This window comes from Salvia miltiorrhiza, chromosome 3 (genome assembly GCF_028751815.1).
Source record: "Salvia miltiorrhiza cultivar Shanhuang (shh) chromosome 3, IMPLAD_Smil_shh, whole genome shotgun sequence".
Lineage (NCBI taxonomy): Eukaryota > Viridiplantae > Streptophyta > Magnoliopsida > Lamiales > Lamiaceae > Salvia > Salvia miltiorrhiza.
Window position 1 is genome coordinate 26,221,030 of NC_080389.1, and position 72,089 is coordinate 26,293,118.

The following is a 72,089-nucleotide window of genomic DNA, read 5'->3' on the forward strand; positions in this document are numbered from 1 at the left end:
CTGATAGTGCCCGTTGATTTTGTCGTACTGGAGATTGGGGATGTGCACGAGAATGGTAGAGATCATACTTTGCTATTAGGAAGGCCCTTTATGGCGACCACTAACACGTTGATTGATGTAAAAAATGGAACTATTAAAATGTCAGTGTTGGGGGAGTCGGTGTCTTTCTCGGTGCATGAAAATCGGGCTATGCCTTCGGACAACCTTATGAATGAATGCTCATATATAGATGCTATTAATGGCTTGGTTGAGAAGGTATTTTTACAGGAGCAGGAATGCGAGGAAGTTTGCGCTGGATCAGCAGACATGGAAGAACTAGCGCGGGAAGCTGAAGAGTTCGGCGCTGCTCTGACGCGAGAGCTTCGCTGCTCTGACTTCAGCCCTGGCAGCGCTGACCTGCCCAGCAATCCTGCACTGCCCAAACCTGCATTGCCCAGCTTAGGGGAGGAACAGGTGGGGGCAAAGAAACCAGCACTCGAATTGAAGGAACTCCCAACCAATCTCAAGTATGTCTTTTTAGAAGACGCAAATGAGAAGCCAGTCATCATCTCGTCTACTCTGACTCTAGAGCAAGAAAAGGCGCTGCTCGAGGTGTTGAAGAGAAACAAAGCAGCGCTGGGATGGAGCATAGGTGACATACGTGGCATTAGTCCAGCCACATGCATGCACAGGATCAACCTAGAAGAAGGAGCTACACCCAAGCGAGATGCCCAGCGACGCTTGAACCCTATGCTGATGGAGGTTGTGCGCGAGGAAATCCTTAAGCTTCTTGCCGAAGGGATTATCTATTCAGTTGCCGATAGTGAGTGGGTGAGCCCGGTGCATGTCGTGCCAAAGAAAGGAGGAATGACAGTTGTGCACAATGACAAGATGGAGTTGGTACCGACGCACCCTACCACGGGATGGCGGATGTGCATCGACTACAGGAAACTCAATGCCGTCACCAAAAAGGATCACTTTCCTCTTCCTTTTGTTGATCAAATGTTAGACCGTTTAGCAGGACATGATTTTTATTGTTTTCTAGATGGTTTGTCAGGATACTACCAAATCGCAATCGCACCGGAAGATCAAGTCAAGACTACATTCACCACGCCTTTTGGGACATTTGCATGGAAGAGGATGCCGTTCGGATTGTGCAATGCGCCCGGGACGTTTCAACGATGCATGATGTCCATATTCTCTGATATGATTGGTAAATGCGTGGAGGTTTTTATGGATGATTTTTCGATTTTTGGGCAGTCTTTTCATGATTGTTTAACTAAGATTGATGTTGTGTTGAAAAGGTGTATTGAAAGTGGCCTAACTTTGAGTTGGGAAAAGAGTCATTTCATGGTTACTCGTGGGATTGTCTTGGGTCATGTGGTGTCTAAGCATGGACTAGAGGTCGACAGAGCTAAGGTGGAGGTAATCCAAAAGTTGCCACCCCCTATTGATGTCAAAGGGATTAGGAGTTTCTTAGGTCACACCGGTTTTTATCGACGTTTCATTAAAGATTTCTCTAAAATTAGCCAACCTCTATGCAAACTGCTAGCTCAGGATGTTCCTTTTAATTTCGATGACTCTTGCATGCATGCCTTTGAAACATTGAAACTTAAGTTGAGCTCTGCCCCGGTTGTAATTGCGCCTGATTGGTCATTGCCCTTTGAGATTATGTGTGATGCGTCTAACTCTGCTGTAGGAGCGGTGCTAGGTCAGCGTGTGGATAAGATGTTACGTGTGATTTACTATGCTAGTTTAACTCTGAATAGTGCACAAGTAAATTACACCACTACTGAAAAAGAGATGCTTGCTGTGATCTTTGCCTTAGATAAATTTTGAGCATACATCATTGGGTCTAAGGTCATTGTCCATAGTGACCATGCTGCACTTCGATACTTGATGACTAAACCTCAGGCTAAAGCTCGTCTCATCCGTTGGGTCTTACTGTTGCAAGAGTTTGATGTAGAGATCAGGGATAGGAAAGGGAGCGAGAATCACGTAGCTGACCACCTTTCCCGATTGGATAAAAATCTGATAGAATCGAGTCTCAATTGCATCCCTGAATCTTTTCCTTTTGAGCATACATATGCATTAACCCTTGATAAGAGCAGCACTGCCGAGATCCACTCTGCCCATGCCAGAGCAGAGGAGTCGAATACCAGAGCAGAGGAGTCGGTACCAGAGCAGAGGAGCCGACATCTCCAGCGCAGAATCGAAGCCAGCTATACTCTGACCAGCTCTGCCGAAGTCAGCGCTGTTCAGAGCAACCCTGCGAGTTCCGAGCCCTGGTATGCAGATATTGTCAATTACTTAGTTTGTGGTATTCTACGGCCTGAGCTGACATCGCAGGAAAGAAAGAGATTTTTAGCTCAATGCAGACACTATTATTGGGAGATTCCTCACCTTTTCAAGCTTGGAAAGGATGATGTCATTCGACGGTGTGTGCCGACAGAGGAGCAACAACAAGTGTTAAAAATGTGCCATGAGGATCATTGTGGTGGACACTTTGGGGGGCAGAAAACAGCACATAAAATTCTTCAATCTGGTTTATTTTGGCCTTCCATTTTCAAAGATGCACACACCTTCACTCTTGCTTGCGATCGGTGTCAGAGAGTAGGAAATATTGGCCGCATGAATGAGATGCCCCTCCAAAGCATTTTAATTGTCGAAATTTTCGACGTGTGGGGCATTGATTTCATGGGGCCATTTCCTACTTCGCATGGGTTTCAATATATTCTACTTGCTGTAGATTACGTGTCCAAATGGGTTGAGGCTATCCCCACGCGGACATGTGATGCTAATGTGGTACTTAAGTTTGTGCAAGAGAACATTCTTTCTAGATTCGGATTTCCTAGAGCTATCATTAGCGATGGAGGCAAGCACTTCTGCAATAAGTTGTTTGCAAAGCTCATGAAGAAGAATGGGATCACGCACAAGGTTGCAACACCATATCATCCACAAACCTCTGGACAAGCCGAGACGAGCAATCGGCAAATCAAGGGGATTTTGGAGAAAACGGTGCAGCCCTCGCGCAAGGACTGGTCCGCAAAGTTGAATGACGCTCTCTGGGCATACCGAACTGCCTTCAAGGGCGTGCTTGGAATGAGTCCATACCGTTTAGTATACGGCAAGGCTTGTCATCTGCCGGTGGAGATAGAGCACAAAGCTTATTGGGCGATCAAAGCTGCCAACTATGACTTGGACTCTGCCGTGAAGCAGCGCACACTGCAAATGGAGGAGTTAGATGAGCTACGCAATGAGGCATATGAGAATGCGAGGATCTTCAAGGACAAAGTGAAGCGACTCCATGACCGCCGTATCTGCCATAAGAAGCTTTGCCCCGGGATGAAGGTGCTCTTATTCAATTCTCGACTGAAGTTGTTCCCGGGTAAGCTGAAATCTCGATGGAGTGGTCCGTTTTTACTTAAGGAAGTGTTTGAGCATGGTGCCGTTGAGCTATTCAATGAAAACACGAAGGAGAGTTTCAGAGTGAATGGCCATCGAGTGAAACCATACTACGAGCACCAGAGTCAGATTATGGAAGTGGAGTCTCATGAAGGAATATTAAACTGAATTAATGCTCCGATTGCCCGATGATCGTTTCTTGGAATATTATTAATTTATCATACAACGATTAATCCTAACATGCTCCTATGAATTTAACAACTGCACGTCGAAGTTAGAGAATACCTGAAGAATTCCTAAGAATTCGTCAATCTGTTGCTGAACAGGTCAGCCAACTTCACGCCTTCGTTTGAAGCCTCAAACGTCCTAAAATCGTATTTCGCCTAGAACTACGACTTCTTCGTCTTCGAGAGAGCTTTCCGTGGCCGCCTGATTCGTCTGAATCGGAGTTCTGTGGAGGAAGTTATGGCCGTTTTACGGAGACTGCCAGAACTTGGTTTCCTGCGAAAATCTGACTCCAGCTCTGATCTTCTCGACTGTATCCCGCTCAGCTTTCACCGTTGGATGGACAACGATCTATGAAAGTCCCAAGAGAGAATGCTCCACACATTTTTCCTGCGCCCCACAGCTCTCTCAAAACCCTAATATTTTATCAGTCTTTTTTCCTGAGAGCTGACAGCTGTATTTAATAGAATTAAATACGTAGGAGGCGCCAGAAATAATGTAAGAGGCGTGTTCTCTCTATACTAGGGCTAGGAGTCTTTGGGCCAGTCCAGGGACCAGATACAAGGAATAAAGATGGGCCTCAAATAAATTAATTTATCTATGGTCAGCCCAGACCATAATTAATTTATAAATATCAGTTCATTCCACTAGAGAACCGATATTGACTTACCCCTTTATTGCCGGTGATGAGTCGGGGCTTGTATTTAGACTTATTAAATCTCCGTATTTAAAATATCCGACATCCATTAATTAATTAGAGCTCTGACAGCTTAAATTAATTAATCTCTTTATAAATCCTTAAGCAGTACCACTCAAACTTTATTATTACGCCTGAACTTAATCAACCTGCAGGGTTTAGCGTAATAAACCTTATTGGGCTCCTTAAGGGGATGTCATTATCCTATACCGGATACGGGTACTAATACAGATAATCAAATATCATATATTAACCGCTATCACCCAAGATACAGAGTACTCGAGTTAGTATATAACTTTCACCCATAGTAAGTCAAAGTGATATACGAATTAATATATATATCTGAATACTTATTAGTATTAAGATTTATAAGTCACCGAGATCTTGATTCTTCACTTAAGTCAGATAGAAGAATACATCTCAAACTGTGGTCCTATCAATACGTAATGACGTACCAGCATAGACAAGTAGCCAAGACAAACTACTTCCATCTATACTGCAGCCTAAACCAATAACTTGTCCTAGAGTTATTTCGGCTGTGATCATATTATATCTCTTAAGGTTATTCCAATTATATGGTCTTCTGTGATCTACAACACACCATATAATCTACTTATATAGAGATAAAGAACATACATATGCAATCATGAACACAATCAGATAGGAGATTAGATAGTGAACTTAGGAAACATTGTATACAAGCATAAAATGTTCTTGCTTTCAGTATACAAATCCAACAATCTCCCACTTATACTAAAGCAAACTTTTAGTATACAATGCGTCTATTTACCAATCACCTAACACTTCTCCCACTTATACTTAAAGTTTCCTAAGTGGGTGGCATCAATCTGGCATCAATCGCATTCCCATCTTTCAATGACCATTTGCGATAAGCCTTTTGTGAAAAGATCAGTAGGTTTATCCAATATGTGAGAATTTATTCTTTGAGCACATAACCTCGATTTACGAATAATCGTATAACTTGGTACTTACTCTCCATGTGTTTAACCCCTTGTGGTTCTTGGATTCCTTAGAGTTCGCAACTGCACTTGAGGTATCACGAAGGTGATGCTCCCACGCAAACTAGGAATTACCCTTAGATCCTGGAGGTAGTGGTCAAACCAAAAGGTTTTACCTCCCAAGAAAAAACACATAGCTCGAGGTAATTATTCTTTGTTTCGGTCAGCCTGGAAATCCGAAATCATATAATCCAAAAAGGAACTAAACTGTCTAACTGGTAAACTATCCTTATTCTCTAGTCAGGGACTTGAGAATATAATTTACCACAATTCAGTGTCCTTAACTAGGACTATATTGATATCTTACAATCATGCTAACTGCATAGCAAATATAAGATCTCGTACATAGCAATCCATACATGAAGCTATCTACTGCGGAAACGTAGAATACTGCCTTCATTTCCTCAACCTTAATAGGCATCTTAAGACATAGTCTTTAGATAAAGGAACGCCATATCTAAAAGTTAGCAATCCTTTCTTGGCGGTATTCATACTACAACGAGTATTCTCAGTATCAATGTAAGACACTCGAGATAAGCCCAACATCCTTTTCTAGTGATCCCTTATTACTTTGATCACAAAGATGTATACTGTACCTCCTTAGTCTTTCATATGAGACTGTTCGGATAACCATTACTTTATGTCTTAACAATAGCTCCATATTGTCGCCAATTAGGAGGATATTGTTTACATAAAATGCAAGATAAACCACATCACTGATGACACGAGAGCGATTGACACGAGATGTTTCTCTCCCTCCCTCACGTAACCTCGATGGTTTAAGTGAGCTGCTATGGGTAAAATGATCCGAATGTTCTGAGCATGGTACTGGCAAAAATATCATCATAACCTATACCTTCACATTGGGCATAACCTTTCGCCACCAGTCTAGCTTTAAAAGCTACGACCTTGCTCATTCGGACTTATCATTCTCTTGTATACTCACTTGCAACCTATGGCTTTACGGCATTCTGGTAGCAAGATTTTCTTAGTATACAACCATATTCTTAATGGATTGCTCCATTGAGGCGTGCCAGAAATCTACATTCTCGTCTTCCACTAATTCCAAGTAGATATATGGATCGATTCTCTTATATTCACTACCAGGGACTGAATCCAAAGATTCTCCCAAGAACATAAATCGATCGGGTTGTCCCACAAACCTCCCACTACAATGGATCTGTGGTGGAACACGTGTGTCAACAGTGTGTGCAGTGTCTTGTGGTACAAAACTCTTGCACACTTGGCTTGGGTGATGGAATCGCCTGTCTAATGTCTTCAATTTCTTGAAGTACACTATCTGACTTGGATTAGTGATTACTCCCATAGTCCACTTCTAAGAATCGTGTGTCATTGCTAATAACCACCTTCTGATTCTTTAGGACTAATTGCAAAGATACATAACTATCATCGAACATATTTTTCCAAGAGTGACCTATTTCTTCTCTCCACCGCACCATTTTATATAGGGATTACATGGTGTAGTAAACTGGGTTGGAATCCCAAACACTGACAATGAATCAGAAAAGATCATTCCTAACACATTATTGGCCCTTTAACCCCTTTGTCATGAATGACCTGGTCTCCATCTTTTCCTCTATACAGGATTCGCAGGTTCGAAATAGTACAACCTGGATTGAATCCAATGTACTTATTTAGACACGAGCCTTTGGATCCTATTAAGATAGATGTGACCTATTTCTAGGGTATTAATATATGTGTAAGATCCTCATGAGAGATTAGCCTTAACTTTTCTCTTTCTTTTGTTCGATGATGTAAATGCAATATAAAGGTATTTTGTAGACAAGTTATAGTATGAAGAGAGATGTTCAAAATACCAGAATAGACAACTTTGTCATTTCTTATGATAGAAACACCACTATCAAAAATGACATAAGATCCATCTATTCAAAATTTTGGAACATGATAAGGAACTCTCAAAAACTAAACTATGTCTTTAGAACTTAAAGACAAGGCTTCAATTGCAACAACTGCGACTCTAGTCACGTTGCCTATGAAGACAATCATCTCATCACTTCTCAGCTTCCTTGTCAGCTTAAAAGGCCATGCAATGTGTAACAATCATTATCAGTTTCTCTCGTTATCCACTACTCACAACTGAGTAGAAAATGAGCTGATATGTCTCAGTTACTATAGCAAGTGAAGTACCTTAACCCTTTGCCTTGAGTATTGAAAGAAAAAATCTTCAATACTCAATCTTATCACACCACTACTCCCACTATTTCCCTTGTCTTTCTTGCCCCTTGGACCCTTCTTCTTCCCGTCATTCGACGAAGAAGATGGCTCTCATTTGGCAATAACAAGTGTTTGCACATCTCTTTCCCACAACTTCCTTAGCCGTAACTAGAGCATTCAACAACTCAAAAAGAGTATTATCTTTCTTGCTCATAACAGCGTTGAGGCGGAAGTTCTTAATTAAAAGACTTGGGAAGAGAGTTCAGGATAATATCGACTTTTGTCTCACCGTCGATACTTCCACAGAGCAAGTCAAATCCGTCGAAAATTTGCATGACATGCTCGTGCACTGAGCTGTGCTCACTCATAAAAATAACGAGATTACTCTCATCAAATTTAAATGAGCAGCTCAATCCAACTCTCCGAACACTTTCTTGAGATTCAGCATGATGCTAATAGCATCGTCCATGCCCTGATGTTGAAGCTACAAGGTTTGTGTCATTATACTTATAATATAGCATATAGCCACATTATTCGTTTCATGCCACCTTTTATGTAATTCCTTTTTCTCATCAGTGGACTCATTGTTCGGACCATAAGAACGTGGAGTAGTAAGCAACACAAAAATTGTGTTAGTTTGTGATAAAGATAAAAATCCAAAACTGCGTTTCCATTTTATATATGTGGACCGGTAAAAAGAACTTAGTGCAAGAATAAATAAAAACAGTAAGAGACATAGACATATCTGAAAGTAACGAACATAAAGCACATAATTCGTAACAATAATATTGTAACCTTTTGATAAAAACAATATTAATGAAACCTCCAACTGCCCAAGAAATCTCACGAGTAAGCCACGTTAGGGTGGTCGTTTACACATGAATTCCTCAACCAGACTATTTACCTAGTCGTTTAATTTCCATCCATGTCAACTTGACCTTTTGACAAAGGAAATTAATTGTTGGACTTTAACTAGACCATATCATATTCAAGAAGGGACTCCGTTGGGGAGTTGTACATTGTACTTGAAATGATATCTAAGCAGCGACCACAATTTAACCTTGAGTATTAAATTCTTGGAATTGGCATACTCACTAAGACCATACCGCTTCCAATTTAACCTCTTGGTTATCTTATTTAAAATCCATCCTCTAAAGTACTTATGAAAATCATACGAGTAAGCCACGTTAGGGTGGTCGTTTACCGCATAACTCCCACTACTTAAATGGATTTAAATATTTTTAATAGAAATCTCAACTTAACAAACTTGTGAAATCAAATATGAAGTAAGCCACGTTAGGGTGGTCGTTTACTCATATTCTCAAACACTTTGTCTTGAGACCGCATGTGGAGGTCTACATAATTTTAAGAATAAAAATTATTTAGTAATAACCACAATCTAACTTTGAAATTAAATTCTCGAATTTGACATACTCACTAGGACCATGCCGCATTCAATTTAATTTCTTAGTTATCTTATTTAAAATCCATCCTCTAAAGTACTTATGAAAATCATTCGAGTAAGCCACGTTAGGGTGGTCGTTTACCGCATAACTCCCACTACTTAAATGGATTTAAATATTTTTTTAATAGAAATCTCAACTTGACAAACTTGTGAAATCAAACATGAAGTAAGCCACGAATGTGTGGACGTTTACTCACATTCTTAATCACTTTGTCTTGAGATCGTTTGTGGAAATTTAAATAATTTTTAATCATCTATAAAATTATTAATACAGCTTAGTCTTTTTTCTTTCAAAAGGTTTGATCATGCTCAACATATAATCCTAAACATGCTCTTCTAGAACGCAACATGTAAAACATGCTCGCAGAATTCTAAAGCATGCTTAAGAAAACGATAAACCTAGCATGCTTGTCTAAGCGCAGTTAATAAACACATATTAACAAGCAGAGACAAAAACAACATGCAAAGAGCATAAAGGATTAACACCACGACATGCAAAGAACAGAATTAAAAGAATAAAGTTCTTCGTGACCCATTCGTGGAATCCCATTTTTCTAGTCTATTACAAAGAACAGAAAAGAAATAAAAATAAAAACAAAACTGGCCCGAACACATGGGCCCGTCTAGCTAGGGTTTGGGCCCCCTAGGGTTTGAAACGCAGCCACCTAGGGTTTGGAACCCTAGGCGCCGCCGCCTCTCTGCACAGCCGCCCCGGCGCGCGCGGCAGACCGGCGTATGCCGCACCAGCAGCCCGGCGAGCGAGCAGCCCAGCGGCAGCAGCCTCTGCGCGGCACCGGGCGAACAGCAACAGTCGGCAGCAGCCTCCGCGCGCCTCCAGCGCGCCTCCAGCGCGCGCACAGCGGCAGCAGCATCAGGCCCTCGGCGATCTCGGCGGCAGCTGCTCCAGCGGACGTCAACAGCAGCGGCAGCAGCGGCAGCGCGCCACCCGCCGGGCGCGCAGCGCGCAGAGCGCCCAGACGCAGCCCCGGGCGCACACCGCCCCTGCCCGCTGCTTCCAGCCGTTCGCCCAGCCCTAGCCGAGCCCGCCTCGGTCTGCCTCGCCTCGCCACGCCTCGCACGCAACAGCAGCAGCAGCAACCGCCCTCGGCATCTGCGGCACCCGGCGCTGCTCGGCAGCCCGACCAGGCGCGCGCGGCACAGCGCGCAAGCGCTCGTGCGCGCGCCGCCCTCGGCGCCGGCAGCCCGTGTCGCGCCGTGCAGTCCCGCCCTCCTTACACCTTCCTCATCGTTGATTCGTCGTCATCCTCGTTTCGTTCCTCGGTTTTACAGATTTACAACGGAAAAACAAATACAATTGAAATCCTAATCTAACCACGGATTTTCTCGTGGTGAAAAACGATTACAACGTCAAAACGACGTATTCCACGAAACAACAAGCCACGAAGAACAACAGCAGTAAAAACAACGCACATTATTAATCGTACATAAATTAATAATAGAGCCAAGAAATTAATCCTGGGCTCTGATACCAATTGAAGGAATATTAAACTGAATTAATGCTCCGATTGCCCGATGATCGTTTCTTGGAATATTATTAATTTATCATACAACGATTAATCCTAACATGCTCCTATGAATTTAACAACTGCACGTCGGAGTTAGAGAATACCTGAAGAATTCCTAAGAATTCGTCAATCTGTTGCTGAACAGGTCAGCCAACTTCACGCCTTCGTTTGAAGCCTCAAACGTCCTCAAATCGTATTTCACCTAGAAATACGACTTCTTCGTCTTCGAGAGAGCTTTCCGTGGCCGCCTGATTCGTCTGAATCGGAGTTCTGTGGAGGAAGTTATGGCCGTTTTACGGAGACTGCCAGAACTTGGTTTCCTGCGAAAATCTGACTCCAGCTCTGATCTTCTCGACTGTATCCCGCTCAGCTTTCACCGTTGGATGGACAACGATCTATGAAAGTCCCAAGAGAGAATGCTCCACACATTTTTCCTGCGCCCCACAGCTCTCTCAAAACCCTAATATTTTATCAGTCTTTTTTCCTGAGAGCTGACAGCTGTATTTAATAGAATTAAATACGTAGGAGGCGCCAGAAATAATGTAAGAGGCGTGTTCTCTCTATACTAGGGCTAGGAGTCTTTGGGCCAGTCCAGGGACCAGATACAAGGAATAAAGATGGGCCTCAAATAAATTAATTTATCTATGGTCAGCCCAGACCATAATTAATTTATAAATATCAGTTCATTCCACTAGAGAACCGATATTGACTTACCCCTTTATTGCCGGTGATGAGTCGGGGCTTGTATTTAGACTTATTAAATCTCCGTATTTAAAATATCCGACATCCATTAATTAATTAGAGCTCTGACAGCTTAAATTAATTAATCTCTTTATAAATCCTTAAGCAGTACCACTCAAACTTTATTATTACGTCTGAACTTAATCAACCTGCAGGGTTTAGCGTAATAAACCTTATTGGGCTCCTTAAGGGGATGTCATTATCCTATACCGGATACGGGTACTAATACAGATAATCAAATATCATATATTAACCGCTATCACCCAAGATACAGAGTACTCGAGTTAGTATATAACTTTCACCCATAGTAAGTCAAAGTGATATACGAATTAATATATATATCTGAATACTTATTAGTATTAAGATTTATAAGTCACCGAGATCTTGATTCTTCACTTAAGTCAGATAGAAGAATACATCTCAAACTGTGGTCCTATCAATACGTAATGACGTACCAGCATAGACAAGTAGCCAAGACAAACTACTTCCATCTATACTGCAGCCTAAACCAATAACTTGTCCTAGAGTTATTTCGGCTGTGATCATATTATATCTCTTAAGGTTATTCCAATTATATGGTCTTCTGTGATCTACAACACACCATATAATCTACTTATATAGAGATAAAGAACATACATATGCAATCATGAACACAATCAGATAGGAGATTAGATAGTGAACTTAGGAAACATTGTATACAAGCATAAAACGTTCTTGCTTTCAGTATACAAATCCAACATCTCAAGCTCTGCACAACCCTTGCTGAAGTTCAGATCTGAAGTCGGGCTGGAGACTCTAACTCTAGCGCTTGGTGGGAGGCAATCCACCGTTGGTTTGTTTTTAGTTTTTGTTTTTCTTTGTTTTTAGTTGGGTGTTTCGTGTCTTTCCTAAGTTTTGGTTGCTTTGCGGATACTATGATGCTTGGTGAGCATGTCTTATTTTCAGCGCTGAAATTCTCATACAGCCACCAGCGCTGCTGCCACCACCGCTGCACCTTTCCGCACTGCACTTCACCACCACTGCCCTTCTCCCCGCTGCAACACTCCGCTCTGCCACAGCCAGCGAATCCCCATCTCACCACCTCGCACGATGCTTCAGTGTCTCAATGCCGATAATCAGGGACGTATCCTCAACTCTTCTTATTTCTTTTTGTGCCCTGAGGACATGGCATGCTTTAAGTGTGGGGGGGTGTTTTGTTGTGCTTATATTTTCAATTGGGCGAGATTAGTCTTTCTATGCTTAGTTTTTTGTCTCGAATCTTGCTAATTTTTATGAATTTGTGGAAGAGTAGATGGTTTTCGATGCGAATTTCGGGTTTGTGAATGAATGGTGGTTATTCTTGTTTTACTCTTGATATATGTTTCTTGTTTGTGCAATGAATTATGAGTTTTGTTGCAACATGATTGTAAGTTAGTAAAACGTGATTTGTCCGGTAGATGCTAGAAGGAGTGTTGTCATTGTGATTGCCTACGATCGTATCTTATCTGTGAAATGTGAAAAATGTTGGACGAATTGCCAACTTCAAAATTGCCAGCTCTGAAACATCTGGCCTGTTCTGAAATGTGATAGCTCTGAGTCTCTGTTCCTCTAGTCTAACTATGAGCATGGGAAACCACGTGAAAAGACTTTGGATCACATCCAAATGGTTTTATTTCATGAATTATGGCCCAACTGTCGAAAATCTTAAGCACAAAGTGTGGAAAAATGGTGATATTGATTATAAAGGCGATCACATTAGGGAATTCACTTCTAGCGGAGAATTGGGTCTGATCGAATTACTTGCATTACTCTTTTGTTGCTTCTCAAACTTTGAGTTACTTGCATGATCGAGAGATGTGTGTTGATTGTAAAATTTTGAATTGACTTTGTGAATGTTTAGATGGAAATTAGCATTGTTGAAATCAATCTCTTCCTATGATTCATACGGATTTTGCTTGAGGATAAGCAAAAGGCTAAGTGTGGGGGGGTTGATTTATGCTTAATTGTTCTAATTTTAGGGGTTTGAATGTGCTCATTGTAAGATAAATCTTCTGGAAATTGGTCCGTTTTATGGTGTATTTGATGCTTTTCAGGAGATTTAGGTTTTAAAGGTGGAAGAGTATAATTTTGGGGATTTTTGGCTAAAAATGGCGTTTTTACACCAGACCAGACCAGAGCAGAGAAATCGTCTCAGACAGAGCAGAGAACTCACTAAGTCAGAGAAAAGCGCCAGAGGAGAGAAAAGCGCCAGAGGAGTCGACCGTCAGAGGAATCGAGGCGAGCGTGGACATGCCAGAGAAATAACCCGCCAGAGCGGAGGAAGCGCCAGAGGAATCAAGGCGCCAGAGGAATCAAGGCGCCAGAGGAATCAAGGCGCCAGAGGAGTCAATATGCCAGAGGGTAGAGATACGTCAGAGGAATCAATACCAGAGCGGAACCCATTCCGCTGACAAGATCAGAGAAGTCATCCGTTCCTCTGGCGATAACCATTCCTCTGGCGAGAGCCGCGATTTCCGCCCGAGTGGAGATTACTTGCTGAGCGCGTCATAGCTGGAGTTACCTTATCATCTACGATTCTATTCCTTTTAGAGTCCGGCTTTGCATGGTAATTTCCATGGTGATCCAGAAGGAGTTGAAGTCTATAAATAGGGCCATAGTTTTCATTGTATAATCAATCTTTTGCCCTAGTTTTAGACGCCACCTTGCGATTTGTTGGCATCAAAAGCTTAGGAATTTCATTGCTTTCTTAGTTCAAGGTTTTTAGTATTCTAAGTTAGATTTTAATTTCGTTTTTAGTTTAGTTCTTGGATTGTGATCGAGTGACACGATTATACGTTCAAGACAATTACGGTATTTCGTATTTAAATTCAATTTACTTTCGTTTAATCATGTTTACATTTTTCGTTTATGCTTTCTTTTCAATTATGCAATTTAAATTATGCACTTTAGTTTCACGCCTAGATTAGAAGTCTCTAAATTTACAAGTCTTTAATTTCTTAAGTTAGGTTTAATTCGAGTTGTTTAAATTATTGCCTAGGTTAAGTTTAAGTTCAATTTACGTTTAAGTTTAAGTTACGTTTTTAAATCAAAACCTTTACTGCTTTCTTTTATTGTTTTTTCTTACGATACTATTAAAAGCCCTTAAAGACTTTCCTTGAGAGATGACACTGGGTTAACTTACCATCGCTAGGATGTCCTTGTTCTATTGCAAGTCAACTTAGAGGTGTTTAGGTTGAGTCAGATATCCTAGAGGAACGAAAGGTGGTTATTTTTATTGTCCTAAGGATCAGAAAGTCGTTATTAGAACTAACGCAAGATTCTTGGAAGAGGACTATGTAAATACCCACAAAAGTAGGAGCGAAATCATCCTCGATGAGGTCAAAGACATTGGCACGACAAGTCAACCAACTCAGCCAATTGTGCAAGATGTAGTACCCCAAGTCTCATCAGAAAACGCACAAGCTGTCGCTACTGAATCTGCAATAGTGCCACGTTGTAGTGAGAGGGCATCAAAGGGCAAACCGCCCAATCGATATGCGTTTGTCAATGAATCTACGAATTCAGTTGATGATGGGCTTGTCGAAGAAGATCCCTGGACTTACTCAGAAGCACTAGCAGATCCAGATGCTCTTGAATGGGAAGTATGTATGGTTTCTGAATATGAATCCATAACTGCCATGGATGTATACGAGAAATGTTTGCTACCGGTTGGTCGTGAGGCCATTGGTTGCAAATGGGTATACAAACGCAAAAGAGGACCAGACGAGAAGGTTACGGCGTTCAAAGTGAGACTAGTGGCGAAGGGTTATACTCAACGACCTGGTATCGATTATGAGGAAACTTTTTTGCCAGTAGCCATGCTTAAGTCTATTCGAGCTCTCTTGGCCATGGCTGCCCATATGAACCTAGAGGTGTGGCAAATGGATGTCAAGACCGCATTCTTGAATGGGTATCTTGAGGAAGATAGAGACATCTATATGCTACAACCAGAGGGGTTCATCAAGGAAGGTGAGGAGCATCTAGTGTGGAAGCTCAAGAAGTCCATTTATGGACTTAAGCAAGCTTCACGATCCTGGAACAAACGTTTCGATGACGTGGTCAAAACTTATGGTTTTGAGCAGTGTGTCAACGATAGTTGCGTTTATAGGGTCTGTATCGATGGGAGTCTGGTATTCCTTATACTCTATGTGGATGACATGCTTCTCATTAGCGATAATGTGAATGTATTGTCTGGCATTAAGGAATGGTTATCCCAACAGTTTCAAATGAAGGATCTGGGATAGGCAGCATATATTCTCAGGATAAAGATCGGTCGTGACCGATCTAAGAGAATGTTGAGTTTGTCTCAAACATCCTACATTGACACTTTTTTGGCGCGGTTCAGCATGCAGAATGCCAAGAAAGGTTTTCAACCTTTTAGACATGGTGTTCCACTATCTAAGGCAATGTGTCCAACAACGCCTGAGGAGATAGCGAGCATGAAGATAATTCCCTATGCCTCGGCTGTGGAAAGTCTCATGTATGCAATGCAGTGTACCAGGCCTGATATTTGTTTTGCCGTTGGCATTGCAGCAAGATATCAGGCGAATCCAGGTCAAGCTCATTGGACTGCTGTAATGCACATACTCAAGTACCTTAAACGGACTAAGGAGTATGCGCTAGTTTACCAGTCTGATGAACTGACACTGGTAGGGTATGTGGACGCCGATTATCAAGGTGATAAGGACAAGAGGCGGTCTACTACTGGCTATGTGTTTAAGTTTGGGGGTGGAGCCATTGTGTGGAGAAGTGTAAAGCAGAAATGCAATTCACTATCTACCATGGAAGCCGAGTATGTAGCTGCTTGTGAAGCTGCTAAAGAGGCTGTATGGCTCAGGAACTTCCTAACTGAGATTGATGTGATTCCTAGATTGCCGAAGTGCATCACAATTTATTGTGATAACGAGGCTGCTATTGCGAATAGCAAGGATTCAAGATGTCATCAATCCATGAAACACATTGATGGCAAGTATCATTACATTCGGTCTGTGGTCAAGCATGGTTATGTAGCTTTGATGCATATTGCGGGAGTTGATAATCTGGCTGATCCCTTCACGAAAAGTCTTCCTGGTGCGGTGTTCAACAAGCATGTTGAAGGCCTTGGAGTTCGTGGACTCGCTATACTAAATTAAACTTTAGTATAAGTGGGAGATTTTGTAATAGCTAGAGGATATTATCAGTTTTCAGTCACATTGTATACTAAAAGTTTGCTTTAGTATAAGTGGGAGAATTGAAGGGTTGTATACTGAAAGCAAGACTTTATGCTTGTATACATTGATTCCTTTGTTCACTGTGATTCTTCTATCTGAAATATTGTTATTGCATAATCCTATTATAGTCCAATTTATCTCATACTATTGATTATATGGTGTGTTGTAGATCACAGAAGATCATATAATTGGAAAAAGTTGAGAGATAAATTGAGTTCACAATCGAGGCAACTATGGACGAGTTGCTGGTTTAGATTGTAGAATAAATGGACAAATAGTTTGTCTTGGCTATTTATTTATGCTAGTACCTTCGTGTATTGAACAGGATCACAGTGAGATGAATTCTTATATTCTGACTAATTAAGAATCAAGATCTCGGCGACTTAAATAGTCTTAACCTTAGTTGGATTAATCGGTGTGAATAATAGATTGACTATTGCTTTGATTTATCATGGGTGAGAGTTCTCTTGAAGCTCAATATACTCGATACTTTGGGTGATAGCAATTATTATTTGACATGCTATTATATTGCAATAAGGACCCGTGTCCTGCTAATAACAGGATGATAATATCCTCTCGAGGAACTTAATAAGTTTATCGTATTAAACCCTGCAGGTGGAATTAGTTCCGATACGATAATAAGTTTAAGTGGTAGCACTCGAGATGTCGTTTATAATTAAACGACTAATTAATTAATTAATTGATCGTCAGAAGAATTAATTAATTAATGGATATTGGATATCTTAAACACGTGGATTAATTAAATCTAATACTAGCCCCGACTCACATAGAGAATAAAGAGGTAATTCAGTATTAATTTTCTAATTATATGATCTTCTGTGATCTATAACACACCATATAATCTATAGTATGAGATAAATTGGACTATAATAGGATTATGCAATAACAATATTTCAGATAGAAGAATCACAGTGAACTAAGGAATCAATGTATACAAGCATAAAGTCTTGCTTTCAGTATACAACCCTTCAGATCAATCAAACACGCAAATATGATTTTATAGAATAGAATCAATTTCATTTTAGATTACTTTCCTCCAAAATAATCCATCAAATTTAAAATATACCATTTTAATAAATCCGACTCTTCATTTGATATGAAGAACGATGAACTTAATTGGGCCGAAATTCTTTGCAATTCTTCCTTTATAGCAAATTATATTGTATATTAACTGAGTACTTGTATAGTTGTATGGTAGAGTGGTTTTCAGTGGGCGTAAAGCTTATGCTGGCCGACAAGCATCGTCAAAGTGCAGTACAACTTTCCATCCAAAAAGTATCAACACAACTTGAAAAGTATTTTATACGGTATATTATATTGCATAAAAAAGCAATTTCTTTTAATTCCTTAGGGTTCACTTTTATCTTTGGTGGAAGGTTAGGCATATTTTCTACAGCCTAATGATGGCATCAGACAGCAACACATTTTCTTAGCTATGAAAAGTTAATTATTTGCCAGACAAAATTATGTCGTGCCAAATAAATTATTGTTTAATATTTCTTGCTTCCTAAAGAGTGGAAGGGGATCCTTTTCTGTACAAAGTAACGTCTGGAAACTTATTGAATTTTTCATGTTTCCGGTCGCACGAACTTGCATAAAATTAATTCAGTTGTTTATAGTTTCCCGGGAAATAGCTAAGCTTAATTTACGTCATATTTTGACTATAATGAGTTACGTGCATCATATTAGAATAGGGATATATATTTGAAAATTGAAAGTAGGATGATGCGAAGAAAAAGATATTCGACCTTTGATCTATTTGTCACAAGCAATACATAAAACAAAACTTTGAACTATTTATAGAGAGACGCAGTCACGCAGAGGTAGATGAACCAGTTTTTCCTATTTTCTTTATTTGGGTAAGTTAGGCAATTGAACAAGTCCTATATTTTAATGTTAATTGAAGAACTTTTAACACCATTAATTACTTTGCCTAGCTATTTCAGTGCCATACCTTCGATATGATATTTATGATCAATTGTCCTTTTGTAATGAGGGGTGTAGTCGAACCTAACGGAACCGAAGAATTGTGTGTTTATATTTGATTTATTCAGTATTTAGTCGAATTTCAAACTTTATTTATTTTTTGAGGTTTACGAACTTAATTGAACTTATACAAATTTTTGAAATTTATATTTATACTCAAAATATTAATTAATTTTTTTTTAAATATAAATTATTACATTCAAAATAATAACTATTTTCTTACAAGAAATAGTGTTACTTAAAAATTGGATAAATATCATTTTAAACCTCAAACTATTTTCGCAATATCAATTATATCCTGAATTATCGAAAATAATTTTTAAAACCTTGAACTATCAATTTTGTATCAATTGTATTACTCGTCCATTTTTTTTTTTTTGCTCCAAAAATTTGACGTTGCTCACTAGATGCCACGATGTATTTAGAATTATTCTTTTTCACGTTATATAAAACAATGTGATTATGTACCTTACTAATTAAAAATTCAAAGGGTGAAAAATGGATAAATGGTACAATTGAGACAAAATTGATAGTTCAAGATCTAAAAAATCTTTTTCGATAGTTCAGGTTATAATTGATAATGCAAAAATAGTTTGGCATTTAAAGTGATATTTACCCTTAATTGACATCATCCCGATATCAATTACCCTAAAACACCTCTAGATTGACTTGCAATAGAACAAGTACATCCTAGAATGATAAGTTGACCCAAGTCGTCTCTCAAGGAAGATTTTACAGGGCTTCTAATTATATCACAACGAAGGCAGTAAAGGTTGTTGTTGAAAACTGTAAAAATAAACTAACACTTGTAAATTAAACTTAACGTGAAATTAAACTCGAAATTAACTAGGCGAAACACAAATATTTAAGCATAAATAAATTACTAACCCTAGGCAGAATCAAAAGGTAAAGTAAAGGCTACTCGAATTTAAATACTTAAGCGCTAAGAATTTAAACAACTGTAATTAAAAGCTTCTAATCTAAATTGACATAAATGAAATTGCATAATTGAAAGCAAAACATAATTCAAGTAAAAGTAAAGAATTAACGTAAATAATAAATACTGAAATCGTCGCGAGGAGCGAATCACTGTCACTTGATTACAACTCGAAACGGAAAAGTAAAGTACTACGGAATTGAAAACTAACTTAGAACACAAACTCAAAAATCAAGAGAACTATGAAAACGAGAAAGCGGTAAAGTGTTTTGATGCCTAAGGTGGAAGATATTCTTGGTCCGAAGGCTGAAGAATAATTCTCATGTTGAACGTTCAGCCCTTTATATAGACTACCTTTCATCAACCCTAAAAACCATCAAGAACGGCCCAGCCAAACTGGGCTTAAAAGATAGAGTCGTGATAGCAAACGAAAGTTTAGGATTGGAAAGAGTGCTCGGCAAGTAACAGCAGCGCTGGCGAGTGTTTGCCAGCTCTGGAGCAGTACTAGCAGCCTTGCGCGTGATTGCCAGCGCTGGAAACTGTCAGCTCTGGACACGAAGTCAGTTCTGGAATATTTAGCTCTGTATAATTGTAGTATGCTCTGAATATGTACTCTGCTCTAGAGATGTAGTCTGCTCTGGATATGTACGCTGCTCTTGAGATATAGTCTGCTCTGGAGATGCTTGGTCAGCCCTGGAACTCAGCTCTGGCACCTTGGTCAACTCTGGCTACCTTGGTCAGCTTTGGTGATGTTGAGCTCTGACTCTAAAAATCTACTCTGCTATGGATTTCAGCTCTGACTATGGAACGACAGCGGTGACGGCCTTGTGCTTACGGGTGCACAGCAAACCTGAACGTGTGCTTACGGGTGCACAACAAACTGAAACAACTGAAGAGCCTATCTTTAGTTCCAACACACTGGGTTGGATTTCTCACTCCTAGCGCACGCTGGGCGCTAAGATCTCACGGAGACAGGACACTGGCCTGAACTCCTTTTCGACACAAACTCTCTATTCGGTCCGTTGAAAAAAGGTTTGAAAACTTGCCAACTAAACCACAAAGAACAAGTTCTCTGCAGTCAGTTTTACTTAGGCTTTGGATATACAATATTTGCCTAAGTTCTAAGAGAATATATGTAATCAGAAGTGACCGATTTTGGCTTTGTGTGATTCTCTTCTTCGATTCAAACTTTGGGAAGGCTTGGTTTTGCTGAGTAACGAATTCGGCAGCGTTTTAGCTTGTGTAGTTGAATCGGTGAAGATTGAAGTCATCCTCGAGCGCAATTTATAGAAGACGTCTTGAATAGATCCTTTGGCGGAGATGGTCTTCAAGATTTCTTCCGTTAGAGAGTAATTTGAACTTGGGCTGAGGCTTCAATCTTCGAGGTTCCTTGTTTGGTGAGAACGGATACTTTGAGGAGTAGGAGATGGGACATCTCTGAAAAGGTAATCACCAAAGGAATGGCCTCTGCAGAGAAAGGACGATTCAGAGATCTCTGCATTTAATGCGGCTGTACTTCTGGAGTGTGTGGCTTCCTTTAAACTTTAGAGGCTCAGTCTGAGGAAGAATGTTTAACTGATACTTCACTACAAGAAAACGGTGCTATTGCGACATGAAAAATGTGTCGCTAACCACAATTTTAATGTCGTAAAATTTAATTTGCGACATTTTCTGCGTCACACTAAATTGTGCCGCAAAAGGGGTATGTAGTAATTTTACGACACTTTTTGCTCATTTGTGTCGCAATGTATATGACAATTCGTGCAACATTAAATTAATTATCGTATTATTTAATGACACTTCGTGCAACAATAAATTTAATGTCGAATAACATTTACGACACATTATGCGTCATTATATGAATTGGCGTGCGCAATTTGCGACATTTTCTACAACAAAAGTATCTTTTTTGGGACACGAAAAATGTGTCACTAACAATTGATTTAATGTCGTAAAAGTTTCCATGCGACACTTTCAACGTCAATTTAAATTGTGTCACAAAAAGTAAATGTCGCAATTTTTTTGACTTTTTTTTCATTTGTCACGAAATACATACGACATTTAATGTATCACAAATATATTTGTCATATAAATTCGCGACACAATGTGCATCATTAGTGGTAGTGTCGCATGTCATTATGCGACGTTTTAGCCGACATTTGTTGAAATATGATGTCATATTTTGCAACTCTTGTTTATGACATTACAACTTATATGTCGTAACTTTTTATGACATAAAAAATGTCGTATTTAAGTATCGCACAATATTTGCAACATATATAACATTTGCCATGAAAAATAATATTAAGTCGCAAAATCTACGACAATTTTTGCATCATTTATCATTATTGTATTTATTTATACAGCACATTTAAAATAATTATTAAATACCATATATTTTGTCAAAGTTATATTAGATATTGAAACATTAAATAACAAATAATAATATACCATAAGAAAATCACAATATGTATTATAAGAATTCGTAAATTTGATTAAATAAAAAAAATTATAAATGCTAAAGGTAAAATATGGAAATAAAAAATTCTTCCTACGAACATTGTTCAAAAATTTAAATCAAATTTCCAAGATGTCTAAATTTATCTTGCAATGAAATAATGAAAATTTAGTTGTGGCAACGTGACGACGACGATCATTGGCAATTTCTCTTCCTCTTGCTGCTCCTTCTTTGAGTTATCACTTGTTCCTATATAATTATAATAAGATCCATCATATTTTACATTTATTATAAAAATAATAAATGGCAAAGTATTAATCAAAGCTAATACCTGAGGACGTGCACCATCCAAATGACTATCTATGTTGTTCTCCTCTGGGTTATTCACGTCTTTTCCCATCTAATAAAATTGATCAAAAAATTAATAGCACAGATTTATAGTTTGAAATATAAATAAAAAACTTATCATTACCTCAAGGGTTTCATTGGCTACACTGAAAATCTCCAAGTTCCCATTATTTACAGCTTGAATACGTCGAGAATTCAAAGATCCAGATACCTTGCATATTATTAATTAATCTACATAAGTTTAAAAGTAAAATAATAATGTAATACATATGTATGAAGTGAACTTACATTCATATTTTGATCCTCTAATGTGAGAAGACGAGCTTGAAGCAATTCCATTTTAGAGCAATATTCTTCTTTGAATTTTGAAATATGCTCTTCACATCCCTTTCGAATGCTCTCAATTTCGGCATTAGTTTTTTCTTGGACAGCTCGATCAAATTCTTCTCGAGAGGTGTAAACCAAATTCTTACTCGAAACAATATTACTACTACGTAAACATCCTGGTGCTTCCTCTCCAATAACTTCTTGAAAAATTGCATCATTAGCTTCAATATCATCCACTAATTCTTCGGGCAACTTCTGCTTCAATTCTTTCAAGCGAGCCTAATTGCGATACATGAAATAAAAGAAAAGGATCAACTACTCATTCTGATGTTTAATTATATTTTGGTCGTATGGTACATATAGCTTAATTAAAATTTTCTTTTGTCTCCATCTTCCATTAAGATTTATTATTATAGCTAAATATAATTGTAATAATAGGCATGCTCAGTTGACATCGCATCTTCTACGAATAGTTTCTCAAGTAGTAAGGACAAAAATCCTAAATCGGGAGATGTCTCATTTTATGGTATTTTGAAGGATATAATTGAAGTGAGATACACCAATTATTTGAAATTTGTGTTGTTCAAGTGTGATTGGGTTGACTACAATGTAGGGTTGAGGCGTGATGAGTTTAACTTCACTTTGGTCAACTTTAATCATTTACTATACAGAGGAAATAGAAAACTAGATGAACCGTTTATTCTAGCATCTCAAGCCCAACAAGCTTGGTATATTCAAGATCCAGTTGATTCAGAGTGGCATGTAGCTTTGAAAATGACACCTCGAGCTATATTCAATGTGGACCCAGAGGTTAATGAAATTGAAAGTATTGAGGATGAACAATTTTCAAGTCAACAACATGAAACAGATGTTGACAATGAAAATTTGGCATGGGTTAGAGCAGATGTAGACAGGGTATCACTTACAGGAATCGACATTCCTATTGGTGAAACTAATGTTGATGATTTTGATAATGATGATGCAAACCTTGAGGATGAAGACGTTGACGAAGAAGACTTTGAGAGTGATAATTCCGATTCAAGTGATGATGATGACTTTTTTGAAGAAAGAACACCACCAAATGATAACGAAAATGATTAGAAAATTCGGTATGTTACCAATTCTTTTAGACTTATATTTTGATATGACTACAACTTGAAAGCTTATGTGTATCGTGTATTTTCATTGTTTAATTATCTTTGGATTAATTCAGGTACAAAAAAAATTGTTGATTATATGTTGTGTTTGTTGATTGTTGCAGGAACAAGAATATTGGATCTGAATTATTCTTGATGCATACCTATTATAGTGCAAGTTATTAATTATAGTTTGGTGTCTTCCATTTTCAGCGGATTGGTGTGTTTGGAGCGACCTGGGGTCTTTTTCAGATGTCCGTGCGTTGGACTCTAGGCCTTCGAGGGACGGGCTCCGTTGGCTGCCCATGAGTCGTATCGACTTTGTCGACGATTTGCGTGGACGTTTAACAGTGGCTGCTTCTTTGGGTAGCAGCACCTCTAGCATGCGTGAGGCAGTTTTCTTTCATTTTCATTTTCTTTCCTTATTTGATGTTCTTAGATTAGATTTTTGCGATTGTGTCTGGTTTGATATTACATTTCGTAAGATTCGTAGGTGTTTTTGGTGGTATCGAGTTTTTATGTCTTGTTTCGCTGTTGAAAGTCGGGATTGTCTAAGGGAGATGGTTAGGCTGGAGCTTTTGAGGCGATTCGTTTCGCTTTCTCGGTATTTATTTTTTTGCGATTTTTTGCGCTTTGTACTAGACGAGCACTCTTTTTCCTCTTTTAGCTTTTTCCGTTGCGGATTTTGCCATAAGAGATTTTAATGAGGCTCAGCCTTTAGTCTGCTTTTTCTATGCTCTCAAGGGTTTAGGTTTTTTCTATTTTCTTTTAATAATAGCTTTATTTTAATCTAATAGTGCAAGTTATTGTTTAAGACTTTCATATAGAAGGATTATTGAAGAGATATATTATTATTATTATTATTATTATTATTATTATTATTATTATTATTATTATTATTATTATTATTATTATTATTATTAAATCAATAAAGTTCTTGCTTTACAAAATATTATTTAATATACACTCGTTTCATGTGTAATGCGTTCACACATGTTTCGTTATTGATTTGTATTAGATCACTTTACAAAGTACTCCATGATATGTAATTTATTATTTCTTCTCAATTTAATGTTTTTTAAATGTAAATTTATTGTTGAGATAATATTATATTTACTAATTCGAATTGGATAGTTTTAGCAAAGTCATGTATGACGAAGAAAATATTTATTCATAATCAAGCTACAACTAGTTTATTGATATTACTAATATTTTATGTAATTGTTTTATAAAAGCTTAAGGATTATTTAACGACTTTTTGTAATCATTTATGGTAATTTAATTTATAAATTACAATTCTTCATTAAAAAAATTACGGCTAACAATTAATATATGTAAAATGATTAGACGACAACTTATTCTAAAGAACTAATAGAAAAATTATCGCAAACTTGCGTGTATATAAAATCCATATAGATTGTTATTACAATATTATTGCAAAAATTTCGTCGTAGATTTACATCCTAAAAGTAAAATAACTCATATACATTGCTTACTTGTGTCAGATAATATATAACATAATTGTGTCATTATTTTGCAACACTATTTTCAATATGTTATATAATTGTAGCATTTCATTTAGGTGTCGCAGATAAATTGTCGTAAATTAGAGACACAAGATAAACTGACACATATATGTTACACAATTTTGACACAATATATAGATGACGCACAATTGTCGTATATTTTACAACATTGAATTCGACACAATCTTAAATGGGTCGTATAATAATGACATTTTAACGAGGTGTCACAAATAATTGTCGCAATTCAGAGACAGAAAAATATGTGTCGCATTTGTGTCAAAAAATACGGCACAATATTTAAACGAAGCACAATTGTCGCAAATATACAACATTAAATACGACAATGTCTTCAATTTGTCGTATAATAATGACATCTTAATGAAGTGTCACATAAAACATGTCATAATTTAGAGACATAAAAATATGTGTTGCATATGTGTCAAAAAATTACAACACAGGAATAAGATGACGCATAATTGTCGCAATTACACGACACTAAATGCATAAGTGTGGTAAATTTATGACACCAACGAGTAGTGTCGCACATGTGTATGTCGCAGTAGGTCAAGAATGTTGTAGTGACTTTAGTATCGGTCCGCTGAATCCACGTGGCGCGCATTAAGTAATCAGTTGAAACTGATCCTTCGATTGATAAGTCAAATATAAGTATTTGACTTTGCCTTAATCTTTACATTAGTTGGCATCTTCAGTCTTTAGAACAACAACTAAACTAGAAAAAGAACTATAACACTTTAGTTCGAAAAGTTCTAGTTTATTATGTCACACCCCAATTCTTGAATGAATAAATATAATCGAGGTGCAACTAATTCATAGAAATAAACAAGGAAAATACCTTGTTAAAACCCGAAATAGGATAGAAAGTCGGGCTATGCCCCTTTGGATCACAAGTTTTGTTTCATGCTTCTGACAACCGACTTTCATTGGCATAAATTTAGTAGTGAAGAGTCTAAGCTCGATCAGGTATATCATTTGAAATTTAACATGAAGATTTTAAGTTGGGAAAAACAAAAGACTGATATGAGTAATTGCTACAGCGGAAGTCTAACATATGAATTTATCGCTAGCCTCAGCTCCGTCCCGTCAGCACCGGCCAGCCAACCTGAAAACATTTGAAAGTATTTTTGGGCTAAGTACTAATGTACTTAGTGGGCATGCATTTTCTGAAACATTTTATATTTTCGTAAAGAGCAGTTTATCCAATCATACTTGACATGACTTAGAAGGTTTTAAATTGAAAGAAGTACTTCTAAGCATGTTAAAACATTTTCTTTCATTTGTGCGCACATGTCACACTCCCTTTCTGTTACTCGCTGTGATCCCGGACCTTTTAGCCACCGACGGATCCATTACTCCCATGACACTTGCCCTGAGGACGTAACTCAGACAAGTTGAATTGACCTCGGGACGCTACCCAGGCAGGCCTTACATGATACATGCTCCGGAACACATCCAGCCAAGCACCCTTATAACGCCTCTTACATGAATTAGTGCCCGATGGAGATCAACCCACCGAAACAACTAACAAGTGTACACAATTCTCAAATAACGTGTTAGGCCATAAGAGAACCTCGATCGATCCATGAATTGCGAGCCTTAAACAGAGCAGAGTGCACAAAAACATTTTATTGGATAAACAGTTTTCATTACATTAAATAAACAATTTGCATTTCATTGAAACATTTAGAGCTTAATAACTCAATCATACTTTGTACATTTGGAAAGTAAGCCCACCTGGATAGGCAAAGCCTGAAGATCATACACATATAAACCTGTCTTGGAAAAATAGCGCTAATCCTCCTGGTCATCACAAAGCCTACAAGAAATTCTATTCTTAATAGGTCTCGTGAAGCTAACTTAATATCTTAGGGAAAATACTTAACATTCTATAATTCGTCACGCCGGGTTTCAAAATTTAATGAATAAATACTTGAAAACTAAATTTCTTGAGTTAAGGACACCAACAATATCCTTACTCGATTTTCTTTTAGTGTTTTAGGGTTCTAGCATCCATAATTCGTTCCATTAAAGACAATCGAAAACCAACATAACCTCGTGACTAACCACATAATATCACGTAATCACGTAAACAATAAACAGAAAGAAATAAAATCCTCAAGTTTAGTATCATTAAAAACACAAGTTCACATGAACATAAAAGAAATCATGCACCATTTTTATAACATTCTATACATTTCATTTTTTTTTCATGTAAATAAATAAGAAATTCCATTATTCATTTATAAATAATAAAACATTTTAAAATCCATTGAGATGAAATAAAACATTTTAACCATTTAAAATCCATACTCAAAAAGCCTTGAAATATTATAAAAATGAGGGTTTAATCCCAAAATTTGTTTTCATTTTTAAAGTCCATCAATAAATTAAATAAAAGAACGGACCTCATTTAAAATAAATAGTCCCAACCTTAAATATTAAAATTTAAATCAAGAGATTTAAATTCACTAAAATAATTTAGTGAAAATTCAAACACATAGGCACCACAATCACATAAGGCACATAAGAATCACAATCAAACATCATTAAAACATGCTCTGTTTTTACACTGGTTCAACTTCAAAATTTAATCTGTTCTTACTCTGACATCTCCTGGACTCGAGACTCATACCAAAAGAAAGTTCTTCGAGTCTGGTTTCATATAAAAAAAAGTAGAGTCGAAAGCTCCAAGTGGTTTGAGAGATATGACGTTTTTACCACGATCTACCATTTCTGGCAGTTTTGTGCAACCGAAGGTTACAATTTTTTAAAAATAGTAAACGTTGTCAAACTGGGGTCAACTTTGGTAGATATCTAGATAACACAATAAGGTTGATATCATAAAAAGTTGGAAAGCTAGATCACATAGGAAGCTACTTAAATGAATAACTCTTTACCCTGTTCTCTGAAATTTTCGGTGGTAATGTGCAGTTTAGGTTTTGCATTTTAAAGAAATATCAAACGAAATTGAAATGGCTTGAAATTTTACCAGGGTACTCAAGACTCATGTAGAAACGTGCTATAAAAGTTTCAAAGCTATTAGACATCGACAAACCATCGATCACAGTAGGTCAGTAGGCCTACGAAATTCTCCAATTTGTATTTAAAACTTATATATCTTAATAATATCTCTAACTTGAATATAACATCATAATTCTCAACAACAACTCATCCCAAAACTCATTTCATCACTTCTAATCATCAATCTAAACCATCACTTAACATCATAGCATGCTCAAGAACTCATATACCCACTCAAATCTTCAAATCAACATCATATAACAAAATCACATATAGAAACACATATATATCATCTTCTTCCTCAAACTAACATTTTTCATTTTTCACTTCTCAACCTCAAGCTTCAATCTCATCCATCATTAATCATCTGGATCATCTCATAAACTCAAATCCATCATCATATAACTCAAGCCAAGTCAAGAAAATAAACAACAAAATTCGTAAGGTTTCAAGCTCCTAATTTTCGAAAGTTTCATAAAAATAAATTGGGTGATTTTCTTGCTCAATCATGATCATATACTCACTCACATATCATTAATATGATCAAATAAATAATCTAAGATCACTTACTCAAGGATTTAAAAGGTGATCAAGACTTTGCTCCAACTTTGATCTTAGCTCTAGCTTCTTGAATTTGATGAGATATGATAGTATTTGATTGGATTGGATGGTGGATTATCTCATAGTAGTGTTTGATGAAGCTTCTCTAAGCTTTTTTCAATGGACATCAATGGAGGAAAAGAGAGTATAGAGAGAGAGAGGGGAGGCCGAGAATGGGGATGAGAAGGGAGTAAATCGACTCCTGCTTTTTAATGATCGACTTGCATTTGTTTATTTCGAGTGGAATTTTTCTTTTTGCTTTCAAGTGTGTTTATTGAATGTTGTGGTGTAAAGGTACTCTTCTGAGGTGGAATCTTTGTTTAAGAGGCTTGGTGTGGAGCCACTTGTGATTAATTGATCCGAGGAGCCACTTGTGATTGAGTTGGATCAATTAGGTATGTTGTGGGTGTAGTGGGAGTATATAAAATAAATAAATAAAAAAAATCTTTCGGGTTGTACTATAATCGTTCAATGTTTGCTTAAATAAATATCTCGTGTAGATGCTAAATGCTTAATATAAATAAATATGAAATGCATATAAATTTAATAACTAAATTTACAAATGTTTTTTTTTAAATCATTTTTGTTGGAATTAAAATAAATTCATTTTCTTTATATCCGGCGTGAATCATCATGACTTCTAAGTTCAAAATTACTCTAAATTTAGCTAGGAAAAAGCGGGGTGTTACATCCCTCCCTCCTTATAAAAATTTCGTCCTCGAAATTGCATATCTGGATAATCTAGTTTGGGATACTAGACTTCACTATCATTGCGGCTACATAGCTTGATTGTTATCGCATCTTTCTAATTGTGAGAACACCATGTCTATAGTCTCGAGAACTGGTGACAAACGAACTCATTCTAATCATATTATGCTTATCGTGATCAAAGAAAATCTTATTGGGACAACTATATAGTACGAGTCTCTATATATTGTGATGATGCTCTACCTCGAGATCAAAAATCTTAATTGACAATCACCGAGATCTTAGTCATGTGGGCTGGCCAGACCCAACAAAACAAATCACTCAGTCAAATGGGAGTTTCGCCCCCAATCATGTCAACGTCTTATTCATGTAAGGCTCTGGTCAAACTTCTAACTTAAAACACTTACTAACAAGTACTTCATCATAAGTCACTGGTACCATGAAAGTCCATTCTATGCCGTTCTAGCAAAGCTATCACGACTAACATCATAATCATAAGAAACATAAGTTATTATGTGAAAAACTTAATCTCACCGCTATTGAAATAGCTCAAGTGAATCCTTAGTCTTAAGGCATTGCCTCTATGTTGTAACATATCTATGTTAAACATTTCTATCTTACCAGTCTTTACTTAAATCGATCAAGCGGTGCTATCACGATTAACATTCTCAAAGCATTCTTGGGTGGTTCTCAAACGATTTGTAAAAGAACTCATCATTCTAATCATATAGGCAGTGAACCTAAAATGATAACATAAAGCTTTCTCATCATTCATTCATACATACATACATACATATATTTGCTTTCTTTGAAATTTTGAGTCATATGGACATTAAATGTCCCTTTCATGAAAAACTTTTGCTTATGTCGGAAAGATTCAAGGAATCTAACTCGACCATACATACATTGATTCGTTAAGGGCTCGGGTAGTCCCAAACACGACATTGAGCTTAGTTATATGAGTCAGAGACCCAAAATAACAACATGAAGGATAATTTGCATTCACATAACACCATAAACATAAGGCGCACATTTTCTTGAAAATTTTCATAGCTTTGAATATACATATATATTTTTGAAACTATTATCATACCTTAGTTGCGGCAGTGTGACGGTGAGCTGAGGGCTATTGACATTCTTAGAAGTCTAGAGATACTATTCTAGACTCGACATCAAAAGCTTATGGTTATCAGAGTCATGAAAGGAAACTTATGCTCTGATACCATTCTGTCACACCCCAATTCTTGAATGAATAAATATAATCGAGGTGCAACTAATTCATAGAAATAAACAAGGAAAATACCTTGTTAAAACCCGAAATAGGATAGAAAGTCGGGCTATGCCCCTTTGGATCACAAGTTTTGTTTCATGCTTCTGACAACCGACTTTCATTGGCATAAATTTAGTAGTGAAGAGTCTAAGCTCGATCAGGTATATCATTTGAAATTTAACATGAAGATTTTAAGTTGGGAAAAACAAAAGACTGATATGAGTAATTGCTACAGCGGAAGTCTAACATATGAATTTATCGCTAGCCTCAGCTCCGTCCCGTCAGCACCGGCCAGCCAACCTGAAAACATTTGAAAGTATTTTTGGGCTAAGTACTAATGTACTTAGTGGGCATGCATTTTCTGAAACATTTTATATTTTCGTAAAGAGCAGTTTATCCAATCATACTTGACATGACTTAGAAGGTTTTAAATTGAAAGAAGTACTTCTAAGCATGTTAAAACATTTTCTTTCATTTGTGCGCACATGTCACACTCCCTTTCTGTTACTCGCTGTGATCCCGGACCTTTTAGCCACCGACGGATCCATTACTCCCATGACACTTGCCCTGAGGACGTAACTCAGACAAGTTGAATTGACCTCGGGACGCTACCCAGGCAGGCCTTACATGATACATGCTCCGGAACACATCCAGCCAAGCACCCTTATAACGCCTCTTACATGAATTAGTGTCCGATGGAGATCAACCCACCGAAACAACTAACAAGTGTACACAATTCTCAAATAACGTGTTAGGCCATAAGAGAACCTCGATCGATCCATGAATTGCGAGCCTTAAACAGAGCAGAGTGCACAAAAACATTTTATTGGATAAACAGTTTTCATTACATTAAATAAACAATTTGCATTTCATTGAAACATTTAGAGCTTAATAACTCAATCATACTTTGTACATTTGGAAAGTAAGCCCATCTGGATAGGCAAAGCCTGAAGATCATACACATATAAACCTGTCTTGGAAAAATAGCGCTAATCCTCCTGGTCATCACAAAGCCTACAAGAAATTCTATTCTTAATAGGTCTCGTGAAGCTAACTTAATATCTTAGGGAAAATACTTAACATTCTATAATTCGTCACGCCGGGTTTCAAAATTTAATGAATAAATACTTGAAAACTAAATTTCTTGAGTTAAGGACACCAACAATATCCTTACTCGATTTTCTTTTAGTGTTTTAGGGTTCTAGCATCCATAATTCGTTCCATTAAAGACAATCGAAAACCAACATAACCTCGTGACTAACCACATAATATCACGTAATCACGTAAACAATAAACAGAAAGAAATAAAATCCTCAAGTTTAGTATCATTAAAAACACAAGTTCACATGAACATAAAAGAAATCATGCACCATTTTTATAACATTCTATACATTTCATTTTTTTTTTCATGTAAATAAATAAGAAATTCCATTATTCATTTATAAATAATAAAACATTTTAAAATCCATTGAGATGAAATAAAACATTTTAACCATTTAAAATCCATACTCAAAAAGCCTTGAAATATTATAAAAATGAGGGTTTAATCCCAAAATTTGTTTTCATTTTTAAAGTCCATCAATAAATTAAATAAAAGAACGGACCTCATTTAAAATAAATAGTCCCAACCTTAAATATTAAAATTTAAATCAAGAGATTTAAATTCACTAAAATAATTTAGTGAAAATTCAAACACATAGGCACCACAATCACATAAGGCACATAAGAATCACAATCAAACATCATTAAAACATGCTCTGTTTTTACACTGGTTCAACTTCAAAATTTAATCTGTTCTTACTCTGACATCTCCTGGACTCGAGACTCATACCAAAAGAAAGTTCTTCGAGTCTGGTTTCATATAAAAAAAAAGTAGAGTCGAAAGCTCCAAGTGGTTTGAGAGATATGACGTTTTTACCACGATCTACCATTTCTGGCAGTTTTGTGCAACCGAAGGTTACAATTTTTGAAAAATAGTAAACGTTGTCAAACTGGGCTCAACTTTGGTAGATATCTAGCTAACACAATAAGGTTGATATCATAAAAAGTTGGAAAGCTAGATCACATAGGAAGCTACTTAAATGAATAACTCTTTCCCCTGTTCTCTGAAATTCTCGGTGGTAATGTGCAGTTTAGGTTTTGCATTTTAAAGAAATATCAAACGAAATTGAAATAGCTTGAAATTTTACCAGGGTACTCAAGACTCATGTAGAAACTTGCTATAAAACTTTCAAAGCTATTAGACATCGACAAACCATCGATCACAGTAGGTCAGTAGGCCTACGAAATTCTCCAATTTGTATTTAAAACTTATATATCTTAATAATATCTCTAACTTGAATATAACATCATAATTCTCAACAACAACTCATCCCAAAACTCATTTCATCACTTCTAATCATCAATCTAAACCATCACTTAACATCATAGCATGCTCAAGAACTCATATACCCACTCAAATCTTCAAATCAACATCATATAACAAAATCACATATAGAAACACATATATATCATCTTCTTCCTCAAACTAACATTTTTCATTTTTCACTTCTCAACCTCAAGCTTCAATCTCATCCATCATTAATCATCTAGATCATCTCATAAACTCAAATCCATCATCATATAACTCAAGCCAAGTCAAGAAAATAAACAACAAAATTCGTAAGGTTTCAAGCTCCTAATTTTCGAAAGTTTCATAAAAATAAATTGGGTGATTTTCTTGCTCAATCATGATCATATACTCACTCACATATCATTAATATGATCAAATAAATAATCTAAGATCACTTACTCAAGGATTTAAAAGGTGATCAAGACTTTGCTCCAACTTTGATCTTAGCTCTAGCTTCTTGAATTTGATGAGATATGATAGTATTTGATTGGATTGGATGGTGGATTATCTCATAGTAGTGTTTGATGAAGCTTCTCTAAGCTTTCTTCAATGGACATCAATGGAGGAAAAGAGAGTATAGAGAGAGAGAGGGGAGGCCGAGAATGGGGATGAGAAGGGAGTAAATCGACTCCTGCTTTTTAATGATCGACTTGCATTTGTTTATTTCGAGTGGAATTTTTCTTTTTGCTTTCAAGTGTGTTTATTGAATGTTGTGGTGTAAAGGTACTCTTCTGAGGTGGAATCTTTGTTTAAGAGGCTTGGTGTGGAGCCACTTGTGATTAATTGATCCGTGGAGCCACTTGTGATTGAGTTGGATCAATTAGGTATGTTGTGGGTGTAGTGGGAGTATATAAAATAAATAAATAAAAAAAATCTTTCGGGTTGTACTATAATCGTTCAATGTTTGCTTAAATAAATATCTCGTGTAGATGCTAAATGCTTAATATAAATAAATATGAAATGCATATAAATTTAATAACTAAATTTACAAATGTTTTTTTTTTTAAATCATTTTTGTTGGAATTAAAATAAATTCATTTTCTTTATATCCGGCGTGAATCATCATGACTTCTAAGTTCAAAATTACTCTAAATTTAGCTAGGAAAAAGCGGGGTGTTACATATTACAAGTGAAGCCTATTGATTTTTGTATCATCAAAACTAGAAATAGAATATTTCATTATGTTCCCAACAATTTCTCCCTTTTTGATGATGCCAAAACCACACAACTGTTCTAAGAGAAGAAAAGACTGAGCAAGAACAGCAAGTTGCTAAACAAGGTGAATATTATTCCCCCTTAACAAGATAACCTATAAACTTGCATTCTCGAAGGAAAAACACAATAATTCAAACGAACTGAACGAAGATAAAATTGAAAAACAGTAATCAGAGCCTGGACAAAAAGTTATTGTCTTCAAGTTGAGATCAATAGGAAGTTATTTTCATTAAAAAGATAACTGATGAGAAATCAGTTGAGGTGCAGAGCAAAACATACAAAGGAGTAAAAACCACAAAGAAAAACACATGGAAACCCATGGACTCCAACAGTCTGCTTTTCTGCGCCTTGAACTTCTTTGATCTTCATCTTCATCTTTATATTCGTAAGTTTGTTCCTTTCACACTTATTTTCCATGGACGTGAGGTCTTACTGGTACGTCATCCTAAAACTTCCGGTGATCCTTTTGCTTTACCATCTTTAGTCTTTCGAGAAGATGCAGAGAACCATCTTTGAGAAGGTTTTTCTCTGACTTATTCTTTCCCCTTTTTGGCAACATCAAAAAGATAGCTGATGATGGAAACTATGATCAGACGGTACCCAACTCCTAGTCTCAGAAGCTCGTGAGAGGATTTGAGAAGAGGGGTGAATCCAGAGATGCAGAAGATGAAGACGCCAGTGGGAGGGAGATGAGGAGGGAGACGGAGAAGAGAAGGAGGCTGGGAGATGGAGAAGATGAGGGTTGAAAAAGAGGAGAGTATGCATAGCGTTTTGAAGATATTCATGTAACGCGGATATGCATACGGACCTACGAGGGATAAGAAGAGAAGAAGAGGTGGGGAAGAGGTGGAGAAGCCTGAAGGCCAGGTGAAGTCCTCTTTTGAGAGAGGTACTTCAAACCTTATCTTCCAGAAGCGAAGAGGCTTCTTGGCGCCGGACATTAGGAAGGAAGACACTCTTGTCGCTGGATATAAGTGAGAGTAGAAACAAGCTTGACGTTGGAGAAATGTTAAGATCCAGTGGAAGGGTCCTGTGAAGACCAAGTGTGTGAGCGTCATTCTCCCACTCCATGACTTCGTTGTCATTGAACTCTCCTTTGTCGAAACGAGATTCTACTGCAACTTTTGAAAATAAAAAATTCTCACAAAGGAGGCTGTGGAGAGATGTTAGTTGTTGAAGAAAATAATTTATAGCAGTGAGGCATATATAGACTATATTTTCAAGAGTGAAGATGAAAAGTTTTTTGAAATTGGTGCCTAAAATCTTTTTGAAGAAAAATTTCACGTCCGCCGTCACTGTAGAGGACAGAAGCTTCAAAAAGTAATACAAATCATTGCTATTTGTCAAATCAATGAGATTTTCAAGATTTTCATTTCAGAGACAAAAAGAGTTGGAAAGACGCTGAGTAAAGAATCAGAACAAGTTAAAACAATTTTTAAATCCTCTCAAAAGTACTTGTCCTTCACGGATATTTCATTTTCCAACAATCAGTTAAAGTTTTTGAAAAATACTGATCAGTTAGAGAAAGTCTTTTGAAGACTATCAAGAACTCATAACTGAATTAACTGATATACACATGGTAAGTTGAAGATACTTACTAATCGACTGATCATTCTAGTCAGTCGATACCACTATTTCTGGTTGACTTATAAGAATAAGTTTCCCCTCAGATGTAGACTTATCTTCTTTGATCGCCACGTCATCAGTTGAGAAACACCAGTTGACAGAGCAACAGTCATCGTGACTGTAGTTGAGATCTTCAAGATCAGCATCATTCTTCGGGATTGATAAGGTCGATCCTTCCACAAAGATCATTGAACCTTTCTTCAAGAAGAGCTTTGATCAGCAAGTCTGTTCTCTGAACTGTGGTCGGAATCCATTCAACAGAGATATTTTTCCTTTCTACATGATCACAAATGAAGTGATGTCGGATTGTGATATACTTGACTCTTGTGTGATGAACTAGATTCTGTGAGATTGCAATAGCACTGGAGCTGTCGCAATAAATTGGGACTTCATTTTCTTCGATCCCATAGTCCTTCAGTTGTTGGACTAGCCATAGGAGTTGTGAACAACAACTTCATGCAGCAACGTATTCAGCTTCAGTTGCAGAAGTGGCGACTCAAATTTGCTTCTTTGAAAACCAAGAGATAAGCTTGTTGCCTAGGAATTGACAAGTTCCCGAAGTTGATTTGCTATCAATTTTGCATCCTGCAAAATTTGAGTCTGAGTATTCGGTGAGCTTGAAGTCGTCGTCTGCTGGATACCACAACCCTAAGTTGGGTGTGCCTTTGAGATATCGTAAAATTTGTTTTACTGCATCCATACGAGCTTCCTTTGGATTTGACTGATATCTTGCACAAACCTCGACTGCATACGGGATATCTAGTCTACTAGCAGTCAAATAGAGTGATGATCCAATGATTTCTCTGTATTTGGTTGAAGATACAGATTTTGCTTCCGATCCTGGATCCATCTTCGAGTTTGTGTTCATTCGAATCTTGACTAATTTCATATGCTGAATACCAAACTTGGTGATCAGTTCTTTGGCGTACTTTGACTGATTGATCAGTCTTCCTTCATTGGTCTGCTTGACCTGTAATCCAAGAAAGAAATTCATTGCTCCCATCATTGACATTTGAAATTTCTTAGTCATAATGTCAGCAAACTTCTTGCACATGCGTTCGGATTTGGATCCGAAGATTATGTCATCGACATAAATTTGAACAAGTTGGAGATCTTTTCCTTCTTTTAGAGTTAACAAGGTTCTGTCAACTGATCCTTTCTTGAATCCTTGTTCAACTAGATACTCAGAGAGAGTATCATACCATGCTCTTGGAGCTTGCTTTAATCCATAGAGCTCTTTCTTCAGCTTGTACACCTTTTTTGGTCCAGCAACCTCAAAACCCGAAGGTTGTTCCACATTGTTGGGAACCTTGTGGATTATCCTAACCCTTATTTTGATGATACCAAAAATCATAGGACTTAATTGTAATAGACTAGAATTGTTTTGAACTCAAGTGTTAGAGTTCGTTTCTAGTTTAGCTTGCGGTGTCGAAGACTGAAGACTGAAGAACGAAGGACTGAAGACTGCAGATACCAACTGAAGTATCAGTTGAAGAATCAGTTGAAGACTGATTACTTAATGCGCGCAAAGGACTGATACTAAAGTCAAGTATCAGTTGAACATTCCTCCTAGGACTGATCTTCCAACGTTCAGAGGAAGCCACGTACTCACAAAGTACAGCCGCATTAAATGCAGAGATCTCAGGATCTTATCTCTGCAGAGGTCATTCCTATCTGGTGGTTACTTTTCAGAGACGTCACATCTCCTGTCCATCAAAGAGAGCCGTTTCCACCTAGACAAGGAACCTCGAAGATTGAAGCCTCAGCCCAAATTTGAATTGCTCTCCAACGGAAGAAATCTTGAGGACGATTTACGCCAACGGATCTATTCAAGAGTTCTCCTACAAATAGCGCTCGAGGATCACTTCAACCTTCACCGATTCAACAACATAAGCTGAAGCTCTGCCGAAATTGCTACTCAGCCTTAAGCTTAAACTCCCCAAAGCTTGAATCGAAGAAGAGAATTCCAAAGCCAAAATCAGTCACTGCTGATTACACACATTCTCTTAGACCCTAGGCATATATCTGTTTACCCAGAAGCCAAAGGTCAAACTTGCTTCAAAGAACTTGTTATTTGTAAGTATAGTTGGCACTCGTTCAAACCTCCCCCCCATAAGAGTGTTTTGAGTGATTCGGAGGTTAGAAGGGTTTTCTGACTCTGAGAGTCTTAGCACGGGTTGTGTTAAGCAAGGGAAATCCGACGCGAGTGAAGCGTGGGTACTGGAGAAGGGTTTTCTTCAGTGTACGGTTGTGTGCACCCGGCAAGCACACGGTTCGGTTTGCAGTGCACCTGTTAAGAACTTGCGGAGTGGATTGTTGGTTTGATCAACCAATCGTGGATGTAGGAAAGGGTTTTTCCGAACCACGTAAAAGTCTCTGTGTTGTTTACAGTTTTCAGTTTTACATTCTTACTTGTGTTATTTCAATTGATAAAACTGAACACTGACTAACTGCAAAGAGAAACCATAACCAACAACTTGCTCCACCGAGGCTATTTTGAAACTAAGTTTAATTTCTGTTGCGTATGATATCAGTCTGACTAATCTATCTTCTGATAGTCAGGAAGAGTGTTATCGTCTCTGTTTTAGCAAACTCGACTGAAGCCCTTACTTGCATCAGTTAAGTTCCAGCAACTTAACTGATAACTCTTTACTGAAGAGCTTTCAGTATCAGTCGTCAACCCTGTTTGGTCAAAACTGATTTCAGTAAAACAGGCGTCTTTGTTTGCATGCAAAGTTTCGTTTTGATCTCTGACTGAGATCCCTCTGATTGAGGATTGATTGAAAAATAGCCCATAAGTGTATTCCCCCCCCATACACCTATTCGAGACCCTCAGGACCTAACACACATAGACTTCATCGGTGAGCACTCCATTGAGAAATGCGCACTTCACGTCCATTTAGTGTACTTTGAATCCTTTGTGAGCGGTAAAGGCTAAGAAAAGCCTGACTACTTCCAGTCTTGCAACTGGTGCAAAGGTTTCATCGTAGTCAATTCCTTATTCTTGACTGTATCCTTTGGCCAGTAGCCTTGCTTTGTTTCTCATCACGTGACCTTCTTCGTCTTTCTTATTTTTGAAAATCCATTTTAATCCAATCACTTTTGCATCGTCTGGGCGATCCACAAGTTCCCAAACTGAATTTCAATTGAATTCATTGAGTTCTTCTTGCATTGCGATGACCCATTGAGTAGATTTTCGAGCTTCTTCAATGTCTTTGGACTCTGTAGACGATAAGAAACAGCTAAAATTCTTATCTTCATTGATGCAGTTTTGGTTTATGTCATAGACGAGGTTGCACATTGATCTTCGAGTCTTCACACCGTCTGATGATTCTCCGATGATGTTATCCTTTGAGTGGAGTTCAAATCATCTTCGATATTTCTTGATTTCTTCTGGTAAGGGTGGAGGTTCTTCAGTCAGGATGGTTCTGAGTCCTTCATATGTTTCTCGAGCAGGGGAGTGTTGAAAGGGTGTTGCAGCAACAGGTTCAACTTGTTCTTCAGATGTCGGAGTTTCCCCTTGACTGATGCTATCTGTAGTAGCTCCAGTCGGACCTTCAGACCTTTGACTGATCTTCTGATACTGAAGCTTTTCAGTATCCTCTTCTTTTCCTGGTCCCTACACCAAAACTGTAGAGGGTTCGGTGCTTTTCATTTGAGTTCTGGAAATTTCAGTGTTCTCAGCAATTCTTTCAGTTTCCTATATCCTGAAATCATCAGTAGACTCGTCAAAAATAATATGTGGTGTTTCTTCCACACAAAGAGTTTGAGAGTTAAACAATCGATAAGCTTTTCTGGATCGTTCAGTTCCAGAGTATCCAAGAAAAAATCCTGGATCAACCTTCCAAAGTTTGTATGGAGTCTTTCCATGTCTTTGAGTGAGGAAGGAGCGATTTTATGTGTAGCAAGCGTTGTTGACTGCTTCAGCCCAAAACTTCAATAGGAGTTTTGATTCGGCTAGCATTGTCCTTGCTGCTTCCTTCAAAAACCTGTTTCTTCTTTCTGCTACTCCATTTTGCTGTGGAGTTCTTGCTGCAGAGGTTTGATGATCGATTCCTTGTTCTTCGCAGTAGTCACGAATAACTGCATTGAGGAATTCAGTCCCTCTATCTGATCTGATGCTGATGATGTTGATTTCTTTTTCAACGCTTAGTCTTCTCAGCAGCTTTGGCAATTCCAGCAGTGTCTCCCTTTGTTGTAGAGAAATATGACCCAAGTATATCGAGAATAGTCATCTACAACAACTAAGGTATACTACTTACCGTTGTAACTTCTGGGAGAGATTGGGCCAAACAGATCCATGTGAAGTAGTTGGAGAATCCTTTCAGAGGAGTGTTCTGTTTTTGACTTGAATGACGTCCTAGTTTGCTTTCGTCTTTGACATGCTTCACATTCTTGCTTCTTCTGGAACACAATAGAGGGTAAACCTTCTACTAGTTGATGCTTAGCAAGTTTGTTGATCGTTTTGAAGTCGAGGTGGTTGAGTCTTCTGTGCCATAGCCAGTTGAGCTCTGAGCTGCTTTTGCTGATGAGACAAGTTTCACGTGGGCTATCTTTCCATGATACGACGTAGTGAATTCATCTTTCTTGATCTTCACTGCGAATCCGCTGTCATAAAATTGACTCACAGACAACAAATTATGTTTTAGTCCTGAAACATAGCTAACATTACTGATACTGGCGTTACCCATGTCGAGTACACCATAGCCTTTTGTTTCGCCAATTGAGTTGTCTCCGAATGTAACTTTTGATCCAGCTTTCTCAACATATTAAGTGAGATATTCTTTGTAGCCCGTCATGTACTTCGAGCAGCCGCTATCCAGGTACCATATTCTGATCGAAGCTTTAACTTCTTTCTTCTTTTTGTGTTTCCTATTTTTGCCCTGCAAGGAAGAGTTAATTTAGGAACCCAATCAATGTTTGGGTCCTTTATTGTTAGTTTGTGTTCCTTTTGGAACCCATATCTGATTCAGAACTGGTCTTGGTGCTGATCTTTTGCGGTTGGTTGGTTGTCTGGCTGAAGTGGCTAGTGCTTCAGTTGGCACATGAGCTTTCTTATGTTGAGCTTTCTTCTTAGGAGCGTCGCTTTTATAGGAGCTTTGTTTGGTGAAGTATTGAGGTCTCCTTTGCTCCATTGAGTATCTCATTTGAGACACAAGAGTTGTCCTTGACTGATGGAGTCTTGACTGATGTTGTGGAATATGAGATTTGTGATGTCCAGTTGCATACTGCTTTGAATGAACTTTAGCTTGTCTGGACTTGTCACTATTTTGTCTCCATGGTTGTTGCTCTCTTCGGAACTGAACTGATTTCAGTTTCTCATTGTTCCTGTTGTTCTTCCCCTTGGATTGGTGAGGAAGACTCTGTTTCTTTGCTCTGTTGACATGTTGTTGTTTCAGTCCCGATGTTCCTTCCCTATATTTTGACTGAAATCTGCTCTCCAGTCTTCTTAGTAGGGTGAACTGGTTGGGGGCCTCCTTGGCTCGTCTGTAGCTTTGAGGAAGAGCAACATTTCTTTTTGCCATCAGTTTTCTCTTCTGAATTTTCTCCATATCACAATCCCTAGACTCTTCCGAAGTGTTGTCTTCATATATGTCAGTCACTTCCTGGATCATGATATTCTTTCCTTTATCAGAAGGAACCACTTTTCCTCCGATGTTTTCCACAAGAGCTTTTGAAGGAAAGTTGGTCATCATTGGAGATTTCATCATATAGTCCTTGACTGTTTCCTCCTATTTGTGATTGAGCCTCTTGATTTCATAAGATGCTCTATCACATTCTGATGTCGAAATTCTGAGCTTTTCTTCCAGTTGACTGTTCTCCATGATCAGTCCATCAAGACAAGTTTTATCTGGAAAGTAGATGATCGTCTGATTCTTGATTCGCTCTTCATTGATCTCTTTTTTCATTTTATGATTCTGCATCAGAAGATCTTCGAACATTTTCCTTAACTGACAGTGATCAGTCATGAGCTGATCATACTCTTCAGCTTCAGAGCTATCTCCAAATTCTGAGTAGTCTCATGTAAACAACAAGGAGTTATCAGTATAAAGAGTTTTTGAGTAAGAGTTTACCTCTGGCCCATTCATTCTGTTGTCGTAGCTGTTGTCGGCCACGCTTTCGGTGTCGTTGGCCATGAGGGCTTGACTCTCATCATTTGAGCTGGTGGAGTTGGAGGCAGATGATTCTGATGCATATTCGGAAGATCCTGCATTGTCAGCAACCATCGCTTTCTTTTTCACATATTTGCGATCTCTTCTAGCTTTCATCTCTTTCCGCTCAGACTGTGATAATTCAGGGCATTCAGATCGATAGTGCCATTTCTTCTTACATCCATAGCATTCCACATCTTTTAGATCAGTAGCGGTTGATTTCCTTTCTCCGCTTCTATCAGTGGAATATCTGGACTTGCTTTCTCTCTCTTTTCCTCTGTAGTGGTGTTTATGGAACTTCCTGTACTTGTGGAATTTGGATTCCATCTTGTTGAATCTTTCAGTCAATAGAGCATATTGACTGAAGAAGTCTTCTGGTTTGAGTTCCGTTGGTTCCTTTGACTGCTTCTAGCTTTCCTTTACTGAAACTTTCAGCACCGCTCCTTTTGAAGCTGATGGAGCATCTTCGTTTGATCCTCCAGCTTTCTTTATTTCAAGATTTCTCTGGATGTCGAACTCATTTTCCACGAGATCCGAGAAAAGCTTGTTCGTTGGGAGCTGGTTGAATCCTGGCTTGTTATGATGAGCAACTGCATAGATCTACCAATCTCCTCGCGGAAGTGCTCGTAGAATCTTTAGATTGATCTCTCGTTGACTGTATTTGTCCTTCGAGATGGATTGAACTTCGTTTAGGATCTGATTGAATCTGAGTTCCATCTCGTCGACTGATTCGTTTTTTATCATGAGAAAAGAGTCAAATTTTTGACAAGCTATTGATAACTTATTCTCCTTTATTTCCTCAGATCCGATGCACATTCCTTCTAGAATGTCCCACATCTCATTTGCAGTCCTGCACTTGATGATCTTCGTGACGTGCTTATCTAGAACTGTGCCGGAGATCATGCTTTTGGCGAGGTTGTCGAGCTCATCTTGCCTCCTTTCTTCTATGGTGAAATCAGCTTTTGATTTAATCTGGACTTCATCAAAAGGATCTCTGGTTGGGTCCAGAGGAACCTTTTTTATCACCTCGTGATGATGATGGGTCCTTTGGTAATGGCTTCCCACATTCGACAATGTTGGACGGTGAGGAAGCTCTCAAGTCGAAACTTTCATATGTCGTATTTTTCAATACTAAACATAGGTAGTGAGGATATTCTGCTGTGCTTAGTTTCCATAGAAGAAGAAAACAGAAAACAACAGATAGGAAAAGCAGTAAACACTTTTTGAAAAAGAAAAGATTTCGAGACCTTTAAAGAAAATGATCTAGTTCAGTAGAACTTGATCAAAGCAAAATTGTTCTTGCGAACAACCTGCTCTGATACCAATTGTTAGGTCCCGAGGGTCTCGAATAGGTGTATGGAGAGGGGGGGGAATACACCTATAGGCGATTTTTGAAAATGAAACTTTAAATACAAACTGACTCAACCTTTTTAGTGAAAAGAGTTTTGTCAAAACAAGGTTGACGACTGATACTGAATACTCTTTAGTAAAGAGTTATCAGTTAAGTCAAAGACTTTAACTAATACACGTAAGGCTTCAGTCGAGTTTGTTAAACAGAGAGATGTTATGAATCTTACTAACTATTTGAAGATAGATCAATTAGACTAATAACACACGCAGCGGAAAACTTTTGTTTCAAAATAGCTGTGAAATTAATCACGTTGTCAGCAGTTAAGTTTCTCTTTGTAATTAATTAGTTTTCAGTTTAAGAAAGTAGGAGCACAAGTAAGAAGGTAAATACTGAAAGCTCTAAATAACACAGTGATTTTTACGTGGTTCGGAAAACACTTCCTACATCCACGATCAATTAATCAGACCAACAACTTCATTGGGCATGTGCTTACGGGTGCACAGCAAACCGATGCGTGTGCTTACGGGTGCACAGCAAACCTGAACGTGTGCTTACGGGTGCACAACCAACCGAAACAACTGAAGAGAATATCTTCAGTGCCAACACACTGGGTTGGATTTCTCACTCCTAGCGCACGCTGGGCACTAAGATCTCACGGAGACTGGACAGTGGCCTGAACTCCTTTTCGACACAAACTCTCAAATCGGTTCGTTGAAAAGAGGTTTCAAAACTTGCCAACTAAACCACAAAGAACAACACTACAAGAATTTAGGTCATAGACTACACGAAATAGATGACATTGAACAAAGCATGTTGTGTACTAAGGTGATAGACGACGCATTTTAAATTCGCGTCGTCTATGAGCAAGGGAATAGACAACACACAGCCAAGCATGTCGTCTAATATGATAATAGACGACGTGGAACAGAGTCGTGTTGTCTATTGTGGGCGGTCATAGACGACATGCCCGAAACACGTCGTCTATTATAGAATAGACGACGTGTTTCGGGCGTGTCGTCTATGACCGCCTGAAATGTGTCATCTTTAATAATAATAGACGACATCTAAAATTGCGTCGTCTCTATCAAAATTCAGGTTTACTCAAAATCCAAATTTTCTCCCTCACGCAATATGTTCTCTTTCCCTCCCTCTCTGCCGTTTCCTTCTCCCAAATTTCTCTGGCGAGCGTCGCCGGTTCTCGTCGCCTCCGGCGCGGCGAGGCTGGCGTCTCTCTCCCCTCCTCCTTTCTTTCTTTTTCTTTCCCTTAATTTAAATTAGTAACTACCTAGGGTTTTTAAATCTTGTTCAATCCTGTTCTCCGACGAGTTCCGCCGCGCCGCCGCCGTGCTCGTCGCATCGCCACTCCTCCATCTCAGGTAAACCCCCTATCTCTCTCTCCATCTCTCACACTATATCTCCTTTGCTCTCGATCTCTCTCTGCCCTAGATCTCTCTCTGCCTCTCGCTATCTCTCTCTCTCTTTCTCCATCTCACCGTGTAATGTGATGATGCCTTTTGGTATCAGATCTTGGAATTTCATTTCCAACGCTCCACCCACCGCCGTCCAGCAACTCGTCCCGCCTCCCCACCGTCGATCCACTGCTACGCCTGGCCTCGCCGTCGCCGTCGATTGCAGCGCCTCGCCTCGCTGCGCTGCTGCGTCGTGTATTGCTGCTCCTCGCCTCGCCGCACCGTCGATTGCTACGTCTCGCCTCGCCGTCGATTGCTGCGTCTCGACACGCAACAATCTCCATCTCCATAAGCTTTCGAGGAAGGGAAGAGAGTGGGAGTCGTGGGCAGGACGGGAAGTGGGAAAACGACGTTGATCAGTGCTTTGTTTCATCTGGTTGAGCCTCACAGCGGGCGTATCCTGGTAGATGGACTTGATATATGCTGCATTGGGCTTAGAGATTTGAGGCTGAAACTCAGCATTATTCCTCAAGAGCCAACGCTGTTTAGGGGAAGTGTTAGAACAAATCTTGATCCATTAGGCCTTTACTCTGATGATGAGATATGGAAGGTACATTCTATACTAAAATTATTCATTTCAATCTCAGTTTCTTGATTAATATGTTTGATCATTGATTTATAGGCACTTGAAAAATGCCAACTGAAGTCAACAATCAGTGGAATGCCAAACTTGCTGGAGTCTTCTGGTAAGAGTAGTTGATGTTGCAAACAATGAGAGAATGTATTAAAGTAAGATTGATTAAAGTTGATGCAGTGAGTGATGAAGGGGAGAACTGGAGCATGGGGTAAAGGCAGCTCTTCTGCCTTGGAAGGGTGCTTCTGAAGAGGAACAAGATCTTAGTTCCAGACGAGGCCACCGCCTCCATTGACTCCAACACAGATGCCGTTTTGCAGAAGATAATAAGGGAGGAATTTGCTGAGTGTACCGTGATAACTGTGGCGCATCGAGTTCCAACTGTCATAGACAGTGATATGGTGATGTCGTCTATCACCTGCATATGATCTATATGAATTGGCTTTGATGAGGAATAATCTAAAAGGTTTATAGAATTGATGAGCTGCATTATCTTTGATTGTTTCACATCTTTTCCATAATTCACTGTGACCCTCCCCTGTATCACTGCTTGATTGGGTTTAATTAGATTATTAAATTCTTTGATCATGAAACTGCCAAGTATTAACCTTATTAACTGTTCCAGTTTCTGTCAATTGTCTCTTTCTGGATGCAGTTGAAAGAATATCCTGTGGAGGCTTGCAGTTTGCACCTCTCAGTTCTTGACCTGTCAAATAATTCACTGTCTGGTTTGCCTTCTGAGATTGGTAAGGTTTTGTTGATATTTTGCATCCCTTTTTTGTTGTGCCTTGCAAATGTTGGTAGCATCTTTATCTTGTCCGTGGATCTGTCTGAGTAGGACATCTGCTACTGCTTGTTACTATGATATATCTTCACGAGATACCTATTTCCTTGGGAGAGTTAGAAAACTACAGAGTCCAGCTCAAACCCTGATGACTGATTTAATCTTTTCCAGCTAGTCTAGAATTATATTATGCTGTGTTGTTTATCCCTCCACTTTCATGTTGGATGCTGTCTTTCGAGGTGGGTTGTGAAAGCCCTTTTATTCAATTTTGGAAGAAAAGTGAGGAAGTTTCGATGATGAAGGGGCACTCAATGTTGTGAGGATGCATATGCTGCTAATAGTAATTCCTGACACTTACAGTCTTACACATTCTGAAATTAAGTTGAGTTATTAGTGATTTAACAGAATGTTTGATGTGATTTCTTATTTTATCCTGCATCTACCCCCAGCTTAGCTGAAACTCATACTGTACTTTTGATTTAAAAGTAGTTTTACAAGTTTTGTTGGGAATTGTGTAAATATCTTTCATAGTTTCAGATCCATTTATACACGCTTACATGCATATGATGAGATAACATGATCTATGGTGTCAAATCTAGGCTTGATGATAACACTACGGAAACTTTTACTCGCTGGTAACCCATTGAGAACACTTCGGAGGTCAGAATCGCTTTTGTTCTGATTTTGTCCTATTGGTTTAGGTTTTGACTAAAGAACTTATTCTCATTCAGCTCACTGGTAAATGGACCTACAACTGTTCTGTTGAAGTATCTTCGAAGTAGACTCCCAAAAGATGAAGGTGAAGTTGGTTCATGGTTGTTGTTGAGGCCAAATGTTATTTGCATGAGTAGAACTATACAAACGGACACCCACAAAAACAGTTAACTTTTTCCGTGTACATTATAGATTTTCTAGCTGAATACAGAGATACAGATCCACAAATTTCGAATGATTTCCAACTTGAAATGCTGTATTATGCCTCTTGTATTTCCTATTAACCTGCTGCAACCTGGCCTATTTATGTCTAAATATTTATATCATTTTTGTATGCAGAGTCTGCAGCACCCTCAGCTGTGAAACATGACCCTTTTGCTCTGGCTGCTCAGTCATCTCTGACTTCAAAGGTAATCTCCATACTCCATAGTATAGGTAATGATATCCCAAGTTGATATTTAGTGCTGTCATGCACAAGCATCAGAACATAGTTAATGTGCTGGTGTTCTAAAATTGTGATTCTGGTAATTGAAATAATCAAAAAGGTTTTTGTAATATAGTAGTATCTCTTTAAGTGGAAATTTTGTAATATGTTAATACTTGATAATTTTCTTTAGGGGGAATTTTCTGTAACTTGAAAACCTCTGTACAATGTGTGAACCTCTATATGATTTTTTTGCCTTCTTAATATCAGTTTCAAGGGCATAAATTTGACCACCTGTTATGTGAAAGAACTTAAAGAAAATTCCTAAAATTGAAGCATAAGAAAGCTTAGATAATATGCTATGATTTTGCAAGATTGATTTCATTCATTAATTTTGCCATTTGAGTAATGTCAGGTTGATTTGCTACTGGAAAGTGGAGAATATTTCTTAAGTGATCAAACGAATCAAGCAAAGAAGTGGCAGGAGAAGCAAGTGAAACAAGCAGCTAAAGTGACTGAAACCAAAAGGAAACGAGAAGAGGCATTTTTATGATCAACAATATTTTATTGGATTTGATGTAGGATGTTTGTATGATGGATACTTTTTCAATGTAGGATGATAAAGAATATTTGAAATTAATGAATGACCTTTTTATTATTCGTGTATATATTTTAAATTATTTATTATGAATTTTTGGATTTAATAAAATATTTATTTGAAAAAATAGGAAATTTAAGTATAATTGCAAAATTAAAATAAAAATTTAAAAAATTCAACGAATAGATGACGGACGCATGCATGTCATCTATTAGCTAATAGACAACATGCGCATGCGCGTTGTCCATCAGCTAATAGACAACAAGCGCATGCACGTTGTCTATTAGGTAATAGACGACGCGCATATGCATGTTGTCTATTAGCTGATAGACAACATGCGCATGGGTAATAGACGACGCGCATACGCATGTTGTCTATTAGCTGATAGACAACGCGTATGCGCATGTCGTCTATTAGCTAATAGACGACACGCATGCACATGTTGTCTATTAGCGCCCTCAATAGACTACACCCACATATATGACATGCGATTTTCAAATAGATGACACGCTTTGCATGTTGTCTATTACCATTTTTCTTGTAGTGCAAGTTCTCTGCAGTCAGTTTTACTTAGGCTTTGGATATACAATATTTGCCTAAGTTCTAAGAGAATATATGTAATCAGCAGTGACTGATTTTGGCTTTGTGATTCTCTTCTTCGATTCAAACTTTGGGGAGGCTTGGTTTTGCTGAGTAATGAATTCGGCGGCGTTTCAGCTTGTGTAGTTGAATCGGTGAAGATTGAAGTGATCCTCGAGCGCAATTTATAGGAGACGTCTTCAATAGATCCGTTAGCGGAGATGGTCTTCAAGATTTCTTTCGTTAGAGAGTAATTTGAACTTGGGCTGAGGCTTCAATCTTCGAGGTTCCTTGTTAGGTGAGAACGACTACTTTGAGGAGCAGGAGATGGGACATCTCTAAAAAGGTAATCACCAAATGAATGGCCTCTGCAGAGAAAGGATCTGCAGAGAAAGGACGATCCTCAAATCTCTGCATTTAATGCGGCTGTACTTCTGGAGTGCGTCGCTTCCTTTAAACTTTAGAGGTTCAGTCTGAGGAAGAATGTTTAACTGATACTTGACTTTAGTATCAGTCCGCTGAATCCACGTGGCGCGCATTAAGTAATAAGTCGAAACTGATCATTCGACTGATAAGTCAAATATCATCAGTATTTGACTTTGCCTTAATCATTACATCAGTCGGCATCTTCAGTCTTCAGTTTTCAGTCCTTCGTTCTTCAATCTTCTGTCTCCAAAACATCAAACTAAAAAAAGAACTCTAACACTTTAGTTCGAACAGTTCTAGTCTATTACAAGTGAAGCCTATTGATTTTGGTATTATCAAAACTAGGAATAGAATATTTCATTATGTTCCCAACATTTATAATAATAGTCATTTTAAATTTTAACTATAGCAATATGGGCACTTTTAATTCCCTCTCTTATTAAAATATTAGTATTAATATAATTTAATTATATATTCCTAACTCATGTTAGTTGTTAGCTCAAACCATTACATGCTAATGGATTACATTTTATTTAATTTTGTTAAATAAGTTTTATTGGTAATAACTTATTAGTAAATATTTTTTTATGAGAATATTAGTGTGTGTTGGGTAAATGAATCAAGTTATTATAAACCATTTATAATTTTAAATATGTAAGTTATTAGAACGTGTGATAATCATGTATAAATATTTAAAAAATTATTATAAATTGGCTCCTCCTAGGTGAAATTTTAGTTACGTCTCTGATGATAATCAATATCAGTTTTCGAATTGAAATTGCTTGTAACAATGTAGATGAATGGTGTATGTTAAATATATAAAAGCATAAATTAAAATAAAAAAAAGCATAAATTAAAATCTACTCCCTCTGTCCCACGAAGCATGACACAATTTCCTTTTTGGTCTGTCCGACGAAGCATGACATGTTTCTAAAAATGACAAAAAATTTACCCTTTATTCACATTTTCACTTTTTCACATATCACACTTAACACACAAAATATCAATTTCTTAATTCCCGTGTCGAAAAGAAGTGTGCCATGCTTCATGGGACGGAGGGAGTAATAAACAGACTTAGAGGGTGTTTGGCTAAGCTTATTTTAAAGAACTTATAAGCTCTTGGTACTTATAAGATGTTTCAAGAGCTTATAAGATGTCATTTTTAAGAGTTTATAAGTTGTCAAAGTGTTTGGATAATTGAGCTTATAAGCTAGAGAGAGAAAATATTTTTTTAGAGAGAGAAAATCGAAGAAAAATAAACTTAAATGATATATGATGAAAATAATAAATTATAGTTGAAAAATATTTGTAAAAAGATTGTTGCATATGAGATTATAAAAAAATAAGTTGGGGTAGATAACTTATTTTTTGGGAAGCTTATAAGCTCTTGGAACTTATTTTTGGGGCTTATAAGTTGTTAAGGAGTTTATTTTGCCAAACACTTTTAAGGAGTTTATAAGCTCTTAAACAGCTGATAAGCTATTTTGAGGATCTTATAAGCTTGGCCAAACACCCTCTTAATATACAATGAACGATATGCATGTTCCGTTTATAAAACGTTTCTTTCCAATTATTAATTTTAAAAATTGGATTCACTAAGAAGACGGAGGAAACTAAACAACTGTTACTATTTTTTTTTTTAAAGAAAAAAAATAGCAGCGCAATATATCCAAAAGCCAAACCATATTCACTTCTCACAGGTACACGTGTGCATGTATGTTCATAATCATTTATGATGTCTATGTAAGAGAATGACAAGTGACATCATATACATCAGCATGTACATAGATTTCACTTTACGTACCTCTTTCTGAAGCAAACAAATTGAGTAGCAACCAAGCTATAATTGATTTGCAATCTTAACATTTCTTGCCCTCCGAATTTACAGAGTTTTCTTATTTTTTATATTTAATCTTATTTTCATTGAGAGCACTATTGTCTCTTCTTATACCCCTTATCTCTAAAAAAAATAGTCATAAAAATGTAAGACACAATTTTTTAATTAAAATAGTTGAATATATTATAATGTAAAAAAAAATCTCTTAAAAAATAATATTATTAATAATAATTAATTATATGGTCAGTAAAGAAAGAAATCTACCATGTAGAATAATATATAAATAAGTTGATAAATTAAGAATAATATATTGTGGATAATATCTAAAAATGAAAAAAAAATTGTGAATCTATTAAAATGGCAAAAATAAAATATTTTTAAAAAATAGAGGGGTATATTGTATATTTTTGAATTAGGGTGAGTATTTTACTATTAGCTCATTTACTTATCAATTGTACCATTATAAATCGTGTATTCTCATAAATTAGTACGCTCTTTCGTGCATTGTATGAGTCACAATGTATTAAAATGTAATTATTTATGAATTAGATTAATTGTTATGTTAATTTAAATATTAGTATTTGATTTAAAATAGTGTGCAATAACAATAGACCCTAACTGAAGGAATATTAAACTGAATTAACGTTTCGCTTTGCCCGATGATCGTTTCTTGGTTATTATTAATTTATCATACAACGATTAATCTTAAACATGCTCCTATGAATTTAAGTGCTGCACGTTGGAGTTAGAAAATACCTGAAGAATTCCTAAGAATTCGTCAATCCATCGCTGAACAGGTCAGCCAACTTCAACGCTCTGTTTGACCCCTCAAACGACCTCCAATCGTATTTTGTGCAGAAATACGACTTCTTTGTCTTCGAAAGAGCTTTCCGTGGACGCCTGTTTCACCTCAATCGGACTTCTGTAGAGGAAGTTATGGCTGTTCTTCGGATACTGCCAGAACTTGATTTCCTGCGAAAATCTGACTCCAGCTCAGATCTTCTGAACTGTATCCCGCTCAGCTTCTTCTGAACTGTATCCCGCTCAGCTTTCACCGTTGGATGGACAACGTTCTTTGAAAGTCCCAAGAGAGAATGCTCCACACGATTTCCTGCGCCCCACACAGCTCTCAAAACCCTAATTTTATCAGTGTGTTTTCCTGAGAGCTGACAGCTGTATTTAAATAATTAAAATACGTGTAGGGGCGCAGATTAGGTGTAGGGAACGATTTCTACTCCTTCTAGGGCTAGGAGACTTTGGGCCAGTCCAGGTACCAGATACAAGGAATAAAGATGGGCCTCAAATAAATTAATTATCCATGGTCAGCCCAGACCATAATTAATTTATAAATATTAGTTCATTCCACTAGAGAACCAATATTGACTTACCCCTTTATTGCCGGTGATGAGTCGGGGCTTGTATTTAGACTTATTAAATCCCCATATTTAAAAAATCTGACATCCATTAATTAATTAGAGCTATGACAGCTTAAATTAATTAATCTCTTTGTAATCCTTAAGCAGTACCACTCAAACCTTATTATTGCGCCTGAACTTAATCAACCTGCAGGGTTTAACGCAATAAACCTTATTGAGCTCCTTAAGGGGATGCCATTATCCTATACCGGATACGGTTACTAATACAGATAATCAAATATCATATATTAACTGCTATCACCCAAGATACAGAGTACTCAAGTTACTATATAACTCTCACCCATAGTAAGTCAAAGTGATATACGAATTAACATATATATTTGAAAAACTTATTAGTATTAAGATTCTATTAAGTCACCGAGATCTTGATTCTTCACTTAAGTCAGACAGAAGAAACATCTCACTGTGGTCCTATCAATACGTTATGACGTACCAGTATAGACAAGTAGTCAAGACAAACTACTTCCATCTATACTGCAGCCTAAACCAATAACTTGTCCTAGAGTTATTTCGGCTGTGATCATTTTATATCTCTTAAGGTTATTCCAATTATATGGTCTTCTGTGATCTACAACACACCATATAATCTACTTATATAGAGATAAAGAACATACATATGCAATCATGAACACAATCAGATAGGAGATTAGATAGTGAACTTAGGAAACATTGTATACAAGCATAAAACGTTCTTGCTTTCAGTATACAAATCCAACAATCTCCCACTTATACTAAAGCAAACTTTTAGTATACAATGCGTCTATTTACCAATCACCTAACACTTCTCCCACTTATACTTAAAGTTTCCTAAGTGGGTGGCATCAATCGCATTCCCATCTTTCAATGACCATTTGCGGTAAGCCTTTTGTGAAAAGATTAGTAGGTTTCTCCAATATGTGAGAATTTATTCTATGAGCACAAAAACCTCGAATTACGAATAATCGTATAACTTGGTACTTACTCTCCATGTGTTTAACCCCTTGTGGTTCTTGGATTCCTTAGAGTTCGCAACTGCACTTGAGGTATCACGAAGGTGATGTTCTCATGCAAACTAGGGATCACTCTTAGATCCTGGAGGTAGTGGTCAAACCAAAAGGTTTTACCTCCAAGGAAAACACATAGCTCGAGGTAATTATTCTTTGTTCGGTCAGCCTGGAAATCCGAAATCATATACTCCTAAAAGGAACTAAACTGTCTAACTGGTAAACTATCCTTATTCTCTAGTCAGGGACTTGAAAATATAATTTACCACAGTTTAGTATCCTTAACTAGGACTATACATATATCTTACAACCATGCTAACTGCATAGCAAATATAAGATCTCGTACATAGTAATCCATACATGAAGCTATCTACTGCGGAAACGTAGAATACTGCCTTCATTTCCTCAACCTTAATAGGCATCTTAAGACATAGTCTTTAGATAAAGAAACGCCATATCTAAAAGGTAGCAATCCTTTCTTGGCGGTATTCATACTAAAACGAGCATTCACAGTATCAATGTAAGACACTCGAGATAAGCCCAACATCCTTTTCTAGTGATCCCTTATAACCTTGATCACAAAGATGTATGCCGTATCTCCTTAGTCTTTCATCTGAGACTGTTCGAATAACCATTACTTTATGTCTTGACAATAGCTCCATATTGTCGCCAATTAGGAGGATATTATCTACATAAAAAGCAAGATAAACCACATCACCGATGACACGAGAGCGATTGACACGAGATGCTTCTCTCCCTCCCTCACGTAACCTTCAGGTTGTTGCACATGGATGTCCTTACCTTTTTAAAGGTAATATATATGACATCCATTTGCGAGACCTCGATGGTTTAAGTGAGCTGCTATGGGTAAAATGATCCGAATGTTCTGAGCATGGCACTGGCGAAAATATCATCATAACTGTTTAGCCCTATTTTGTGATGATTTTGTGAGTTTTCCTGCTGCGCATTCGAGCTCGTGTGGTACCTTTGTGCTCTATTTTTCACGTGCTCGATGACCTTTTGGGTGTGCTACTGTCGTATGCAGGATTCGGGAGTTACCGCGCGTTTTGGCATCGTTTGGAGCGGTTTCGGAGGCAAGGCTCACGGCCGCCGCCGCCAGGCGGCGGCCGCCGTCGAGACGGCAGCCGCGGCCCCACGGCGCGGGCCGTGCTTTACTTGGAGAAGATCAGCGAAAGGCTCCCACGGCGGCGCCGCCGTCTCACGGCGGACGCCGCCAGCCATTTACCAGCCCAGGTCCCACAATTCAAGAAAAGGCCGAAAGGGGGGGACGGCGCCGCCGTCTGACGGCGGCCGCCGCCCCTGTGCAATTCCGGCAGTTACGAAAATTGCTATAAAATCCGATTTTTAGGGTTTCATTGAGGGCAGACTTCCCCAGCAGCCTCCACCTGCGATTTTATGCTTTTTCCCTTAGTTTAGTTAGATAGAAACATTCTAGATACTTGTGGATTCCGCTAGATCGTTGTTTTCATTGAATCGATTGTAAGTTCTTCATTTTGATTAGTTAATCTTTACAAGCTTTCTTGTTATTGCATTGCCTAGATAATCGAGCACTTAGATAATGATATTTGATTTATGCTTTTGATGTTTCCATCGCCTAGATAATTGTTTCTTTATGCGCTTAGATAAATATTGCTTTACGTTTTTAGGTTATTTATCGCTTCTAGCTTAATTAGCCTAGAACCCTAGTTATTATGCTTAATCTATTGCTTCATATCTATTTTCTCCTAGATAGATTTATATGCTTTCTGTTGATTCTGAACTAGATAATTTTACAAGCTTATTTAATTTACGCCTAGATTAAAGAGAGAGTGTCAGACCCAGCTTCCTGATTAGAGTGTTTAGGTTTTCCTTCCTGTTCCCTGTGAGTAGCACGATCGAAGCCTTGCTAAGCCTTCCTTGAGAGACGACTTGAGTCACCTTACCGCCCTAGGACGACCTCGTATAAATTCGAGTCCATCCACTAGGTGTTTTTGGATGAGTCAAATTTTGGCGTCGTTGCCGGGGAAGGCTTTAGGCATTTGATTGTGTTGCATTGTTTTCCGTGTTTACTTTTGTTTATTTCTTTTGACTCGGTTATTTTTCTCCCTCCGGTGCGTTTGATTTGTTTGTTCGTGTTGTGTATGCAAGGACGTAGAAGCTTGAAGAGAAAGCTTGCACCTTACTACGACAACATTCACCGACCTCGTGAGGTCCCTTTAAGCCTGGAGGTGGAGTCCGAGTCCAGTTCGAGAATCCTTGTGGAATCACAATCTCGAGAGGGAGACTGTGAAGAGAGAATCGCTTCCAACCCCATTCTGGAAGCCGTTGAGGATACACCTTCTGTGCACTCTGACGGAGAAGAAGGAGCTCGGCCTAATCCTGACCAAGAAACCATGGCGGAGCAGAATGTCCAATACATGGGGGATTTCTCCAGGCCGGTCATTGGGAACACTAGCACTTCAGCGATAGTGCTTCCCACTGCGGTCCGGAATTACAATCTGAAGCCTAACGATTCAAACCTGTTGCCGCTCTTTTATGGGATGCCCAGTGAGGACGCCTTGCAGTTCATCCGTGATTTCTGCACCCAAGTGCAGACCTTCCCACTGCTGGAACTCACCGAGGATCAGTTGAGACTCAAGTGCTTACCCTACGCACTCAAGGACCGGGCGAGAACATGGTTACTGTCCCTGCCGCCGAACTCCATCACCACATGGGGAGAGGCGAGTGAGAAGTTCATGCTGAAGTACTACCCTAATCACAAGACTCAAGAGATTAGGAGCCAAATAATGAACTTCATGCAAGGAGCTGACGAGCCTTTCCACGAGGCTTGGGAGAGATTCCAAGAGCTCCTCCGCCAGTGCCCACAGCACCAGTTAGCACCCGTCATGTTGATGCAGTTTTTCTATGACGGATTGATTCAGACGGCACAGTTTATGGTGGACAGTACAGCAGGGGGCAACATTGCCCGGAAGACAGCTGATGAGCTCAAGGAGATTTTCAACACACTTGCAGCGAGTTCTCAACAGAAATCAGTTAGAGGAAGGAGGGTTGAAGCCAATGCAGTAGCTCCCAACAATGAGCTTCAGAAGTAAGTAGCAGAATTGATGAGGCAAGTTCAGCACCTCAAGATGAACCAGGCAGAAGCCCCACCAGTTCACGCGCCACCAGCAGAAGGATGTGGAATATGTGGCGAATTTGGCCATGGAATTAACGCATGCCATCGAATGGGCGAATTCCCTCCTGAGGGACAAGCAGAAGTCTATGCTGCTCAGGGCTATCCGGGGAGGCCTCAATTTGAACAGAGGCCCAGCTTTAATCAAGGGCAACAAAGCTCCAATTCGGGTTGGAGAGCTCAGCAGCAGAACTACACTCAAGCTTATCAGCAGCAGCAGCCTCAGCAGTATCAACAGTTCCCTATGCAACAAGGGAATTTTCAGCAGCAGCAATACCAGAATGCTCCTGAACAGTTTCAGAAGCAAGCTCAACCGCAGAAACCGTCTCTCGAGGACACCATGCAGTCCTTTATGGAGATGACCAAACAAAACATGGAGTCTCAGAGTGCTACTATCAAGCGCCTCGAGACTACAATTGGGTAATTAACAGGAGCCTTAACTCAGCTGCAGCAAGAACAGCCAACGGGGAGGTTCCCAAATCAGGACCAACAGCCGCATCAAGCTCATGCCGTGGCAGTGATCGAGGAAAATGCCCCAATAACCGCTGGGAAATGGAGAAGCAGAACCGTGCAAGCAATCAAGGCTACCCAATGCCCCAGTGAGCCATTGCCACCTGTCATTGCTACACCAGAACAACCACCACCCAAGCAAGGAGATCCAGGTAGCTTTATTTTTGATATTAGCTTAGGAGGGGTTGAAAAGGTCTTAGGAATGCTTGATTTGGGCGCGGCAGTCAATTTGATGCCGCTTGATACTTTTGAGAAATTGGGAAACAAAGAGCTGAAATGCACGAACATTAAGATAGAGCTAGCTGATGGCTCCATTAGCAGCCCACGAGGCCTTGTCGAGGATGTTGAGGTGGTCGTGAGGGGGATTAGTGTTTTAGTTGACTTTGTTGTACTTGATGTGGGAAAAGGAATTAGAGGCGAGAATGGGCATCTCGTGCTACTTGGCCGACCCTTTATGGCCACCACCCAGACTCGCATCGATGTGAGTACGGGGACTGTGAGTATGGCAGGGGCAGGTAGAGCGATAACATTCTCGACCTTTGATGAAAAACCTACGCCCTCCACTTCCTTAATTCAAAGCTGCTCTTATGTTGAAACTATTGATGCTTTGGAGGAGAACTGTATTGTGCAGGAACTCTTGAATAAGCTGCAGGAGGAGGACGAGATCGTGGAGAAATTCCTTGCTAACTTGCAGGATGAGGCTGACATTGAGCAGGAATTTCTGGAAAAGCTGCCGGAGGAAGTTGATAAAGAGCAAGGCCTTCTGTGTGCTTTGCTATTGGAAGAAAAGTTCGAGGAGGTGGTGTCACTCGATCTCGTCGGAGGTGTGGATAGAGGGCCATCCCAGGAGATGAGCATGGAGGACTCATTTGGAGGACCCGCAGCTGCAATTCAAGAAGATGTGTTTACAAGGGCGCTAAGGCAGCTGGAGCTCCAATCGGATTTTGGTTAAGGGGTTCTCTTAGTCGGGCTGGCGACTTAAAATCTAGCGCTGCATGGGAGGCTACCCATGTTTTCTTGCTTTTTCTTGTTTCGTTTTTCGTTTGTTTTGTTTGTGTCTTGTTTTGTTGCTTTTGTAGTTTGGTGCAGGTTGTTGTGTTGGAGACTGCTTGTTCTTTGGACGAGAGAGAGGCGGACATTGTGGGACACTACAGATTCACCACTGGATCGGTATTTAGGGAAGTTTCCTCTTTCACCCCTCTTTTTGTTTGCACTGAGGACAGTGCCAGATTTTAAGTGTGGGGGGGCGTTTGTTGGTATTTGTAAATCCTGTGGGTGTCTTCTTGTTGTGTCCTTGGGCTTTCTTGTGTTGGGGCAAATGGTCCCCTTGCCTTGTTTTCTTGCTTGTTTTTAAGTGCATCGCATGTTGATAGTGATTCATTGGCGATTCTGGATTGTGTCTGTGTTGTTTGTTATCCTCGTTTTTCTTGATTGATTTGTTCCCAATGAAGTGTAATTAGTTTAAGGTTTTGGTGCAACACCCTGATGAGCAACTTTTGACGTGATTTGTCCGGTAGAAGCTAGGGGGAGTGTTTTCAGTGCAAATTCCTAATATCATTCTCTGTGTTGAATTGTTTGGTTGGTTGTTGAGTTTTTGATAGATCTGGGTCTCTGCTCTTCTAATGGCTTCATTATGAGCATGGGAAACCACACGAGAATATTTTGGATCACCTCCAAAAGTTCAATCTCGTGAATTATGGCCCGTCTATTGAGAGCGAAAATAACTTGACCCAAAAAAAAAAAAAAAAAAAAAGAGAAAGTGAATGTGAAAAAAAAATGTAAAAATGTGAAAAAGGATGAGATATGATTATAAAGGAAATTGCATTAGGAAATTCACCCCTAGCGGAGAACTGGGTCTGATCGGATTGAGTTGTATCATCTTGTTGTTGCATTTTAAACCTTAACTTTGAACACCCGATTGGGGACTTTGATATTTTGAAAGACTTGGATTGGTTGTGTTTGCCTGGTGAGAAGAATCGCTGGAGGATTTTCTGTCGATGTTGTGATTGTTGCTTGAGGACAAGCAAGGAATTAAGTGTGGGGGGGTTGTTTAGCCCTATTTTGTGATGATTTTGTGAGTTTTCCTACTGCGCATTCGAGCTCGTGTGGTACCTTTGTGCTCTATTTTTCACGTGCTCGATGACCTTTTGGGTGTGCTACTGTCGTATGCAGGATTCGGGAGTTACCGCGCGTTTTGGCATCGTTTGGAGCGGTTTCGGAGGCAAGGCTCACGGCCGCCGCCGCCAGGCGGCGGCCGCCGTCGAGACGGCAGCCGCGGCCCCACGGCGCGGGCCGTGCTTTACTTGGAAAAGATCAGCGAAAGGCTCCCACGGCGGCGCCGCCCCACGGCGGCCGCCGTCCACGGCGCCGCCGTCTCACGGCGGGCGCCGCCAGCCATTTACCAGCCCAGGTCCCACAATTCAAGAAAAGGCCGAAAGGGGGGGACGGCGCCGCCGTTCCACGGCGGCCGCCGTCCACGTTGCCGCCGTGTCACGGCGGCCGCCGCCCTTGTGCAATTCCGGCAGTTACGAAAATTGCTATAAAATCCGATTTTTAGGGTTTCATTGAGGGCAGACTTCCCCAGCAGCCTCCACCTGCGATTTTATGCTTTTTCCCTTAGTTTAGTTAGATAGAAACATTCTAGATACTTGTGGATTCCGCTAGATCGTTGTTTTCATTGAATCGATTGTAAGTTCTTCATTTTGATTAGTTAATCTTTACAAGCTTTCTTGTTATTGCATTGCCTAGATAATCGAGCACTTAGATAATGATATTTGATTTATGCTTTTGATGTTTCCATCGCCTAGATAATTGTTTCTTTATGCGCTTAGATAAATATTGCTTTACGTTTTTAGGTTATTTATCGCTTCTAGCTTAATTAGCCTAGAACCCTAGTTATTATGCTTAATCTATTGCTTCATATCTATTTTCTCCTAGATAGATTTATATGCTTTCTGTTGATTCTGAACTAGATAATTTTACAAGCTCATTTAATTTACGCCTAGATTAAAGAGAGAGTGTCAGACCCAGCTTCCTGATTAGAGTGTTTAGGTTTTCCTTCCTGTTCCCTGTGAGTAGCACGATCGAAGCCCTGCTAAGCCTTCCTTGAGAGACGACTTGAGTCACCTTACCGCCCTAGGACGACCTCGTATAAATTCGAGTCCATCCACTAGGTGTTTTTGGATGAGTCAATAACCTACACTGGGCATAACCTTTCGCCACCAGTCTAGCTTCGAAAGCTACGACCTTGCTCATTCGGGCTTGTCATTATCTTGTATACTCACTTACAACCTAAGGCTTTACTGCCTCCTGGTAGCAAGATTTTCTAGTATACACCCATATTTTTAATGGATTGCTCCATTGAGGCGTGCCAGGAATCTACATTCTCGTCATCCACTAATTCCAAGTAGATATCTTGGGTCGATTCTCTTATATTCACTACCAGGGACTGAATCCAAAGATTTTCCCAAGAACATAAATCGATCGGGTTGTCCCACAACCCTCCCAATACAATAGATCTGTGGTGGCACATGTGTGTCAACAGTGCGTGCAGTGTCTTGTGGTACAAAACTCTTACACACTTGGCTTGGGAGATGGAATCGCCTATCTAATGTCTTCAATTTCTTGAAGCACACTATCTGACTTAGATTACTGATTACTCCCATAGTCCACTTCTAAGAATCGTGTGTCATTGCTAATAATCACCTTCTGATTCTTTAGGACTAATTGCAAAGATACATAACTCATCATCGAACATATTTTATTCCAAGAGTGACCTATTTCTTCTCTCCACCACACCATTTTATATATATGTGGACCGGTTAAAAGACTTTGTGCAAGAATAAATAAACAATAAGAGACATAGACATATCTGAAAGTAACGAACATAAAGCACATAATTCGTAACAATAATATTGTAACCTTTTGATAAAACAATATTAATGAAACCTCCAACCGCTCAAAGAATCCCATGTGCAAGCCACGCGGGTGGACGTTTACACACGAACTCCTCAACCAGACTATTTACCTAGTCGTTTAATTTTCATCCATGTCAACTTAACCTTTTGACAAAGGAAATTAATAGTTGGACCTAAACTAGACCATATCATAATCAAGAAGGGACTCCGCGGGGAGTTGTACATTGTACTTGATATGATGTCTAAGCAATGACCACAATTTAACCTTGATGATTAAATTCTTGAAATTGACATACTCACTCGGACCATGCCGTTTTCAATTTAATTATCTTGGTTATCTTATTTAATTCCATTATCCAAAGTACTCGTGAAAATCATATAAGCAAGCCACGCGGGTGGACGTTTACTGCATAACTCTCACTACTTTAATGGATTTAAATATTTTTATAGAAACCTCATCTGACAAACTTATGAAAGAACAAACATGAAGTAAGCCACGCGGGTGGACGTTTACTCATATCGTCAATCACTTTGTCTAGAGACCGCATGTGGAGGTCTACATAATTTTAAGAATAAAAATTATTTAGTAATAACCACAATCTAACTTTAAAATTAAATTCTCGGATTTGACATACTCACTAGGACCATGCCGTATTCAATTTAATTTTTTAGTTATCTTATTTAATTCCATTCTCCAAAGTACTCGTGAAAATCATACAAGTAAGCCACGCGTGTGGATGTTTACTGCATAACTCACACTACTTTAATGGATTTAAATATTTTTATAGCAATATCATCTGACAAACTTATGAAAGAACGAACATGAAGTAAGCCACGCGGGTGGACGTTTACTCACATCGCCAATCACTTTGTCTAGAGACCGTTTGTGGAAATCTAAATAATTTTTAATCATCTATAAAATTATAAATACAGCTTAGTCTTTTTCTTTCAAAAGGTTTGCTCATGCTCAACACATAATCCTAAACATGCTCATCTAGAACGCAACATGTAAAACATGCTCGCAGAATTCTAAAACATGCTTAAGAAAACGATAAACCTAGCATGCTTGTCTAAGCGCAGTTAAGAAACACATATTAACAAGCAAAGACAAAAACAGCATGCAAAGAGCATAAAGGATTAACACCACGACATGCAAAGAACAGAATTAAAAGAAAAAAGTTCTTCGTGACCCATTCGTGGAACCCCAAAATCTAATCTATTACATTTAAAACAGAAAAGAAAAGCTCAAAAACGTAACACTTGGCCCGAACATCTTTATCAGGCCCGTCTTTGAATTTAAGGTTTGGGCCCCCTAAGGTTTGTAGAAACTCGCGCCTACCTAAGGTTTGGGACCCCCTAGGCGGCGCCGCCACAGCTCCCAGCGTGCTACACAGCAGCAGCCCGACACAGCAGCCCGGCGCACAGCAGCAGCCTCCCGGCGTGCAGCAGCAGCCTCTCGACGCGCAGCCCCGGCGTGCAGCAGCAGCCTCCCAGCGCGCAGCCCCGGTGTGCAGCAGCAGCAGCCCGGCGCGCAGCCCCGGCGTGCAGCAGCAGCTTCCCGGCGTGCAGCAGCAGCTTCCCGGCGCGCAGCCCCGGCGTACAGCCCGGCGCGCACAGCAACAGCCCGGCGCGCAGCGGCAACCCGGTGCATCCAGCAGCAGCAGCGGACGGCGACAGCAGCGTGGCAGCAGCTCCAGCATGCGGCAACAGCAGCGGCAGTGTGCCGTCCGCCGGGCGCGCAGCGCGCAGGCGCAGCCCCGGGCGCACACTGCCCCCACCGGCTGCTTCCCCGTCGCACGCCCTGCCTAGCCCGCCTCGCCTCGCCTCACCTCACCTGGTAATCTCGGTGACAGCAGCACGCGGCAGCCCGGCAGCCTGACCAGGCGCGCGCGGCGCACGGCGCGCAAGCACTCGTGCGCCGCTGCCCTCGGCTCCGGCAGCCCGTGCCTCACCGTACCCGCGTGTCCTTCTTACACCGTTCTTCGTCGTTGATTCATCGTCATCTTCGTCTCGTTCCTCAGTTTTACAGATTTATAACGGAAAAACAAATATAATTGAAATCCTAATCTAACCACGAATTTTCTCGTGGTGAAAAACGATTACAACGTCAAACGACGTATCCCACGAATCAACAGACCACGAAGAACAACAGCAGTAAAAACAACGCACATTATTAATCGTACATAAATTAATAATAGAGCCAAGAAATTAATCCTGGGCTCTGATACCAATTGAAGGAATATTAAACTGAATTAACGTATCGCTTTGCCCGATGATCGTTTCTTGGTTATTATTAATTTATCATACAACGATTAATTTTAAACATGCTCCTATGAATTTAAGTGCTGCACGTTGGAGTTAGAAAATACCTGAAGAATTCCTAAGAATTCGTCAATCCATCGCTGAACAGGTCAGCCAACTTCAACGCTCTTTTTGACCCCTCAAACGACCTCCAATCGTATTTTGTGCAGAACTACGACTTCTTCATCTTCGAAAGAGCTTTCCGTGGCCGCCTGTTTCACCTCAATCGGACTTCTGTAGAGGAAGTTATGGCTGTTCTTCGGATACTGCCAGAACTTGATTTCCTGCGAAAATCTGACTCCAACTCAGATCTTCTGAACTGTATCCCGCTCAGCTTTCACCGTTGGATGGACAACGTTCTATGAAAGTCCCAAGAGAGAATGCTCCACACGATTTCCTGCGCCCCACACAGCTCTCAAAACCCTAATTTTATCAGTGTGTTTTCCTGAGAGCTGACAGCTGTATTTAAATAATTAAAATACGTGTAGGGGCGCAGATTAGGTGTAGGGAACGATTTCTACTCCTTCTAGGGCTAGGAGACTTTGGGCCAGTCCAGGAACCAGATACAAGGAATAAAGATGGGCCTCAAATAAATTAATTATCCATGGTCAGCCCAGACCATAATTAATTTATAAATATTAGTTCATTCCACTAGAGAACCAATATTGACTTACCCCTTTATTGCCGGTGATGAGTCGGGGCTTGTATTTAGACTTATTAAATCCCCATATTTAAAAAATCTGACATCCATTAATTAATTAGAGCTCTGACAGCTTAAATTAATTAATCTCTTTGTAATCCTTAAGCAGTACCACTCAAACCTTATTATTGCGCCTGAACTTAATCAACCTGCAGGGTTTAACGCAATAAACCTTATTGAGCTCCTTAAGGGAATGTCATTATCCTATACCGGATACGGTTACTAATACAGATAATCAAATATCATATATTAACTGCTATCACCCAAGATACAGAGTACTCAAGTTACTATATAACTCTCACCCATAGTAAGTCAAAGTGATATACGAATTAACATATATATTTGAAAAACTTATTAGTATTAAGATTCTATTAAGTCACCGAGATCTTGATTCTTCACTTAAGTCAGACAGAAGAATACATCTCACTGTGGTCCTATCAATACGTTATGACGTACCAGTATAGACAAGTAGTCAAGACAAACTACTTCCATCTATACTGCAGCCTAAACCAATAACTTGTCCTAGAGTTATTTCGGCTGTGATCATTTTATATCTCTTAAGGTTATTCCAATTATATGGTCTTCTGTGATCTACAACACACCATATAATTTACTTATATAGAGATAAAGAACATACATATGCAATCATGAACACAATCAGATAGGAGATTAGATAGTGAACTTAGGAAATATTGTATACAAGCATAAAACGTTCTTGCTTTCAGTATACAAATCCAACACTAACCCTAGTTCTCTCGAAACCCTAGCCTTTCCTCCACCGTGTTTTGACGCCAGCGATGGCTGCTACTCCTCCTCCGGCTCACGCTCACAATAAGGGAGGGCTAAACATCCCTCCTATCTCCAACAACTTCTCCCCTTCTGGTTCGAGAAAATCTCCTACTTCCGCGTTGGTGGGGAATGATGGGAACTTCGTTCTTCATGAGAATCTGTCGACGGCTGGTGAACTCTCATGTGCATGACACTCCAATGGTTAAGTTGTACGCTACAGCTACTCTTAACAGACCAACGAGATACCCTGATCTGCCGACTCATCACTTTCATACTTTACGTCTCACCAAAGATGGAGATCATTTCTCGCTTAGAATTCCACAGTCTCTCTACAACCAGCAGGTGCAGGAATTCAAGTATGCTATTATTGGTCGTCTTATGCTTCGTCGGGGAGATAAGCCCCGTCCTACGCAATGGAGATTAGATCGGAGCTCCAAAAGCTCTGGAATCTTTCATCTCTGTGGCAATTGATTCCTATTGGCAAAGGATATTTCATGATTATATTCAAAACTGCCGATGATAAAGCTGTCGCAAAATCAAAGGCTATTTGGGAACTATCGATCGGTCATCTTCGTGTTAGGAAATGTGTGCGCAATTTCGATCCTTTCAAAGAGCATTCCTCGCTTGCCAACATTTGGGTTCGCATTCATTATCTGCAAAATTGAATATTGGCATCCTGAAATAATTGCTGGGATTGGACGCTACCTAGGGCACCCTCTGAAACTTGATAGCATCTATGCGGGCCGGGAGTTTGGTCAATTTGCCCGTCTTTTGGTGGAAATAGATATGTCTAAACCTCTTCCTGAGACTTTACTCATAGATGGTGAAATTCTTTCATGTTACGTTGAATTTGTTTATAAGAATTTACCTCTTTTATGTTCTAGGTGCAAGATTACGGGGCATGCTCAGGACAAATGCCATCGTGGATAGAAATCGGATAAGCCAGAGGTCAACAAAACGAATAACATGGAGAAGCCTACGGAGAAACCTCAGTCACGGACTCGTGTTGTGCGTGCTATGGAAGAGAAACATTGGAATGTGGTCAAGAATGGGAATTCCCAACATCCTCCAGCTACGGATGTTTGTACGGTTGGAGTGGCACTTAATTCTAAAGACATGGCAGTTGATAGAGTTGAAGGAGCAAATTCGAAGGGTCCTACTGCTAGTCTGACAAGATCTTCGTCCTCCGAAAGTTCTGGCTCCAGATTTGAGGTGTTGAACATTGGGCAGGAAGATGTTCGTCCTTCGGAATCCCCCAGGAGATGTCAGGCACGGATCTTTTGGCGGCGATTACGATCAACAAGGATGTGGATGAGCACTTGGTTATCAAGGATAGGGATGGCATTAATGAGATGGCAGATGACTCAGAGGATTCATCCGTGGATGAGCATATTGTTGTGGAAGAAGTTTTAGACTCCGATGAGATACATCAGGGGAGTCGACCAGGAGCAAAGTAAGGAAGTTATTAGAGTTGGAGAACGCGATGAAAGCGCAGAAGTTGAAGAAGATCTTTGAGCTCGCTAAAGCTCCCATAATATCAGAAGCTGATAAGGTGGGTAAAGTTAAACGTCGTGGGAGGCCTACTAAACAAGAACAGGCGAGCCGTGCGCTGAGTCAGACTAGACAACCTGTTTATGAGGGGATTAAAAGTTAGCTTCATAAACATGTGGACATGGGGCATAAGCCGAGGAACTTCGTGATTGCGCAGGGTGACAAAGATAGTATCCGCACCATGGAGAACGTGGCGAATGGCAGATGGTCGGAAGAAGTGGAGTTGAGTAAGTCTCGCTCCGCTGAATTCTAATTTTTTTTATGAATATTATCGCTTGGAACATCCGTGGCATGATGGATGAATCTATGTGTATTCTTAGGGAGCATTGTGCTTCCTATTCTCCTATTATTTTGGGTTTAATTAAATCAAAGAAGGCTTTTCACAAAGTGAGACATAGTTTTTGGACGACGCTGAACTTAATTCCGGTTCATCAAAATTATCGGCAAAATCGCTGCTCCAATATCTGGTTCCTCTCCCATCCTGCGGTCTCCTCTAATGTTGTCTTCTCCTCGAATCAAACGATCATTGTTGATTGCATGTGGCAGAATTTTTCGTTTAAAGTGGCAGTGGTTCATGGCTCTAATGATCGAATTATTCGCCAGCTACTTTGGAGGGACCTTCTCTGTTTCGTTACGGGAAACACTATTATCATCAGCAATTTTAACGCCGTTAAAGGGGCTCCTGAGCATATTAGTCCGACTACGTCTTCTACTGGGGCTTGTAGGGATTTTTGCAGTTTATCGATGATATGGATTTTATTGAATCTCCTACTGATGGGCTGCGCTGTACTTGGTCTGGAAGAATATTCTTACCTCGACATGTGGAATCTTTTTTGGATCGTGCTTTCTTTTTCTTAGATTTTGGAAACTTATGGTCGTCGGTGGTGACCACTGCCTTGCTGAGGCTGACCTCGGATCATTCACTCCTTGTCCTCTAGTGCAAGGTGGTTGTTCATACAAGAAGATGGTCTTTTAGGTTTCTCAATATGTGGGTGCTCCACCAGACTTTTTGGGAGATGGTGGCTTATTCGTGGTGCGTCTCTTTGGAGACGAGATGTTTGATTCTCTGTGTTATGCTTAAGCTTAAGCTTAAGCTTAAGCATCTCAAGTGAAGGGTCGTATACTGAAAGCAAGACTTTATGCTTGTATACATTGGTTCCTTTGTTCACTATGATTCTTCTATCTGAAATATTGTTATTGCATAATCCTATTACAGTCCAATTTATCTCATACTATAGACTATATGGTGTGTTGTAGATCACAAAAGATCATATAATTGGAAAAAGTTGAGATATAAATTGAGTTCACAATCGAGACAACTATGGACGAGTTGTTGGTTTAGATTGTAGCATAAATGGATAAATAGTTTGTCTTGGCTATTTATTTATGCTAATACCTTCGTGTATTGAACATGATCACAGTGAGATGAATTCTTATATTCTGACTAATTAAGAATCAAGATCTCGGCGACTTAAATAGTCTTAACCTTAGTTGGATTAATCGGTGTAAGTAATACATTGACTATTGCTTTGATTTATCATGGGTGAGAGTTATCTTGAAACTCAATATACTCGATACTTTGGGTGATAGCAGTTATTATTTGAAATGCGATTATATCACAATAAGGATCTGTGTCCTGCTAATAACTGGATGATAATATCCTCTTGAGAAATTTAATAAGTTTATCGTATTAAATCCTGCATGTGGAATTAGTTCCGATACGATAATAAGTTTAAGTGGTAGCACTCAAGATGTCGTTTATAATTAAACGACTAATTAATTAATTAATTGATCGTCAAAGGAATTAATTAATTAATGGATATTGGATATCTTAAACACGGGGATTAATTAAGTCTAATGCTAGCCCTGACTCACCTAAATAGTAAAGAGGTAAATCGAAAAGATGGGGTAAACCCTAGCGACCTACCGCTATGAACTTGACGGAGAGATCCCTGCCGGCGGCTTCACCGCCCTCCCATGATAAATCACGTCTTAACCTTTCGGTTGTCTCAACAAATTTCACGCCAATTTCTGCTTTAGGTCATCACGCTCAATCATCGAGTCTCCGTCTGTTGGCGTCCACTATGGCTGCCGTCTCCATCACCGGCTCCCTCATAGCCGACGACATTCTTTTCCCGGAGACGGCTTTGTCAGCGACACCTGCTTCAGCGCCGCCGTTGCTTGAAACTAGGGTTTCTACAGATAGTTCCGTTGATGCACCTATCGTCTCGTCTGCAGCCGGTGCGAATAGGGCTCTCGCCGAGTCCTCCCAGATGGTTTTAACTGGACACCAGGCCGATCATGTGCCGGTTACAATCATCTCGTCGGGAATCTTGGAGACATCAAGACTCAACAAAGCCGGGGTGCTTTCCCCGGAGACTTCAGCCCCACCGGAACATCCTACTGTTAAACAGTCCTTCGCTGATACTGTTAAGACTAAGGCTGGCCGCCCGGCAGACGTTCCAGCTCACGATTTTACTGTTCTCAAACCGACGATCTTTAATGACAAGCCTTGCCTTGTTCTGTCTGAAGCTTTCCATCAACGGCAGGTGCGACGGTTCAATCATGCGCTTCATGGGAGGATTATACTTCGCAAAGGGGATCATCCTAGATTTGCCGCTGATCTTCATGAGGAGCTCAACCTTGTTTGGCGGCCGAACTTGACTTGGCAGATCATCCCCCTCGGGAAGGGGTACTTCACCTTCAAATTCTCTTCGTCGGAGGATTTAGCGATTGCTTTTGCTAAAACAACGTGGAAATTACGAACAGGCATTCTCCACTTGCAGGCTTGGGTCCCTAATTTTGATCCATACAAGGCCACTTCATCCCTTTCCCAGGTTTGGATTCGTATATTCAATCTCCCCCATGAATATTGGCACCCGGAAGTACTCTCCGGCATTGCTAGGCAAGTTGGTGCTCCTATTATTGTTGATGGTTTATCTGCGCATGCATCCGTTGGTAACTTTGCTAGAGTTTTGGTTGAGATGGATGTTTCTGGTGCCATTCCTGATTTTATGGATGTGAGATGTGGTGACCGTGTTTTTGAGCTTGAATTTGGTTACGAGGATCTTCCATACTTTTGTCATACTTGCAATGTGGTTGGACATGCTACTAACAATTGCAGGTGGTCTGAATCTAACAAACATAATGCGGGACCGGACCCAGTGGAAAAATCTGATTGGAGACAGGTTGGGCAACATAAGCAGAAGGAAGGGGGCACTCACGCCCCTAATGATAAGGATGCTCGTGTTTCTCTTCCGCAGAGGGACACCCATTCAAATCCTTTTGCGGTTTTGGATGATTTGAATATTGCCGATTCACTGGTAAATGACCCGAATATGGTTCCAGAGCGACATGACACGCAGCATTTGCCTAAGGGGCCGTCTGAGGATCCTGCTCATCCCTCGGAGTCCCTTTCACCTCGGCAATCATCTCCCTCTTCTGCGGCAATTCTCCCCGAGGCCCAACCTGGGTATGCTCCTGGCCCGAATCTGCATGAGCCCTCGGATGGGACGCCTCTTCCGGCGGTTGATCTAACTTTGACGGGCCAGCCAGGAACGGCGATGATGGAGGATTCTCCCATACCTCACGGCCGTGGGCGTCCAAAGGGTACTACCAAGAAGGGGAAGGTTTCTGATTCCTCTATAAAGCATCGGCTCCGGCAGCGTATAATCAAGAATAGTTTGGAGATGAGTAAGAGTCGTGCGGATGGCGCCGTGCAAGGCGCAGGAGCAGTTATTGTCTCTTCGCCGCCGGTGGAGTTTCTGAATAAAGTACAGCATGCTAAGGATGGAGGTGCGAGTCTGCAAAATTTTTTGATTCATTCTTCTTCCGACGCTGCTCGAGCTATGTCGGCGGTGGTTTCTAAAAGATGGGGAGATATGTTGGACGAGGACGATTCTTTGGATGAGGATGAATCTCTAAATATTTTCTCATAGTTTGGGTTGTTTGTTTTTTCGCTTACCTGTAGTTTCTCGCGGGTGTTTACGCCTGTTTCTTACCCTTGTCTTTCTTTTTTCTTACTTTTAATAAAATTTCTATTTCAGCAGTAAAGAGGTAAATCAGTATTAATTTTCTGGTGAAATAAATTAATACTTGTGCCTCGATTTTATTCTGGGCTGAATAAGAAAATCGAGCACTGTGAGGCCAAACTTTATTCAAGCTAGTAGATCCCCGCTTGGCCCAATAAAGGTTTAACTCCTTAAGTAAGCGTCCCATATCCTCTCTTAAGCTTTTGGGCTTGGTCTGTTTTAATTATGTTTTGGGCTTATTATTTAGGTATGTCTAATACCTAGTATAAATAATAAGAGACAACCCAAAACCTAATTAATTAGCACACACGTGAAAGCAGATTTTGAGAGTGTGGAGACGCCAACTTTGAGGGAGAGAACTTGAAGCACGTTGCCACCCAACGTCAAGCTCTATCGTGGGAACAAGTTGGAAGATCAACACTAGAGTCTTTGATCGCCGGATTTGCAAGTAAGTTTCGAACCCTTGCAATAAGTGATTTTTGTATGTACTCGTTTGGCATCCGGAATGGGTCACGGGAAAATGGATCAAACGTCAAACTATGGTTCCTTCATCAAGTCTGCCATTCATCGCTGGAACCAGGAGGTGTTTGGGAACGTGGATACGAATATCCGTAAGGTGTAGGGTCAGTTGGCGGAGGTTCAAAGTCGTATTTCTATTAATGGTTATTCTGATGACACTTTTCACAAGGAAGTTGCGCTCCGGGCTAACATTAATGTTCATCTTACTTAAAAGAACAATCTGATGTTGCAGAGAAGTCGGGCGACTTGGCTTTAGGATGGTGATAGGAACACGATGTTTTTTCCACAGGATGACTAAGTTTAAGCGGCGAAATTCTTCTATCTCTCATCTGAAGATTGATGGTTCTGATGTTTATGACCAGCTTGCCATTGAGCAACATATTGTGAGCTATTTTTCTTCCCTGTTTTGGAACGATGGTAGTTCCTTTTCGGAGTTGGTGGAGATTGAAGCTCTCATTGATCCTGTCTTCACCGATGATCAATCTGTTATTCACATTTCGGACGATATTGAGATTATGGTTGCGGTCTTTGCTATGGATGCTAATAGTTCGCTCGGGCCAGATGGTTTCTCTGGTATGTTTTTCCAGCATTGTTGGAGCATCATTAAAGAGGATGTTGTCAAGGCGGTTAGAACTTTCTTTATGAATTCTTATCTGCCCAATGGTTGCAACTCGAGTACTTTGATCCTCATTCCCAAAAAGCAGACCATTACTACAGTGGCGGATCTTCGGCCTATAACTCTGTCCAACTTTTTCTTTAAGATCATCTCTAAGATCCTTGCTACCAGGCTGAGCTTAGTGGCCTCCACTCATGTTTCCTACAATTGGTTTGGGTTTATTGGTGGTCGCAATATTCATGATTGTATCATGATGAGGTCTAAGGGGTTTTCCTGCATGCAGAGGATGAGTCGTGGCTCTAATATGGCTTGTAAAATCGAAATCCGCAAGGCTTTTGATATGATTCACTGGGAGTTCATTTTTTAAGTCATGAAAGCCCATAGATATCCTGACCGTTTTATTGAGTGAATTTCGGTCATTTTTCATTCGGCTACGTTATCCATTATATACAATGGTCGTCTCAGTGGTTACTTTAGTTGCTCTTGTGGGGTTCGTCAGGGGGATCCTCTTTCTCCGATCCTGTTTGGTATAGCTGAGGATGTTCTGAGTCATTTGTTTTACATCTGTGTGGACTCTAGGCACCTT

At 39.4% G+C, this 72,089-nt stretch overlaps 2 protein-coding genes and 1 long non-coding RNA gene across 3 annotated transcripts; 1 reads left to right on the forward strand and 2 right to left on the reverse strand.

Moving 5' to 3' along the window:
- Positions 1–22,025: 22,025 nt before the first annotated feature.
- LOC131018591 (uncharacterized) lies at positions 22,026–23,218 on the reverse strand. The gene is made up of 4 exons (XM_057947304.1): positions 23,165–23,218; positions 22,520–22,837; positions 22,356–22,442; positions 22,026–22,283 (listed from the first exon to the last, which is right to left on the reverse strand). Exons 1-4 carry the CDS (start codon positions 23,216–23,218, stop codon positions 22,026–22,028), a joined length of 717 nt encoding a protein of 238 aa, XP_057803287.1.
- Positions 23,219–26,121: 2,903 nt separating this feature from the next.
- Positions 26,122–34,335, reverse strand: LOC131013948 (uncharacterized). The gene is made up of 4 exons (XR_009097918.1): positions 33,629–34,335; positions 28,830–31,851; positions 26,973–27,054; positions 26,122–26,340 (listed from the first exon to the last, which is right to left on the reverse strand). It is a non-coding gene; the product is annotated as an uncharacterized LOC131013948 (long non-coding RNA).
- Positions 34,336–45,337: 11,002 nt separating this feature from the next.
- LOC131018592 (ABC transporter C family member 8-like) lies at positions 45,338–46,023 on the forward strand (the record flags this gene model as incomplete). Its single annotated transcript, XM_057947305.1, has 3 exons — positions 45,338–45,592; positions 45,665–45,728; positions 45,797–46,023. Coding segments are annotated over 3 exons (354 nt in total), but the record flags the coding sequence as incomplete, so codon positions are not given.
- Between the last annotated feature and the right edge of the window lie 26,066 nt (positions 46,024–72,089).

What these genes read in the sequence shown, in the direction of transcription:
- LOC131018591 (XM_057947304.1), bottom strand. Translation starts at nt 23,218, where the DNA reads ATGATTAAAGTTGACCAAAGTGAAGTTAAACTCATCACGCCTCAACCC. An exon ending in TCACGCCTCAACCCTACATT is followed by an intron (nt 22,838 to 23,164) that starts GTAGTCAACCCA and finishes TATCGCAATTAG; the next exon opens with GCTCGCTTGAAAGAATTGAA. An exon ending in TAGCCAATGAAACCCTTGAG is followed by an intron (nt 22,284 to 22,355) that starts GTAATGATAAGT and finishes CAATTTTATTAG; the next exon opens with ATGGGAAAAGACGTGAATAA.